The 65,087-nt window shown below is 36.5% G+C and overlaps 1 protein-coding gene across 1 annotated transcript; it reads left to right on the plus strand.

The window, feature by feature from the left end:
- The first annotated feature begins 10,933 nt into the window (after positions 1 to 10,933).
- On the plus strand, positions 10,934 to 60,386 carry LOC145245789 (uncharacterized). Its single transcript, XM_080107431.1, has 8 exons — positions 10,934 to 11,610; positions 28,401 to 28,468; positions 29,639 to 29,791; positions 32,837 to 32,964; positions 42,258 to 42,413; positions 46,210 to 46,324; positions 50,564 to 50,755; positions 52,213 to 60,386. Exons 2-8 carry the CDS (start codon positions 28,456 to 28,458, stop codon positions 54,267 to 54,269), a joined length of 2,814 nt encoding a protein of 937 aa, XP_079963557.1. The 5' UTR covers positions 10,934 to 11,610; positions 28,401 to 28,455; the 3' UTR covers positions 54,270 to 60,386.
- The last annotated feature ends 4,701 nt before the right edge of the window (positions 60,387 to 65,087 follow it).

The raw sequence follows: 65,087 nt of genomic DNA on the forward strand, positions 1-65,087 counted from the left end.
TGAACCGGAAGTAACCAGGACATCTCACTGGAACAGGAATAACCTGAGATAATTTCACTTTAACAGGAAGTAACCATTGATAATCTTACCTGAACAGGAAATAATCAGGCATAACCTAACCAGGAAGTAACCAGATATAATCTCACCTGAACAGGATGTGACCAGGGATAATACCAACAAAACAGAAAATAGCGAGGTATAGTATCACCTGAACAGGAAATAACCAAGGATAATCTCACTTGAACAGACATTAACCAGGGTTAATCTTACCTGAGCAGGAAGTATCTAGGGATAATCTCATCTGAAATGGAAGTAATCTAGGATAATATTACCTGAATGGTAAGTAACTAGGTATACTCTCACCTGAACAGGAAGTAACCGGGTATAATCTCACCTGAACAAGAATAACCAGGGAGATTCTCACCTGAACAGGAAATAACCAGGGATAATCTCACCGTAACAGGAATTAACCTGGAATAATCTTACCTGACCAGGAAGTAACCAAGGATAATCTCGCATGAACAGGAAGTATCCATGGATAATATTACCCAAACAGGTTGTAACCAGGGATAATCTCACTGGAATAGGAAGTAAGCAGGGATTATCTTCCCCTGAATGGGAAATAACCAGGGATAATCTAACCTGAACAGGAAGTAACCAGAGATAATCTCACCTGCATAGGAAATAACCAGGGAGAATCTCACCTGAACGGGATGTAACCAGGGATAATACTACCTAAACAGGAAATAACCAGGGATGATATCACCTGAACAGAAAATAACAAGGGATAATCTCACTTGAACAGGAAAAAAACAAGGATAATCTCACCTGAACAGGAAATAACCAGGGATAATGTCACCTGAACAGGAAGTAACCAGGGATAATCTCACCTGAACAGGAAATAACTAGGGGTAATCTCACATGAACAGGAAATAATGTTGATAATTTTACCTGGACAGGAAGTAACCAAGGATAATCTCACATGAACAAGAAGTAACCAGGGATAATCTTGCCTAAACAGGAAATAACTAGGGATAATCTCATCTAGATAGGAAGTAACCAGGGTTTATCTTCTGAACATGGAATAACCAGGGATAATCTCATTTGAACAGGAAATAACTACGGATAACCTCACCTGAACAGGAAATAACCAGGTATAATCTTGCCTTAACAGGAAATGACCATGGACACTCTTAATTGAACAGGAATAACCAGGGATAATCTCACCTGAACAGGAAGTAACTAGGGATAATACTACCTGAACACAAAAATAACAAGGGATAATCTCATCTGAACATGAGATAACCAGGGATAATCTCACCTGTACAGGAAATAACTAGGAATAATCTCATCTGAACTGGAAATAACCAGTGATAATATTTTAACTAAACAGGAAATAACCAGGGATAATCTCACTTGAACAGGAAGTAACCAAGGGTAATATCACCTGAACGGAAGTAACAAGGGATACTCCTACCTGAACAGGAAATTATCAAGGATATCTCACTTGAACAGGAAATAACCAGGGATAATCTCACTTGAACAGGAAGTACCCTGGGGTTATTTCCCCCTGAACAGGAAATTACCAAGGATATCTCACTTGAACAGGAAGTAATCTGGGATAATCTCATCTGAACAGGAAGTAACCAGGGATAATCTCATCTGAACAGAAAGTAACCTGGAATAATCTTTCCTGAACAGGAAGTAATCAGGTATTATCTCCTCCTGAACAGGAAATAACCAGGGATAATCTCACCTTAACAGGAAATAACTGGGCACAAGCTCACTTGAGCAGGAAATAACCAGGGATAATCTCATCTGAAGAGGAAAAAAAACATGGATTATCTCCCCCTTAACAGGAAATAACCAGGAATAATCTCACCTGAATCGGAAATACTAGAGATAATCTTACCCGACCAGGAAATAACCAGGGATAATCTCACCTCATCAGGAAATAACCAGGGATAATCTCACCTGAACAGGAAATAACCAGGAATAATCTCATCTGAACAGGAAATAACCAGGAATAATCTCATCTGAACAGGAAATAACCATGGATGATCTCTTCTGATGGTTATATATAGCAGAGACATTAGAACTGTGTGCAGCTCAATAACGAGCTGCAAGGACACATTTTTCCACTTTACAGTAAGGATTCTTGGCTGCAGGTTTTTATTTTCTTTTTTAAACTTAAATGTTATCAAGGCCAGTTTCAATTGTTTGCATCAAGTTTGGCAACGTCTCGGATAAATACATGGATATCACTTAGACTATTTATTGTCATTGTGGAAATTCTAGAGGTTAGAGTTAAGGTTCTCATCACAAAATTTAGAATTTGATGGGAAGTTTCTTTTGCAAAAGTTTAGCTTTATTCATTGCTAAGGAGATCACTTTTGGTCAAGTGATGATAGTTGGAATATATGTCTTATATCTTGACCTTATTTGAGACAACTGAATGATCAGAAAATCCCAAGGATAGAACAGTTATTATAATACAAATAAGTGTATGATAGCAAGAGGAACAGACGAAGGAATTTAAATTTATAACTTTTATTCTCGATAGGTTTAGTAAGGTTAGTAATTTTTCTCATTAGCCTGTGCTGTTAACTGTTGAGTCAGGAGGCTGGTCGGTTTCAAAGATATAGTAGTCCTTTTTGTTAACAGTTGGTGTGCCATGATTGTTGAGTTGAGAATGTTGGTCGGTTTCAAAAAACATGAGTGATTAATAAAGACAAAAATCAAAATATTAGATTAAGAATAAAAATGAATTTTGATAAAATAATGTCGATAAATGTGGATAGAAATCGAGTTATGTTCCTTAGACTGCCTCAATAATATTGAATTGAAACATGGATATTAATGAATTATATAATGACAACAATCTGTTTATACTAAGATAAGGTTGGAAAAGATACATTTAACATTTAAATCAACTACATAATTAGTATGAGATGAAGGTAAGTATTACTTTAACTAATTTAAATAAACCTTTTAATCATTATTTTTTGAAAAATAGCATGAAAAATGAAAAATAATCAACAACAGTTCAATTTAACACGTCGTTCGTTTCTTCCTCGAGACAATTCATTTTCCCTATTTTGCTCCACCACCACAAAATGGTGATAACCGAACGCGAGACGAACAAGCATTGCCTCCTATGCCACAAGTCCACAACAAACTGGCGCCCAACTGACGCAAAACGAACAAGCATGGCGACCCTACCGTTTTGAAATTAATTGTTTTGAGCGAGACGCGCGCATTATTTGATAAAGAAAAAACGAACTTTTCAACAAAGAAAAACAAGTGAACCACTACCGACAGGAATAACTACTACAAACAACAATGACGGAACCCCTCGTCAGACTTGGCAGAAAACGAACACGGAGCTGTCAACTTCATAGCAAATTAAAGAAAAATTCGAGCTCGACAAACATTTTTCACGGCTTCCTGACATTACCCTGCAAACGCGAGGAGCAAAATCACATAAGCCTATACACATTCTCTCCTACCCAGCAGACGTAACAACAAAGAAACAATTACAGGACATCCCTATCAACACATAGAAAGAAGTTGAATCAACAATACGAGTTGAGATGCACCACGCACGCTGATAAACTCACAACTTGGAAATTTCGTTGACAGCTGGCAACCAGGAACGAATGCACAACAAACACCTGTACAGACAATGTACACACACTACCGCAGAAGCACATGCGAAGACAACGGCAACTGGAAAATCGTTCAACAAGAACAAATGCGCAATTAGCACTCGTCCAAACAATGCACACACTACCGCAGACTCACATATGAAGACAACTGGACACATGACGTCACCATGAAACAAAAATATTTTCCTTCCAAACGAACAATTCACTTTTTTTTTTTTTTTTTTTTTTACAAAGGCATCACCACATTATCAAGGCCCAGAGGCCACTCAAGGATAAGGGTTAAAGAGTGTACAGTAGAAGTTGGTCAATATAGTAATCATTAGTAATGAAAATTTGGTAAATTTAATAACTTATATGGAACGGCTCATCAAGAACTTATTTACTTTAGACTTGAACAAAACCATATTGTAGTCAGCCGGAAAGCAGGAAAACGGAAGACAATTCCACAGGCGTGCAGTTCTAAGAAAGAAGCTTTGTTCATGGAATCTACGTTTAGGTTTAGGCACAGATAAAGAGTGGGGGAAATTATTGATAGTGTTTACAGCTAGACGAGTGTTTCTTGTGAAAGTTTGGCGAGGGGGGACCATAGATTGAAGCTCAGTTGAACACTTTCCATGAAAATAACGATACATCAGAGACAAACTCGCAACATCTCTTCTGAGAGATAGAGGTTGCAAGGAGGAGAAAAGGACATCTCCTACGAGGCTACGAAGTCTATTTTGAACTCTATCAAGGCAGGACAAGTTCTTTCTAGCAGCTCCTGCCCAGATGTGGCAACAGTATTCCATCCTTGGACGTACCTGGCTCTTATATAGATAGAGAATAGCATCAGCAGTGAGATATCTACTGGATCGATAGAAAGATCCCACCATTTTTCCAGCGGCCTTGGCAACAGATTTGATATACGTGTTCCATTTAAGATCAGGAGTAATGGTCAAGCCCAGAAGCTTGTCAAAACTTGAGGCCTCCTGAAGACGAGAGCCATTCATTTCAATTGATGACAAATGTGGATTAGAATGTTGATGATGTAAAGAGAGAAGCTTGGTTTTAGATGCATTAAAAGTAACCAGCCACTCCTTTCCCCATTGTACTACGTGCTCAAGATCAGAGGAGAGAGAATTGGAGAGAACTTGCTCGTTTACTGTCTTAGATGTGGTACCATAAATGGTAGTGTCGTCAGCATAAATGTCTACAAATGATGTAAGGATATGATTTGGAAGATCATTAATGTAGATCAGGAAAAGAGTTGGGCCCAGGATGGATCCCTGAGGGACACCGGCATTAATATTGTGAGCTTCTGATTTTTGCCCCTCAACTACTACTCTTATGAACCTATCAGAAAGAAATGATTTAATAATTGAGAAGACTTTTCCAGCTATACCATAGCTAGCGATCTTATGAAGTAAACCTTTATGCCATACCCTATCAAAGGCTTTAGATATGTCAAGAGCAATTGCCCTAGAAAGATTGCCACCGTCGAGAGATTTGCTAATCCTATGCGATATAACTGTAAGGACATCTGCTGTAGATCTAGCAGAACGGAAACCATATTGAGTGTCACTAAGAAGGTTATTTTTGTTGAGATGTTTGATTACTTCTGTATTTAATACAGATTCTAGCAACTTACTCATGACGCACAGGAGACTTATTGGCCTGTACTGAGAGGGGGATGAGCGATCACCTGAATTCTTAAATACAGGGCATACTGATGAGATTTTCCAGGGAGATGGGAAACTATTCTCCTTAAGACAACGTTTAAACAGTTTTGTAAGTATGGGCGCTAGTTCAGGTTGAAGTTTTTTGAGTACTATAATTGGAATACCATCAGGGCCAGTTGCTTTACTGGAATCAAGGTTTTTGATTAGCTTGGCAACATCACGTACAGATATACGTATATCACATAGCGTGTTTTCTGATACAAGAGGAAATATTGGGGGTTGGCGGTCTTGGTCGCAAAGGGTAGAATTAGCTGCAAAGTTCTTGACAAAGAGTTTGGCTTTGTCTGATGCTGACGAGATTACCTCAGATCCATTGATAATAGTTGGGATGGAGCACACGCTTCTGTTCAGGATTCTGTTTGCTATTTGCCAAAACTGGTGGGAACCAAGCCGCTGCTCAGCTACTTTGGACTTAACAGATTGAGCATACAACTCTCTTGCGTTCCTTATTACTTTCTTACAATGGTTGCTGGCAGTCCTGAAAACGGCTTTAGTTTCCATACATCTATTACGTTTGAAGCAGTGGAAAAAGTGATTTCTGTGCGCAATGGCAGCAGCACATTCTGGAGAGAACCATGGCTGGCTGTTAGGTTTTTGCTGAAACTTTTTAGAGGGTATGAAATGGTCAATACCTACAATTAACCATTCAGTTAGGTCTAATACTATAGAGGACACATCCTTTTTAAACATGGAATGCAGAGGTAGATCAGATATAAATGTACGGAAGCTATCCCAGTCAGCCTTAGTGTATCGATATACTGTACGATGAAGAGGTACGTCTGGGGACTTATTACATTTCATTTTTATCTTAATTGATACAACAGAGTGGTCGGAAGATCCAAGAGGCGACAGAACAGAAACTGAACATAGTTCAGGGCAAGTTGTGAGAAAAAGGTCTAGTAGGCTCGCATACTGGCCGTCATTATCGGGCACACGGGTAGGTTCCTGAACAATCTGAGTGAGGTCATAGGCAATGGAGAAATCATGACAGAACCTCCCCTCATCATCGGTCTTGTTTGAGTGGGTCAACCATTCGACGTTGTGAACATTGAAGTCTCCACATACGTGAATGTTAGCTGAAGGATAAGTAGAAAGGACTTGGTCAATTTTCTCAGATATGCTTTGAAAGATAGTAACTCCGCTGTTGTGGGGGCGATAGAGAGTAAATATAAATGCAGTAGTGTGAGCTAAAGCAACCCGGAAGCACATATAAGGTAAGTTAGGATCTTCCCTGGAGATGTCCCTCCCACATGGAAAGCCATCTTTAATATAGGCACATATTCCATGCCCATGGCGATCTTGGGGGTCAGATTTAGAAGTTAAGTTAGAGTATCCTGTAATTGCAAACTCATCAAGGGAAATAGCCTGTCTAATGCCAGTTTCACTTATAAATAAAAGGTCTGGTTTAGTCTCCTGTAATTGGGTTTCAACCTCTGGAAGGTTAGAACGTAGACCCCTGATGTTGGAGAAGGAGACATGGTAGTAGGGGTCTACGTTGGAAGTTGGAGAACCGGGTTTAATCGTGTATTTTTTCTTGAAACTTGTCATGATGAAATTTTGGAATTTGTGGACTAGGTCGACAGATTTACTTAGAGCAGGACAGAGAGGGGAAACTAAGAGAGAAAAAGAAACGAAGAATTTTTTTTTTTTTTTTTTTGTACCACATGATAAGGTAAAGCCGTAACAATTACCCACTAGTATGGCATCGAGAGGCCCCACCAGAAGCTACTGCATGGTCCAGATTCCATTCACCAAATGGCAATACAGCAGCCCCAGTACTTTGCACCTGCTGATAGGACAGCCTCCTTAGTGGTTAATCCAAGGTTCGGGTCCCTGACTATCAGGCGGATAACGTCAGCCCAGACAAAACGTTTACCTCCAGCACCCTTACTAGTGACATGGCTACAAGGATAGACATAGAAACAGAAAATTTCAACCAACTCTGCCAACTGTTCGCGCAAAAATACTGCCAACCTAGAAAACAGCTTTTTCTTCTCCCTTTGTCAGAAAAATCACTCATTTAAAAAATGAGGACTGAGGGACAAATAAGAAGAAGCGAGAGTAACAGGAGCTGCCGATAACGCATCCACAATGCGTTTTCTACTCTCCATTAAAAAAAAAAAAAAAAAAAAAAAAATAAATAAATAAATAAATAAAAAATAAAAAATAACTATTAAGTATTGTACTTAATAAAAGTCCAACGGACCTGTTTAAGGGAAAGTATGGTGATAGATTCCCCTCCCACGAACTAAAAATGAGTACAATTAGGTAATCTATTTATGCAATCAACTCGGTAGATAAATAAACATTTATGGACGAGAAAAAAAAAAAAAAAAAAAAAAAAAAAAAAATTAAAGCTAGCATTTAATACAACAGAAATACATAAATTAAATACTGAAATAAAATGTAGTTATTAATATTTGAATCTTAAAATAAAAAGTGCGAATTAATAGAGAAAATCACTTATCACAACAACGCATTCCGTCTCCAAACTAGTGAAGAATTTAACTTTTAATAGCGTTCAGAAGATTTTTTTTTTTAAATTAACCGTTAAGAGAAAGCGTGATTTTATTCTGAACTTTAACTAATCACGTTTTAAGCAACTTATGATATAAAACAAAATCGGATGGGGGGGGGGTTCTTCCAAAGTTAGTTGGTGACGTTATAAGTAATGCGAGATGAGATGGGAGCCAGAAATTAGGGGTGGGGGACTGAAAATGATAATATAATGGATTGATTATACAATATTTAAGATCAACTTGGTAGATAAACATTTATTCACTTCTCTGTCCAAGCAACTCGTTGCACATGTCAGCACACAACAGAAACAAAAAAAAACAAACAAACAAATGTCAGCCTAAAAAAAAAGAGTAAACGCATTTTCCACGCGTAAGTAAATATTTTTTTTTACGAACACACTCCGTCTTTGACATTCCGTTTTTGACGTTTTTTTTTCAAACAACCACACCAACAGCAAAAAAACAGGACGAAAGTTCAATTGCCGAAAACATTACTTACAAAAAAAAATAAAATAAAATAAATATATATATATATACATATATATACACTGCATATATTTTTTTTTCCTAGGAAGGGGAGTATTGCGCGAGCCTTTTCAAGTCTCACATAAAAACATGCGTTCACATTTCAAGCTATATTACTTGTCATATACATACGCACACACAAACATACGCGCCCACGTCCACACACGTACATATATTCACGTTCGCGTACATACACTCACATTCACATATATATATACACACACGCTAACGTACAGACATGTACTCACACACACGCACACGTACGCACACAAGGATGACGTCACTTCCTTTCAAAGGAAATACACACATGCGCAAAAGACCACCGGAAACGAGTATAAAAGAAAGAGCAATAAGCGGCTTCTTCCTTTCGGCCCAGCTTTCCAGCTGGTCGGTCTACGAACCGACCGCGCTTACCTCACGCCATTTACTACTATGTGGGACAAAAGGCCAACAAACAGTACGTACACTCTTTCTCTCTCTATCTACTACTGGTCCCTGAGAACACCTTCGCGTTGCTGACTGCTAACTGACGTCAACCCTCTATCCTTTTCTTTGTCTACACGATGGACTGCCATTTCTCATTCTATTACATTATTCACTTCTTTTCCCACGCGCGAACAAACGATAGTAACCTGAACTTGAGATGAACACACATTTCCTTTTCTTTCTACAACACCAGTCCCGCAACGAACAATGGTTACACCCACGCGGACATGAACACATGTTATATCTAAAACATTCATTCTTTCAACAGTAAATAAACGACACGTTTATCTTATCCATCAATTGAGTCTTTGTTTCCTTCAATTCCATTCGTTTCATTATTTTCTTGTAGCGAGTTAGGGTATTATTATATCCTGGTCCGCAACAAGAGTTAGTAGTTCGTAGTGACTAAAATGAAATATTTTAGTCAGATATAACTAATTCTATTAACCTGTCTATCAAATAATAAGATATTCTAGTCAGATTCAATCAATTCTATTAACCTGTCTATCAAATAATAAAATATTTTAGTCAGTTACAACTAACTCTAGTAAGTTATTTTCAGCCACATAACCTCTCTATCAAAAACGTAAAGTTTTATAAGAAACAACTATTAATAAACACCAATTGCCATAACGAATAGCATCCTTCTCAAATGACCAACATTTAAAACCAGAATGAGCTGAAAATAAATACATAGAAATGTTGCCAAATCTATTGCAAACAAGGTGGGCCCCCTTTATTCGACCAGAAAACTTCTCACATCCGCCAGTATCTTATATCTCTATGAAGTCACTGTTCACTTGTGCATTTAGTATTGTTGTCATGTCTGGACTGGTGTATCAACCACAAGTCTCTTCCTTTTAGACAAGGTACAAAAATATTTTCCAACCTAATAATTCCCATATGTCGCTTCGACGCAGTGTTGCATTTCTCTGCTCATTTTGCAAATACTTCCACAGAATGTACTCCGATGAGCTTAGTACCCGTGTACCTGCTGAATGAAAATATCATCAACTCACCCGACTATCAGCAAAACCCCATCCATTCACTGTAGATGTCTAGAAATATCAAAGGATTTTCTCGTCTTAATGCTTCTTTCCTTGGACTGCTAGCCTTTGGAATTCCATTACTGCTCCCTTGACTGTATTAAAATGCAGAAATTTAAATATTATGTAAACAAATATCTTGATGCTCAAATTCCCATACAGGTTGGTCCTTATAAATCTGGCTCCTATCACAGTTGCCACTTATACTCTAGTCTCAACATAACTTGTTTGGAGTAAGAAAAAAGTTTTAAAAAAAGAAATAAATCTGCATAAATCGGATAACAAATACAGTGGATTAATTTGCTATGTCACAGGTTGGAAAATCAGACAAAACTAGTCGATAAAATTTAGCAGATATTTTGAAAGCTCACCGTTTCAATTTAACTGATCTGCTTTTTAATGTGAAAAAACCTAGCTCCTCTAAAAGAGGGGAGTCTGGATGGGAACAAAAATAACCCTATAGTCGCGTTGGTATTCTCTTACAAATGAAAGCATCTCAGATGCCAGACAAAACCTACTCATGATCACTTTGAGGTAATCCTGAGAGAGACTTTCTGGGATTTGGCTCACGGCCATCTTTATAAATGTCAGATTAAATATGTGACAGGGACGTGTAGAGAGGGGTGCCCAAGCATCTGCCCCTTCTACTCCTGTTTTAAAAGTGCCCTTTTCAGAAGAATGTACTATTTCTCTGTACGTACACGTGAAGTTCAAGGGACACTCTGGGCAGATATAAAAATAGCCGAGTGAGGGCGTCTCAGATCATAGGTAATAAACTCATGTCCCATATGAAAGAAGGAGATAATACCGAGCCTACCGAGAATAACTATATCTCGGTGGCCGTAATAATACCCGAAAAAAGTGTGTTAAATATTATACTTTAATAAAATTTCAAATGATGTTGTTATAAAAAAAAATGTTGATTACTTCCCCTGGTATTTTCCGTTCTTCTCACACGTGTAAAAGAGTTACACAATCAAGGGCAGTAATTCATACTTTGGTGTTTCCTTAACACAATACATTTTAATTTTAACTCTACTAAAACTAAAGGTTTTTTACTTTAATTTTTCTCAAAAGGAAAAATATTTGGAATTATCTACAAAATGGATACCGGCTTACAAAATTTTTTTGTTGAAAACTATGTTACATTCTTAATTACTGCTGATCCGGGGAAAAAAATCGGGATGGATTGAATTTATGCACTTTATGACACTATTTATTTTTGTTCTTTTAAGGAAAAGAAATAAATGTGTGTGATTCATTTCCAAAAGAGACGAAACAAAACGGAATCACGTCCCCGGACTGAATAATGCCAACAATCAAAGATTAAAAGTTTAATAATAATAATAATAATAATAATAATAATAATTCCTTTTAGTTCTTTGTGATCGTTACTTAAAATGCCACGGAGGAGTAAATGTTTACGTCGGCAAATCAACTAATCAAGATGTCAAAAAGATTATCATTTACAGGATTTTGATGTATGCATTATAAAAGAACAATAGGACTTTACGAATGCTTATCTTACGTTCCTTTTTTTATTAAAAAAAAAAAAATAATAATAATAATAAACATTCGTATTAATAATGTTTTCCAAAAACTAATATTTAAACTTCCATTTAGTTGAAGAGAAGAAAAATCCAGATCCGTAAGTAAATTCTTGTTTTCAACTTTGTGTGTTTGTTGTTTGTCTACATTTTAAAAGGTGCTTATATAGATCGTTCCCCATGGATGCCCTGCCCATATTGGTACGAGAAAATCTGATAATGAGTTTTGACAACTGCCGAAAGGCAACCGTACCGGCGTACCGTACCGTACCGACTATACAAAATGAATGTCGGGTTGCAAAAACTTAATGGTATTTATGTTTTCTTTGATCGTAGTTTTATTTTTATTTATTTATTTTGCAAATCAGAAGAGTAACCGACTCAAAGGCAGCAGCAAACAGTGTTCGGTTATATTATTTCCTGATATCAAACTTTATTTTGTAATAACTTCTGGCTATTCAATTTCCCAGATTTTTATTTATTAAATTGTTACGCGAAAGTGCAGAATAGTAAATAAATCCCCACCCCTGTTAAGACTGGCTTTCTAAATCTTCTGCAGTTTATGGACCTGAAATAATGCTATTATTTAGTAACCCATTCTTACCATGGAGAGGGGAAGGACATTGTTAACTATTGTGTACTTTCATCTTACAATAACTTCTATATTATATTTCTCAGGTTAAGTTTCATATAAGAACAAGTAGTTAATAAAACATGTTAAAAAAACACTTCGAAAAAGAGTTAAAAACATATTTACTTTTAAAAAGGAAGCACAAAATAAGTGGATAGTCCTTAATCCGCGGAGTTTCGAAAAAATACTTTCCTTCTCATCAGAGGGTAGGAATTAGCAAAACGCGGGATTGGATTTTGCTTGCTAAAAGTATTTTATATGTATATATTGAATAAAAAAAAAATACATAGTCACATATAAACTCGTAAGAAATATAGGTACTAGTGCAGAGAGTGATCCGCCGGACGTAAATAATAACGTTATTATTTAAAAAGCCATTCTTAACAGGGGGAGGGGAGGGTGTTTTGTACCTATTGTATACTTCAACCTTACAGTTGAATAAAAAAATATATCATAAAACTTTAATTAAACTTGGAAATACGACTTAAAAAATAGCGCGGATTACTCTCTCACTCTCTCAGTAGCAGTAGCACCGAAATATAATATAGGATTTATAGGATATATACTTACTGCATGTGTATCCGTGCCGCCGCTAAGGTGCAGCGTCATGCACATTAGAGATTAAAAAGGATTAGGAATTAGTATCGAATAAAAAATGAAACCATAAATTTGGCACAAAGTACTCATTCTTGGTTAACGGATTTAACTTTTGCCTAAAAAAGTTGAGTAAATTAATAAATCTGGGTAACTGAAATTCTCGCCGGAAATTAGATTACGAACTAAGTTTAACATCAGGAATAAAACCTGACCAAACACCGTCCGTTTACTTCTAACTTTGAGTCGAGTACTCGGTAAATTTATACAAATACCGTGACAGCGAATTAGTAGAAAAAAATGTACCCTAACCCTAACCCTAACCCAGTTTTCAGATTCGTGTTCAGCACACCGAAACGGAACAGAATACTACGTAAAAGATTTTACTAATTCGCTGTCACGGTGTTTGTATAATAATACCGAAATATTAATGTCATTATTTAGAAAGCCATTCTTAACATGGAGAGGGTGTTTTGTACCTATTTTGTACTTTAACCTTACAATTTAATAAAAACAGATATCAAAACTTTAATTAAACTTGAAAATACTATTTAAAAGATAGCGCGGATTGATAAGTGCACTTGCACTAGCACCTGACTTTATTCCATAAAGAGTACGTACAATATAATTTTTATTCAATATTTTAATGTCTTGATTAAACTGTACAAATACCTTTATTTAACTGTTGAAAGAGGAACTGGTGCTTGTTTAGATAGTCAACAGATCCATTTTTTTATGTGTTGTTTTAAGCAAAAGCAATATTGCATACTTAATTGCCATGCCGAAAATAGTAATATATTCAAAGATGACGAAAATGCATCGAATAGAAAGTTAATTATAGTTAAAAGTAATTTTTACAGAAAATTGGGTAAAATCGCACTTTTCTTAGACGTAATAAAGTAGATAATGAAGAGTCTACACACAGGGGACATAACTCGTAAACGAATATTAGATTAGTTGTTCATGGCTGCAATATTTATCTATAGCGATAGATTTTTATTTTCTAAAAACACAATAGCAATTGTTCTACTCGATTAATTTTCTTAATTTTTGGATATATTACTATTTTCAACATGACAATTAAGTACGTAGTATTGTTTTTGCTTACAACGACATATTTAAAATATCAATTTATTGGCTCGATCTTAATAAACACCGAAGAAGAACTATTCCTTGAATTTCGTAGACCAAGACATGACTGTTACGACAAAAGGTCTAAAAAAAAAAAAAAATCTATAAAAGCAATTATAACAAGACCAATTACAATTAAAAATAACAGTAGAAAACAGAAAAATGCGCTTATACAGAATTTGAACCGAACTAAACCGACTTCAATGCGAACTAAAAGTTAGGTTAGGGTTAAAAAAAAAAAAAAAAAAATAGGGGGAGGGCATGTTTTACCGAAACAAGTGGTAAAGAAACAAATTGGTGCTTATGCAGAGAAGGCACCGCGCTATTTTTTTATATAGTATTTTCAATTTTTTTAGGTATCTTTTGTTTATTAAATTGTTAGGCGAACGTACAAACTAGTTACAAAGCACCCTCCTCTCCCCATGTTAAGAATGGGTTGCTAAATAATAACGTTATTATTTCAGCACGATACCTTCTCTCCATTAGTACCAACAAATATATAACAAATGTTACCAAAGGCAACATAGGTTACTCTTCTACCTACCTGGATAAGTAGTTTGGTGTTTTAACTTATTTTATATAAACATCACTGTGGCATTTATTGGATGGATTTCTCTCAGTATTTTGTTTTAGTCTCGAGTTTTGAGCGATTTTCGAGATTCCAGAGGTGACAAACTCATGTCTACTGTCTTTGATGTTTTAGCTTAAGCGTTTGGCACTACTTGTGTTTCAAACAAACAAAAAGACACCTTAAAATAAGCTAAGACACTAAAAAACTTATACAGGTAGGTAGAAGAGTAACTTATCTTGCCTTTGGTAATATTTATTATCAGGGCATAAGGCACCACCTTTTTCACTGACTCTCTTTCATCTGCCTTAAAGTTAAAAAAATAAAAAAAAATTTTTTTTTAATTACATTTTCACCCCAAACAAGGCACATTGCCACTTTGTTGTAGGGGGTTACTATCAGAGACATAGGCATCAGGGGTACTGTGTAGGGAGTTGGGCAGCAAGCTGTTGGTTCACGTTACACTTGAACTTCTGCATGTAAGTACAATTGAGGAAGCAGGGACCCGGAAGGGAATTCCAAAGTCTAGCTGTCCTGGGGAAGAAACTACTGGAGTAGAAGGCTCTCTTACATCTAGGGATCTCTACTGTGTACGGGTGGGATTTAGTTGCTTGTTGGCTTTGTCGGGGGTATTTACGTAGAGAGGGTACAAGTGCTTGCAGTTCGTCAGAGCATCACCGTTAAAGTATTTGTAGAACAGGCAGAGGGATGCAACGTTTTGTTGATGGGACAGAAGCTGAAGTTTCGATAACAGTTCAGAACCTATCAGATTGGCGACTCTCTTTTGAACCTTATCTAGGAGCGAGCGACTAGTGGCAGATGCACCAGTCCAAATATGACAACAATACTCCATACATGGGCGAATGGTGGCCTTATAGAGGTATAGGATACTTTCAGGTGTCAGTATCTTTCTAGCACGGTAGAGAGAACCCACCTTCTTCGCAGTGGTTCTGGCGGTACTCTCAATGTAATTGTTCCAACTCATGTTTCCTGTGAACATTAGGCCGAGGAGTTTAAAAGATATACTTTCAGATAAAGAGTTATTATCCATTGCTATTGGTGGTAGAGAAGGTTTCTTGTAATTATTGAAGGAAACGAGTTTAGTCTTGGCAGCATTGAATGTGACCATCCATTTATGTCCCCATTCCACTACAGATCGGAGGTCATCGTCTAGTGCTTCCGCCATTTCTTTCGATATGTGTTCATTTGTTTTCCTGTCGTGTCTGTTATAGAGCATGGTGTCGTCAGCATACCCATCTCACAAACAATTTTGTCAGGGAGGTCATTTATGAATATTAGGAATAACAGACGTCCAAGGATAGACCCCTGAGGCACTCCTGCATTTATATCATACTGTTTAGATGTACGACCATCTAAGACAACCTGGATTTTTCTTTTATCTAAGAAGGATTTAATTATCTTATGTATTCTACCAGTGATACTGTATGATCTAATTTTCCTGAGGAGACCCTCATACCATACCCTGTCAAAAGCCTTAGATATATCTAGAGCTACCGCTCTACCCTCCCCGGCTTTGTCCAGTGAGTGGTATATATGTTCAGAGATTACAGTTAGGATGTGTGCTGTGGAACGGGCTTGTCTAAATCCATATTGTTGGTCAGTCAGAAGTTTAGCATCTGTAAGGTGATGGACTAGATCATGGTTAATTAAGGTCTCAAATATTTTGGCAAAAAGTGTGAGGAGACTCATGGGACGATAATTTAATGGATCCGTTCTTTCGCCAGAATTCTTGAATACTGGTACCACAGAAGCAAGATTCATTAAGGCATTTGTTGTAGAGTTTGGAGAGAACTGGAACTACTTCAGCTGAGCACTTTTTTAATAGCACAGCTGGGATAAGATCGGGTCCACATGCTTTTGCAGTGTCAAGGTTTTTTATGATAGCATGCACCTGAGCAGGGGTGATTTTCAGATTGGCTAGCGTGGCGTCTGTCCGCATAGGAAAGTCAGGTAGGGGGTGGTTTAGAGGGTCCAGTGTGGAGTTTAAGGCAAACTGACTGGCAAGCATGTTAGCCTTCTTGGTTGCTGAGCAAACAACCTCGTTATTGTTGGTTAGTGGGGGAATTGTTTATTGCCCATTATTTACTACACTGTTGTAGATTTTCCAGAAGTCACGAGTTCCTAATTTTTGTGCTTTGATGCATTTTTAAGTGGTTTCATTAAATTTTCTTTTAGCTGTCGCTATTTCTTTCTTAAAGTTACTTCTAGCTTCTATATACTTCTGTTTGTTTGAACTGGACTTATGTTGGTTCAATCTGCAGTATGCATGCTGCCTTTGAGCAATGGCAGTTGCGCAAGTTGAAGTAAACCATTGAGGAGAGTGGGGCTTGCTATAAAATTTCTGCATGGGAACATGTGCTTCAATTGCCATTTGAACCATTCAGTGGTCTCATTTGCGCACTGTTCAGCAGGAAGAGAAAAAATATTTTCCCATGGAGCATCTCTGATAAGATCTCTGATGGCTTCCCAGTCAGCCTTTCAATAATATCTTGTTGTTTTGAGCACTGACTCTTCAGTTTTGGCTCTAGAGTTTAGGGCGATTTCAACCATTATCACTGCATTATCAGCGTTCCCAAGTGGGCTGTCGGTATTCGTTATACAATCATCTGGAACTGTGATCAAAAACAGGTCTAGAAGTGATGCGTGTTGTTCTTGCTGGTCAGGGAAACGGGTTGGGAACGTAACCATTTGTGATAGGGAGTGAGATATAGAGATGTGCTGCCCGCTGTGTCTATGTAAGTAGAGAATCCAAGCCAGTTTTTGTGGTGAACATTAAAGTCACCAAATACATGTACTTGTGCGCTAGTGTCGAAGGAGAGTGCTGTGTCTATGCTGTCAGAGACTTTGTTTATTATGGTGCAGTCCTGGGTGAAGAGAAAGCGGTAGAGAAAATAAAAGTAGCTAATGTTGTGTTGCATGTTAAGTCTAAAGCACATAAAGGCTTGATCGTCCGATTCTAGGTTTGTTTCTCTAGTCAAGGGAAGGGTATTACAAATGTAAACTCCAAGTCCGTGCATATGTTTGTCAGAGACCTTACGGCAGAGTGGGAGATATCCAGGCATGTTAAAGTAGTTAGAGGGGATGGAGGAGTGTAGGTTAGTCTCATTTAGTGCTAAGATATTCGGGATATTTGTTAGAAATGTTTCAATATCAGCTAAATTAGTTCTAAGCCCACGGATGGTCGTGAATGCAAGCCTCTAGGGAGGAGGCAAGTTGGATTTGTTTGACCCTAAGCCTGGTTTAAGCTTATTTTTAGATTGTACTGTCATGACTGTCATCATATTTTTTAAAGAGTTTCAGTTTAGGTAAGGGGCAGCTGAACGGGAGGTTATGCAGAATATCACACATGCAACACAGATAGACCATCAGCTGACCTTTCTTCAACTAGGATTGTGACCTCAGGAAAGCCCATCGGGGATAAGTGCAAGGTCCCTTTCCATGCGCGACATGGCACTACAAATATCCCGATATTTTACAACTGTTGATGGAGCAGCCACTCTAAGCGCTACCAAAGAGTTAGAGCACCTGTACTACCAGTCGGAAACAGCAGCCAGTAACTGTCAATCCGGTACCCTCACGGTTGGTCTTCCTGGAGGTGACAGACAAGTCAACTCCTCATTTTAACAATGCCACACACCCTCTTGTGATATCTGACGTACAAAGGTCAAACCAAGAACAGCACAACCAAATCTCCTTCAACCCCACGATATACAAAACGTTGCAACGGTTGCAGGAAGACGTCTCACCCGAAATGATGAATGAGTTGAAGGGATTGTCCAGCAGTTAGATTCAAGTGCCATTTTTGTGGGGTGGTGGGGCATCTGGAAAAAGGCATGCCATAAATTTGAAGGTCCAGAATGAAAGCCACAAGTATTGAGAAATGGGGAGTCATTTATATTCACTAATGGTACCTCGGATAATTTTTCTGCTCACAAGCATGATACAGTACAGCCGGTGAACGTACCTCACCTTGAGTGGGATGAGAAACAATAGAGTAACATTGTGCAACTGTCGGTTTTTCTAGAAATAATGTTATATCCAAGATAAGTTTGAAGTAAAAAAAATCAAACAAATATATGCAAAAAAAAATTGCATTTTTTTTTTTGATGACGTCTATATTAGTCAAATTATTGTAAGATATTTATTTAAAAAATAATAAAATAAAAGATAATAAAATGAATGAATTTATGTTTTTTGAGGTCTAAATCCGTTTTTGTGGTTTGACACGGGTGCACAAAAGAAATATCGATCTGCATGGATATAAAAATCGATGAAATTGATTAGAAGAAAAGTAGTATATACTAAGAATATAATTTAAAGAAAGGAAGCTATATATTTTGGAAAAATAAAATTTGAGGATATGTTTTGTAGGTTCTATATTGATGACAAATATTCTGACTTTATTTTATATATATATATATGATGCCTATGCAATGTTTACGGCTACCATTTCTGCAAACACTCTAGATTGTTATTGTATTCGCTAGAATTCAGCGTTTAATAGTTCTTAATTCCCTTCTTTCCCATGGCAATGGTTTAGTGGCCTTAAGGTAGAGGCTCAGCAAATGGAGCTAAAGGTGGCTTTATGGCTGGGTTCAAATCTCATAACCGGCAAAAATTGTTACCTACACTGATGATTGCGTAAGCATGAAACACTAGTGTTTGTAAGTATAAATCATGTGTGTGTAAATATATGTGTGTATGTGTATGTGTATGTGTATGTATATATATGTGTGTTTATGTGTGTGTGTATGTATATATATGTGTATGTATATATATATATATGTGTTTATATGTGTGTGTGTGTGTGTGTATATATATATATATATATATATATATATATATATATATATATATATATATATATATAATGTGTGTCGCGAATAATTTTGGTGCGAAGAAGAGTCTTGGCCATAAACCGTTGATGGTTAAATAAGCCACCGGATGACCAAAATTGAAACTTGACACCAGTCCAAATCATCAAATGCATGTTTCAGCATTAGTGAAAAGAAGAGCGCAAAGAGGACTGGCGCCATTACACATCCCTGTTTGGTCCCATTCGTAACATCAAATGGATCAGACATCATACCATCTGAGACAACATTGGCCTTCATCCCCTCATGAAAGGAAATGATCATGTTCAGCATGTTTTCTGGAATACCAAGCCTTCTTAAAACTTGCCAAAGAACATCGCGATTCACAGTGTCGAAGGCTTTCGTCAGGTCAACAAACACTATATACAATTCCTGATTTTTCTCACGGACCTCTTCTGCCACCTGACGTAAGGAAAATATCATGTCAATGGTGCCGCGACCCGACCGAAACCCACACTGGGACTCTGGATACACCTTATCAACGAGATGATTTATGATTCGGTTTAGAATGAGCCTAGCCAAAATCTTTCCTGCAATTGAAAGCAGAGATATCCCCCGATGGTTGTCACAGACATTCTTGACTCCCTTATTTTTGTAGAGATGTTTGATGCAGGCATCTTTGTAGTCCTGTGGAACTCTGCCTGCTTTCCATATCTTTACAAAGAGAGCATGGAGCTTTTTTACCAGCACATGCCCACCATGCTTGTACACTTCGCGACTTGCTCTTCGCTGACGATGCCACACTTGTAGCCACATCCTTTGAAGAAGCCCAGGTTCTTCTTGATCGATTTTCAGCCGCATGCAAGGCCTTTGGCCTGACAATTAGCATAAGGAAGACTGAGGTAGTGCATCAGCCACACCCTACTCCAAAAATTGTTGAAGGCGTAAAGCAAAATCCACCAGAGTATAGATTTCCTGCACGCAGGCTGAAAGTCGACGGTCATGATATCAATTATGCCAAGTCCTTTCCTTACCTTGGTAGCAAGGTGAACCAGGGCGGATCTCTTGATGATGAAATTGTCAACAGGATTGCTAAGGCCACTTCTGCCTTTGGAAATCTTCGCCATCACTTGTGGAACGAAAGGGGTATTCGACTAGACACAAAAATCCTTGTCTACCGTGCTGTTGTTCTTTCCATTCTTCTTTATGGATCTGAGTCATGGACCCCATACAGACATCACATTAATCAGCTGGACGTTTTCCACAAAAGCTGTCTACGCTCCATATGTGGTCTTAGCCTCCGCAACAAGGTATCAAATGCCGAATTATTCACAAAATGCAAAATATATGGCATTGAATCATTCCTTATTCAATCGCAATTGCGGTGGGCTGGTCATGTATTGAGGATGCCCGATGACAGAATTCCAAAAATTGCGATGTACAGTCAATTTGAAGGTGGTAAAAGAATTGTCGGACGTCCTTGGCTTAGGTACAAGGACAAGTTGAAGAGTAACTTGTCTGCAGTGAACATACCATACAGGAGTCTTGAAGATGAGGTGAATGACCGAAAAGGATGGAGATCAAGGTGTTTTGAAGGTCTCCAGAGGTTTCAATCTGAAAGCTTAAGGCAACTGAAAGAAAACAGACTAAGAGCAAAACAACTAGCAGCCGCACCAATATCTACAGCGTTAAATCCACATTCATGTTCTATTTGTGGCCTTGTTTGCAAGTCCCTTGCTGGACTAAAAAGTCATCAGAGGCAAAAGCATAAATGAGTTTTAGAAATATGGGTTGTCCGAACCTCATACGTCGAAATCGACTGGAGAGTCCATCATAATGTGTGTGTGTCATGGACATAGTTGCTCTGTCTGAGACCAGGATGGCTGATGAGGGACAGTTTTCTGAGTTGGCTGGAGCCTATAGCATTTTCTGGAGTGGTAGAGCGGATGGATGTAGGAGGGAATCAGGCGTGGCTTTTGCTATAAAGGCATCAATTCTTTCTAGCCTGGAAGAACTTCCCTGTGGTGTGAGTGACCGGATCATGACTATGAGGTTACCTCTGGTAAATAGTCATTATACAACATTTTTGAGTGTCTATGCACCCACTATGGATGCAACAGAAGATGAAAAGTGTGCTTTCTACCTTGCTTTGTGCAGTGTAGTTAGACGCGTTCCCTCTGCTGATAAGATCTTCATTCTTGGAGATTATAATGCTAGGGTGGGAAGAGATTTTGAAACCTGGGATGTGTTGGGTAAACACGGAGTGGGCAAGTGTAATAGCAATGGTCTGATGTTGTTGCAGTTTTGTTCAGAGATGGGTTTTAAAATCGGTAACACTGTGTTTCAGCAGAAGGACAACAAGACGACCTGGATGCATCCTGGTTCCAAACAATGGCACTTGACAGACTATATATTAGTCAGAAAATGTGAGATGAGGGATATCTGCAGTGTTCGTGTCATGCAGGGTGCAGAGTGCTGGACCGACCATCGGTTGGTCCGTCCAAAGATTAAGTGTGTTGTGAAGCCCAAGATGAGGGGAGCTAGTGTGGCTATCCCAAAGCGACTTAATGTTGCCCGTCTAAGGGACATTATTGTGAGGGAGAAACTAGTTAAGGAGATGGAAGAGATTGATTGTGAAAACACTTGGCCTGCTTTTAAGGAATCTGTCTATGAGGTATGTGAGAGAGTATTAGGTTATTGTGAGTGTAAACATCAGGATTGGTTCAATGAGAATGATACTGAAATTCAGGCTCTGCTTGATTCAAAGACCAGGGCATTGCACGCTTATCTCTGGGGTGGTTTGACGGATGGGGAACAAGATCGATTGAGGGACAAGTTTAAGGCAATCAAGCACAAGATGCAGAAGAGGTTGCGTAACATGCAGGATGAATGGTGGAGGCAGAAAGCTGAGGAAATACAGATCGCCTCGGATTCGAACAACACCAAGGTCTCATACAGCCTACTGCGTGCGGTTTACAGACCATCCAGATCACCTATCACTCCTCTGCGCTCAAGGGATGGTGGGGATCTTCTTCAAGACCCTACCGACATTCTTCATAGATGGAGGGAGCATTTCAATGACCTCCTGAACAGACCTTCTTACGTTGATAAGGAGTTTGTTAGGTCGATTCCTAGAAATCTGGTCAAGGATATCTTGGCAGAGGTTCCTTTTCTCCAGGAGGTTGAAGCAGCTGTCCATAAGCTGAACAATGGAAAGTCTCCTGACCCGAATCGTTTGCATGCGGAGATCTTTAAATGTTCTGGACCCAAGGTGATGCAATGCTTAGCGGAATTGTTGCAGACTGCTTGACGGGATGAGTGTATTCTGCAGGATTGGCAGGATGCATTGATGGTAGTATATAAGGGGAAGGGTAGCAGAGATGAATGTGGAAATTATCGGGGCATCTCTTTGCTGTCTGTAGTTGGCAAGGTGCTCTGTAGGATCATGCTAGACAGAATGCTGGAGCACATTGCTGACGATATTTTGCCCGAGTCGCAGTGTGGTTTCAGAAGATGTTGAGGGACAGTGGATATGATTTTTACAGCCAGACAACTGCAGGAGAAATGTATAGAGCAGCAAAAGGGGCTGTATCAGGTGTTCATCGATTTAACCAAGGCCTTTGATACAGTCAATGCTTTGTGGGAGATTCTGAAAAAGCTTGGCTCTGTTGACAAGTTTGTAACCATCTTAAAGCTCTTCCACGATGATATGAAGGCTGTGATCAACGTTGGGGGAAAGCTGGCTGATCCTATCTCAGTAGAAAATGGTGTTAAGCAGGGAGACATTCCAGCACCCACACTCTTTGTGTTGTATTTCACCATGGTCTTTCAGATGGCATGGGGGGGGGGCTCTGATGGTGTCTATATTTGTTACTGTACTAATGGGTGGGGTTGTTCAACATTAGATGCTTCAATGCAAGTACAAAGGTACTCACCAACATGATTCGTGACTTGCTCTATGCGGATGACTGTGATCTGGTGGCTCATACAGTGACTGATATGCAGCATCTTGTGGACGCCTTTGCGGTTGCCTGCACCACATTGGGCCTGACCATCAATCTGAAAACTGTCTTAATGTATCGGCCTGCTCCGGGCATGCCATACTATGAGCCATCAGTTTATATCTGTGGGTCAAGGATAGCAGTTGTCACTAAGTTTGTATACTTGGGTAGCACACTGAGTATATCCGGTGCCCTGAATGATGAGGTATTGTTACGGATCAGCAGGGCAAGTGATGCCTTCGGAAAGTTGTTCGGGCATTTGTGGACATGTCATGGGATCTTGCTGCCAACTAAGATTAAGGTTTATGCCGCATGCGTTTTCTCTACTCTTCTCTATGGTTGTGTGTTAAGTTTGGAGACATTGTGTTGAACAAAGATGGCGGCATAGTTCAGATCAGTCACCAAGATGGCGACCAAGAATCAAATGCGGTCCATCGCGTAGTTAACCTCTTAAGTTCTGAGATATTATGTTGAACAAAGATGGCGGCGTAGTTCAGATCAGTAACCAAGATGGCGGCAAAGAATTAAATGCGGTCCGTCGCGTAGTCAATGGTGAACTGATTGAATCCAAAATTCAACGATTTTTATAATAATTTTGCGACGTTTTGATTTATTGTTTAGCACAGCCGTTGGTTATAAAAATGATTGGCGAATCCATTCATCTCATGCCGCCCATCACAAGTTAAAAAACATTTTACATTGTGAAACTTGGACAACAAACAGGGAGCATTTGAGACGTCTCGAGCGGTTTCACCAGATGTGCCTACGGCGAATCTTAGGTGTGGGTTGGCAGACGTATGTCAGTGATGTGGAGGTGCTTGAATAGACCCAATGCCTTAGCATTGAAGCTCACATTATCAAGCATAGACTGAGATGGAGTGGACATGTGGTGAGGATGTTAGACAGTCGACTTCCCAAACAACTCCTTTATGGCAAGCTCGCCGAGGGAAGACATCCGGTTCAAAAGTGTAAATTGAGATTCAAGGATTCTTTAAGATCCACCTTAAAAAAAATGTGAGATTGATGAAAGAACCTGGGAGAGTCTTGCTTTGGATCGCGGAGGGTGGAGAAGGACCTTGCGGAGAGGTGTGGGCAAGTTTGAGGCGCATCGAACCCAGTATGAGCGGCTGAAGCGCGATATCCGAAAATGGAGGGTGAAAGGAGCCGTGGATGGGAGGGGGCGCCAAATTGGTCTGGAGTGGAGGTGTGCGGAGGAATTTGTCTGAGCAGAGCTGGGCTGATGAGCCACCAGACTACTCATCTCCGCAGTGGGCCAGATAGCAATCTTGAGTTACCAGAGTTAACCTGTGTCAACTGCGGGCGGACGTATAAAATGGCAGGCGGTTTGAAACGGCATTTGATCCTACATAAAAAGGAACATCAAGAACGTGCTGCTAGTGGTGCAAATGTCTGTACAATGCGTGCCAATGCGATGGCAATGTTTGAAAGCGAATTTGCTGCCATCATATGTGTGTGTATATATGTGTGTGTGTGTGTGTGTATATATATATATGTGTATGTGTGTGTGTGTATATATATATGCGTATGTATGTTTGTGTATATATATATATATATATATATGTCAGGTCATGTCATATGCGACTGGTACCATGTAACCCAATACTACCTGCCTCATGGTCGGGTCGCCGGCGACTAAACTGGTTCCCCCACCAGACTTGTTTGGTGAGGAGGGCGGCAAGACCTTCCAAAGGGCGAATGAACTCTTTTTCTGGGTCAACGGCCAACTAGCACCGTGTATATTTGTGTGTGTGTATATGTGTATTGGGGTAGAGAGGGCTCCCGTAAGCCGTGGTGAAGGCAACCTTTCTAGGAGAAGCAAATCTCTGATTTAAAAAACCATAAAGTGGAAGACCAGTACCCGCATTAAGCTGGTCTGCAGTTTAATTTGTTACTGGCTATCTTGCTCTTGCTTGTTGCTGGATCTCAACATTTTGAACCGAGAGAGAGACTTAGCTGTCGTACAAAGCTAAGACTCTGTAACATCATCTTTGTATAGATACTCCCTCAGGTATTTGGGCTCATGGATTTTAAATGTCTGAAGGAGTGGCACTCGTCTGACAAGACTTGCAATCATCATCATGTATATGTGTGTTTATGTATATGTGTGTGTATGTATATATGTATATATATATGTGTGTGTATATATGTATATATATATGTGTGTGTATATATATATATATATGTGTGTGTGTGTGTATATATATATATATATATATATATACGTTTTATTTTTTATTACCGTATCTTTCTGTTAAGTTACATTATTGTTTCAGCTACCCGGCTGTTTTTTTGGCCGTCTGTAGCTTCCTCAGACTTTTACAGAATAACCTGTGTATATATGTGTACCTTGGTAGTTCTCTCTCGAGAGATGGCTGTCTCAACACTGAAATCCACAGGCGAATTCAGAAGGCATCTGTAGCTTTTGGAAGGTTGGAAAAGAGAGTGTGGTTTGATCGTGGCATCACAAACGGGACTAAGATCTGTGTTTACAAGACCTGTGTGCTAACCACACTGTTGCATTCATTGGAGACATGGACATTGCATCAAAGGCACATTAAATGGCTTGAACGATTTCACCAAAAATGCTTGAGACGTATCTTAAACATCAAGTGGCAAGCACAAGTATCCGATACTGAAGTCCTTGTGAGAGCATGTTGATCTAGTGTTGAGACCCTTGTAATCAAATCTCACATGCATTAGGTAGGCCACCTGGTTCGAATGAAAGCTTGTAGGCTGGCAAAACAAATTTTTTACGGGGAGCTGGAAAATGGCAAGCGCCTTCAACACAAGTCTAGGAAGAGGTTCAGGTACTCTACAAGGAATAATTTGAAAGTTATACAAATCGACATCGACACATGAGAAGAACTTATTCTGCAAAGGCCGAAGTGGCAAAAGCTTGTACGGAAAAGATGCTCTAGAGAAAAGAAAGCAAGCCCACAGCAATCTGAAGCGAGAGCTTCGCAAAGGTTTAATTGATGGTCTTAACCATGACACACAGAGCTGGAAATGCGACACTTGTGAACGAGTGCTTTTGTCCAAAGCTATCTACGTCAACCACCTTAAGTCGCATAAAACTCCTGTTCAGATCAACTTTGCACCTATTAGTCCAAACCAAACGATCTGTTTAACATGCAGCAAAATTTGCAAGTCTACTGCTGGTTTGAGAAGACGTGATTGTTCATAGGAATAGCCTCCAACCTCCAAAGGAAGTCAACTAGATGGAAATTGCTCAGTTTGTATGTCACATCTGCTTCAAGATGTGAAAATCTGCGGTGGGAGTGCAGAGTCATCTGAGATGGCATGGACTGATTGGGAGAACTCAGTGTGATAGCGATCATTTGGAAAGATACAGCAATCATCATATATATATATATATATATATATAGTTTGCTTGAAGCATTGTGTGAGTTATCTATTTAGGGAAGTGATTTTGTATTGTGATAACCTTCTAACACCATTAAAAATAGCTACTAAGGGATCAAAATTGAATAAAAAATTTGGAACTTGGCAAACGTAAATCAACTTAAAGTGCTCTTGTATGCATGCACAAGTATGCATTTATATGTTAAAGTCGATTAATTTTTTAAAACTATTACTTATCTGCCTGACGATAGCTTAAACTGTAACAACTAAGGCTAGAGTACTGAATGTTTTAGTTTCAATTCTTACTGATGGCACCCAAGTAATTTTTTTTTCTTTTGCAATCATTATTGGGTACAATATAATAATCAATAGAAAATTGTTTATAATAATAAATACAAAATCTGCAGAAATTAAAATATCATATTTAAGCAGATTTTACACTCAGGCAAACCGGTTGCCCTGCTAGTTTACGTGCGTGCGTGTATAATATATATACATATATGAGTAATACTACAAATCTGGACAAAATTAAAATTTAAAGCTCCAAAAATTCATACTAATAGGTCAACACTTATCAAGGCTAAAAGCTACTTAAGGATAAAGGTTAATGAGATAGATTAATTTTCAGTTGAATAATGAAGAATACTATGAAATGATTGAAAATGGTGAACAAAATTTGATACTTATTCGTTGATTTAGAGACGACCATGATAAAGTCTGCTGGAAAGTAATCTTATCCACAGATGAGGAGTTCTTAGAAAAGAAACTCTGTTTATGGAAATTCCACTCGATATTAAACAAACTGAAGAAAAAAGGAAAATTCTTTGTAGTTGTGTCTTCAACAGATGGTAATTTCTTGGATAGAAACTTTGGTCATGGAAATACTATTTGGTTTTTGGTGCAGAAGAAGAAAAGGAAGTTTTTTGCAGTGGTGGTAATAAGACAGCTCTTGCTGTAAAAGTTTTACAAGGATTAATCTTTTTTAAATCTGGAGTAAAAATCAATCATATATGTATGCCAGTGGCATTCACTTTCGGCAGATTAAACCAGTTTCCTCCATAGGAAGAAGTTTCAAGGGAATATTAAATTCACAAGTAGTCCCAAGTTGTGTGTATATCCTTGTTACAGGAGATGACGATGTTAGGTTTTTGCGGTTTTGGCAGGGAGGTCTCGATGTCCTTCTTCATTCCCAATTCCAGGTATTCCCAAATACTTATCTATTTGGTACCGACCAGGCTTGACACTGCTTAACTTTGGTGATCTAGTGCGAACCGGTGTGTTAATGTGATTATGCTGTTCATAAAGTCAATCCCAGGGGCTTATAAAAAAGCAAGGGGATTCATCAAGGAGAAAGCCAATTATTTCAACAGGAGTAAAACAAGGACCTGAGCTTTGGTGGTTTAATGAGTGTAACTTTGTTTCACAAATGTTAAAAGTAATAAGTCATTTTTTTTTCCTATTGAAGAATACTTGGCTCTGAGTTCAGTCGACATTTAAAAAAAAAACACTATATGTTCTTTGGACTATCTATGACTAATAAAGTTTGATTTCATAAACAAATGCTTGTCAGCGTAATATTGGATGAGTATTTGGGCAAGAGAAAATTAAAACTTGTTGGGATCATCTGTAATTTATAATTTTATAATTTTATAAATAAATGTAGATATTTAAGAAAGTAGAAAAAAGAATGTGACATTTTCTTATTCCTCTTTCTTTTGGGGTAATTTCATTCAATTTTTTTTTCCAGGCTTTGGTTACTTCAGATATAAAAGGAAAATGTTTGAAGAAATTTAACCCTTACAATGGAGGGTCTGTGTAAGTATAGTTTCTGTTCTGTTTGAGTTCAATTTCACAATAAAATTGAAGTCTGTAAATATTTCATTTTACATCAAGTAGCTGCTTATTTTAAAGAAAATCGACTGAATTTTTGTTTTAAAAAGACTGTAGCCGTTGATATATCCAGAGCATTTGACGAAGTCTGGCATGAAGCATAGTATTAATGCAAAATTGCCTTAGAGGTTGATCCTTGGACCTCTATTATTCCTGATCTTAACATTGTGTCTGAGATGGGTATTTTTGATACAACACACTATAAAAAGCATGAGGGGAAAAACAGATATATACATACATAAGACAATGGACGAATCCTTAAAAAAGTATCTTTAGTGTGTTGTAGTGGAATGGCTCTGTAAATGGATGGTAACATCTAATGCTATTAAAACTAAGCTGCCTTCCTTGAACAATTACAAGAAGCTTTCTCAATCACAGATAGCCATGATTAATAACACCCTACCTGAGATTTCTTCCTTTAAACTTCTCTGCTTAACATTCACAGACAACATGAACTGGAACAAATACATTGAGGACATTGTGAAGGCTGCTGCAAAGAAGGTATCCTGTATCTCTACAAAGCCACTGTTCATCCATGCACGGAGTATTCTTCCTCTTGAACAGGGTCCAAAGAAGAATCTACAATCTAATAGGTCCCACGTTGTCAACTAAGCCCCAACCTATGTCACCTCACCACAATTTTGCATCCCTGTGCTTGTTTTACAAGCATTTTAATGGAACGTGTTCTGATGAACTCATTGCACTTGTGCACCGTTGACGTCCCCCTTCCCCCCGACAAACCTGTTTCGCAACAAAATCACACCCCTTCACTTTAGAGGTCCCTAGATGCTGGAAAACCCTCTACTTTAATAGTTTCTTCCATTGGAATGCTAGACTTTGGAATTTCCTCTCTGTTATCTACTTGTCTGACTGTATTGACATGCAGAAGTTTAAACCACCATTTTGTTCATCTCCTCTAAATATGGTCCCAAATAATAGCTGCTAACATCCATACATCTTGTTTTGGGGTGAGAACCAGTAAAAAAAAAAATCTTTGAAAATCTCTTTTATTTTTATTTTTAAAAAATATCTTTCTTTCAGTTTGCTAAAGATAATATCGTTCTCTCTTCATTCTCATTTTTCTTTTCTTTGCAGGGTGTCACGAGTGTGGTCGTAGTGACCCAAATGATTGTCCAGAACATGGTCCACTTCATGCAGTTCCTGATTCTGTAGTTCTTCCCATTGCACAACTCACCCTCCCTAAGGGATTAGTCATCCGACCAAATCTACGTGCCCATCCACAGAGAGGTTTGTATGAATTCATTGATTTTATATTTAATCAAGATATGTTACTGTAGATGACAAAACTGTATTAATGTTAATAATAATTTTATAGTGTAGTAATATTTGTTTGTCATGACACCATGCACTTATAGACTCTTCCTATGGTTGGCAGTGGTAACACTCTGTGGTTAGCAATGACAGAAGTTCCATCAACTTGTCTCATCCACTCCTCATTCTTGCAATCACACTAGCACCTACTCCTGTTATATAGCGCACTGCCGAGGCAACAGAAAGTAACCTGAACAATTATAATTATGATCATTGTTGCCGTTTGGAAAATAGAATTTTAAAATATATGTATCGAGACGAATTAGGTTTTTTACTGATAAAAATATTTATTGTAGAAATGTATCTGGAATGCTAACGTTGAATGTTTAGAACAAACAGAAATGTTTGCTGAATAAACAAAATATGTGAGAAAGATGGATCAGCTGATTTGTTTCTTTTATGTTTTTTTAATTTTTTTATTACATTTTCACCCCAAACAAGGCACATTACCACTCTGATGTAGGGGGCTACAGGGACATACTATCAGGGTACTATGTGAGGAGTTGGGCAGCAAGATGTTGGTTCACGTTACACTTGAACTTCTGCATGTCAGTACAGTTGGGGAAGCAGGGACCTGGAAGGGAATTCCAAAGTCTAACGATTCTGGGGTAGAAGGCTCTCTTACATCTAGGAATCTCTACTGTGAAGGGATGAGACTTAGCTGCTTGTTTGGTTTGTCGGGAGTATTTATGTCGAGGGGGGGTACAAGTGCTGCAGTTCATCAGAGCATTCACCATTAAAGTATTTGTAGAACAGGCTACATTTTGTCGATGAATGCTACATTTTGTCGATGGGACAGAGGCTGAAGCTTAGAGGACAGTTCAGGACCTATCAGGTTGGTGACTCTCTTTTGAACCTTGTCTAGGAGCAAGAGACTAGTAGCAGATGTACCAGCCCAAATATGACAACAATACTCCATACATGGGCGAATGGTGGCCTTATAAAGGTACAGGATACTTCCGGGCGTTAGTAGCTTTCTAGCACAGTAGTGAGAACCTACCTTCTTCGCAGCGGTCCTGGCAATGCTCTGAGTGGTGTTATGAGATATTATTAGCAGTGACATTAGAAATTCATGTAGATTTTAGAGTGAAGTTAGTTAGAGGGGAGAGTTGGATAAGTTAGCAAGGAAGATATCATCTCCATGTTTGAAAGTTGAGACCATAGCATAATGTAGGAATCAAAACGACGACCGGTTCTACGCATGCATCAGATGATGTCATGACCTGATTTACTTTAAATAGTTGAAAAACTGACTAAATTTCATGTACGTCGCGTTAACTCAGTTGGTTAGCGCGTTGGTTCGTTATCTAAACGTTTTGAGTTCGAATCGTGGTGTGAGATGTCTTCTTTTTTTTTTCGATTTTTAAATTTAAATATTGAACCAGTGTTATTTAAGCCATTTTTCACGTAACGTTCGTTTTTCTGTTTTTTTTTTTTACTTCACTTATCCACCCCCGACCACGCACCCAAAAACATCCGGGTACCCACCGATTTTTTAAATTTTAATATCGAAACAGGCTTATGTAAGCCATTTTTCATGTGTTCGGTTTTCTGTTTTCTTTTTTGTTTTTTCGATTTTTACATTTAACATCGTTCGTTTGCCTTACGTTAGTTTTTTGTGGGTTTTTTTTTTATATTTTGATTACTCCCCCCCCCCCCGCTTAAGTTTTAACGTTGTTTTCTTTTTTTACTTCGCTTATAACAAACAAACCTGGTCATTGACCTCATTTGCTGAATAACTATTGATTCCGTCGTCGTTGTCGTAACACTCGACGACTTCCGTGCGTGCACCTGTCGATTTGGTTCTTACTTAAATAAATTCAAACATCTTTCAGTAACTCATTCTGGCTGGCCGATTTTATTTTCAAACTTCGCCTCCGGGTTTCGGGTTCGATCCTACCAACTTTTACCCCCACCCCAGTTTCTTTTTTATTTAACAGCACACACACCTCCAAACAGCCCTCTACATCAGAGTGGTAATGTGCCTTGTTTGGGGTGAAAATGTAATAAAAAAATTAAAAAAACATAAAAGAAACAAATCAGATACCCCTGCTAGTCTATTATATAAATATCACCTGTCTATTTAAATGTATGTATGTATGTATGTATGTATATTTGTATGTCTGCGTAAAACTTTCTATAGAATCGACAGATTTTCATGCGATTGATATAATTTTGAAGTTTGAACCTTCAGACGACAAATATCAAAAAATTGGCTAAAACATTAATTCCTTCACCCTCAACTGGGCACTTTTTTACAAGGAGGGGTCGCTTTTTTCGCTGATATTTTCAAAAGTTATCCCCTCTTTTTGATTGACTAGTCTTAATTTAAACCTTCACTACTTCCAGTTTGGGGATGGACCCAACGGCAAAGACGTCATGTTCTTTTCCTCCTTCGTGATATGCTTACTACCAGTTTTTTTGCTCGACACACACCTCCAAACACCTGGGCAACGCCGGAAACACAAGCTAGTCTTTTAAGAAGCATTTTTTCTGTTTATAATATGTTACTGATGAGGATGCTAAAATTATAACAGTTGGTCTTATTTATTTTTATTATTTTTCATTTGCTTATGAGAAATAAGTTCTCTAGTCATAATACTATCCTCCCAGGAATTACTTTCTCCTTTTTTCAGGAGGGGGGGTAATATGCTAGCAAAAATATGCGATTTTGGCTAGTTTATGTTATACTAAACTCGGATAATCTTGCTTGTTTGTTTACACATTGAATCTTTTAGATAGTTGAAGCATCAGTATAGGAGGAGAGTCAAATCAATCCATAAACTGTTGTCAGTCACCATGGCAACAAGGGTTTTGATTGGATGACATGAATATACTTTTATTCAGCAGTAACAGTATTAGAAAGGGTAAATCTTTTTTTTTGTACGTGATATGTCTGAAACTTATGAAATCTTGCATTTTGCCTCTCATTATTATAAATGTGCATGTTCTTGTTTTTAGTTGCTGAACGTGGTGTGTTTGCCAAGCGTGTATTTCCTGCTCGCTCCAAATTTGGTCCAGTTATTGCTCCTTTCCTGCCTTCAGATGCCACGTATTCACCAATTCAGTCAAGTTCTCTCATTTTAAAAGTAAGTCTGTCAATCTACTTTTAAATATGTATTTCAATATTTCAGTGATTTTTTTTTTTTTTTTTTTTTTGCACAAAGAAATCAAAGAAAATCTGCAAGAAGAACATGTGAAATCTGATTACAGTTCACACTTGCAGTCTGTTCTATGATGGAGTTTGGTTTTTCATCTTCTTTGATAGACACCAAGGTTCTTGTCCAGAATTTCTCCATATTAATAAACAAAGATAAAAAAAAAAATCTGTGATGTACATACTTGCAACAAAACAAAAATATCATATTCCAAAAATGATATAAATTGATCAAGTAGTTTTATTTTCATAAAAAAAAATCATTTTTAAGTGATTAATGAGAATTCGTAGACATTATAACATAAATCTAGTAAGTTTAAATTATTGTTGAGTTATCTCCCTTTGTTTCTTGACATAGTGGGCAAGACAGTTTCTCTTTAAATACTCACTAAATTTGATTTTCTTATATAAAAATATAACTACTTAATCAATTTACGTGGTTTTTGGAATATGATATTTTCATTTTGTCAAAAGTATGTACGTCATATGGATTTTTCTATATTTTTATTTTTTAATATAATGAAAAGTCTGAACAAGAACTGACATCAGAACACCGTGAGCCTGCCTCCCTCTTTAGTCTATTGTCGTCACAGAATTCACTCTAATCGGGTTGATCTCACTTTGGTCTGCATTATATCCTGATGGCAGCCCATGCACAGTGGACTTGAGCAAGGTTACATGAGCATGCTAAATAATCACGATTCCACTATTGAAGGCTGATCACCTATGGTCCTGAAAACTTGGTGAAAACAATTTTTTAAGTTAAATAAAGGTCAGACCATGATTGACACAATTTTTTTTCAAATCTGATACAATTATCTGGGATAAAAACTCAGTGATGTTTATATTATATCTCTATGTTAAAGAGTTCAGGAGGTATGAACTTCAAACCTATATGAAAAATATGAATTTTTCGAAGATAGTAACAAAGTTTAAGAATTAATATCTGTTTTTGCATCCATAAAACTCGTTTCAATTCTACTGTATTGAACTTGTGTTGCCAGCAAGTCTTTTTACTTTTCATTTTTGTTTCTGTTAGCTTGACAAGAAAGTTCTTGCAGAATTGTTAATTTTGATTTCAAATGATGTATTTTCAAATAAGTTTTTGTTATAATACCTTTACTTTATATATCATTTTAAAGAGCGTTTCTCGCTCTATCTAATGGGTTTAAATTATAATCAATATGTCTTTTTTTCAGAACGTTGAATACAAGATGGAAAAATAGCAAATTTGCACAATTTTCTTATTTCAATTCAAGCTAGGCCAAAAAGCTGCTGAAACAGCTTACAATATTAATTGTTTGGCTCAGGATCCACTACTAAATGCACAGCACAATGGTGACTTAAGAAATTTTGTGGCGGTGACGAGTTTTGAAAACGATGAGTATATTGGTCGGCCATTGGATGTTGACAATGATCAGTTAAGAGCCTCATTTGAAGCCAATCCATGTACAACTGTTTGAGAGCTTGCTTCTGAAAGACGTAATGATTTCCAACCACTTGAGAGAGATTAGAAAGACAAAAAAAGCTTGATAAATGGGTGTCTTACAAATTGAACGATAACCAAAAGAAACGCCGTTATGAAGTGTCATCTTCCCTTCTTTTACGCAAAAGGAATGACCCGTTTCTTGATTGGGTTGTGACTTGCAATGAAAAGTGGATTCTGTATGACAAGTGGTTAGACATTGACGAAGCTCCAAGACACTTTCTGAAGCCAGAGTTGCACCAAAAGAATGTCATGCTACAACCTTATGGGCTGCGTCGCCGGGAGCAGAGTTGGGCTGCACCTTAAAGGTAACCCCACTCCTGACGGCTTGTGGTTATATCTTTAAAAATAAAATTCAATAAACTTGTCAAATAAAATTCAATAACTTTGTGTCTGGGCCCGTCAAGTTTCCAACGACTTTTAATCTTCTACAAAACTTTTCAAAAGCTTTTGAGAGCATTTAACTCTCCAACTCCTTGCAAATTAAAAGTCTTTAAACTGGGAAAACTTATTCATAACTCCTTGTTGTGGCTTGATCATCTAGTTTTTATCTTTGTCTTCATCTTTTCTTCATCTAGTGGTTAGGACCTTAATATCTATGCCAAACACTCACTGGTTGCTGGAACTTATTGCTTTTCTACTTGAACACGCAACTTGTGCATAACCCTAAGTTCATGTGGCAGTTTTGCTCTCATGATATCTGGTTGGTAACCTTACCACCAGGGTCCTTTGGCTCATCATCTGATCTTCGACATTGAGGAAGAGGTCCTCTTTCACAGGCAGGTGCGTCGCTGTCTCCTGCTGCACCTTGAAACATAGGTCTAGGGAAGAATTTATTTCACAACCCCAGGCAAACAACAAAAGAAATCACAAAGTCTTTTTAGCAACATTAATTATTCAACGTTGTTACAGGGATAATCTCAGTAAGGACATGAGCTAGGAGCCTTTATAAGCTTGGTAAATCAGACTGACTTCTAGGTGCAGGATTATGATAGTTTAGATGAAGTTTTTTTTAGCCAGGCCATTGGATGACATGGCCGGGTTGTCAATGGACTCTCCTCACCAATGAATTCTCTGAACTGGCTTAAAAACATGCTTTTTTATTATCTCTATAACTTCTAGTTTATGGCCCCTTTTTATTTGGGGCTTTGTCTTTCTTTCTCTCTCCGTCTCTGCCTCTATCTGTCTGTCTGTCTCTCTCCCTCTCTGTCTCTCTTTCTGTACCCTTTACCATCACTCGTGGGATTGGTTTCCCAAAGACCATATGTATAAGGTAGGATAAGTGAATCAGTCATCATAGTTAACCCTCTTTCCAAAGTGATTTCACGGTCAATCCAATAATTAAAACCACTCGACAGTTTACCTACTTGACTTGATTTTCTTGTGGCCCCTCAAATAAAACATAAATGCCAAATTTCAGATTCACAATCTTCATTTTATGATCCCAACTTGGGTCCAGCCTGTGGGAGGGGGGGGATCATTTTGATTATCTGTTAAGAAAACAGATTTATTCTATTTATCATCATCACCATCATCCTCATCACTATTACATCCAACAATGGGATATCTTTGAACTCCTGTCAAACGGACCACCTAGAAAACTGATAGCTTCTAGTCACAACAAGCAAGACAATCCAACGTTGTCAGATCCACAGTCCCTGTCACATATATGACCCTTTTTTCTCTTGTTAATTACTTGTGAATGACACATAAGCACCTTCCCTGTACCCAGAATGTCGACGTCCCCCAGCATAGGAGGTCTCCAAGCAAAACAAATTAAGAAAAGAAAATCAACAATATATTCCTAGATTAATTGTCTAATCAGCATACAAAAAACTGATACAAAAAAAAACAAAACAACAAAAAACAATGTCCAATTGTTCTGTTTACTGTAACTCATGCGTTCTATTTGGATCTCGGCAGAGGACACCCACCAGCATCTCTGCATCGCTCAGTGCGCTATTGTCAGCGGTTTGTAGTTACCTGATTTATTCTTAGATTTAACACCAAGGAATTCTTTCACTATTGACCTTATCCAGCTATCCGTTATTTAAAAAAAGAAAACAATCTCGAGATTTTTCACACCTCATTGGGTAAAAGAAATATCCACGTATCCATTTTTCTGATATTTCTCTTCTTTTCCAAATTTAGTCAGTCCTCAACTAAACTGTTTCTTTTTAGTCAGAATTCTTAATGACCACAGCAATTCTCTCTCCCACGAGATCGACAAAAGTTTCCAGGCACACCACCTACACACATTTTTCAGTGCATCAAGCCAAACGATGGCAATAAGATCTTTCATCTCATAATTTATACGGACTCAAACAGAGATTCTTACTCATTTCTGGCATGATTAACTCTATAACCTTGCTGTTTTTTAAATTTTTTTCTACAAACACTGTATTACAGCATAACTAGTTGACTGTTCATCCGTAGGTCTAACAACTTCTCTCCAGGTTTACCGTCATCCCTTCAAACTATTTAAAAAAAAAAATCTCACTTAACCCTCAAGTGACTGTCCGAAGTCAACAAAATGAAACGGAGTAAATGTGGTATTCTGGTGACTGAAATGACTCCAACCAAACATGGCACAGCCAAGTTATATTTACGCCTCTATTTATTTATTTCAACTTGCTCAATGACAATCCATTCATCTGCTATACAAAAATTCAAATTATAATCAATACAGTTGGTTTTAAATCTGAACGACGTGTTGGGCACATAAACATTATTAAACGGAGTGCTCACTTACAAAAATATAAAAAAAACAAGAATGCAATATCTTTATCTAAAAACATTATAAAACTCGTTTTCTCCTTCTTTTCTTTAGACACATGCAATTTTCAACCTATTTCTTCTCCCATTCAATTCTTTACACGAAGGGAAAGAACCCACGTCCTCAGCTCATGCACATCTCTTGGCATCGAGGCACATTTCCCAATGATATTTCGTACTTCTACAATTTCAAAGCCTTCTCAACGGACTGCATCTCTCCTACCAACCTGCAGAACACTCTTGTTTATTGCACAACTATCGTCTGCAAATCTGCAAAACATCTCCGTTTGCACCTCATAATTTCTTCACAACGGTCCCAAATATAAAAACAACATGAACGTGCCAGCCAAGGAGGGTGCATATCATTCTCCCTAAATACTCTGGTGCAAAGAAACTGTCTCCACCACAGCTATGTTCTCCAAACCTATCTTGCATAATGTCACACTTTCCTGTGCAACTTTTACTAAACTCTGATATCCAAACTTTTTCATACCTTTACTTGTCCCATTAACATTCTCTCACTCGGAACAAGGGGGTCCATCCTCTCTGATGTCACACCCAACATGCACTATTCTCATCCAGCAAAGAAAACACCCTGCCCAACCGAGGCAATCCTACCCTTCAGTCCCTTAATTTGTCCCAGCAGTGCCATTTTGGTCAGGGTCCAAGTGTAACAACTGCTCCAAAACTACACTCAACATATTCAATTCCATTCCTGTGAAGGAGAAATCCTTCTCGACTGAGGCATTTTTAATTTTTTTCCAAAACAGAATAATATCAGCACTGTTAGTTTCTGTCTTTCTCTATAAGGATCGGTATAGTTTGCACATATTTCTCTCTATCCTTATTTAATTTTCTTTTTGCAACCATTCTTCGGGTTACTTCGGTGAGAGTGTCTTCTTCTCTCTCACTTATTTGACCTCTCTTTCTCATAGTGCATTATTCACGCGGGGTCGGCCATGCATCATCAATTAGTCAACAAAAAAGGCCTAATTTTCCTCTACGACAATGCCTGATCACAAGTTGCTAAACCGACTCTGCAGAAGTTGAATGAATTGGGCTACGAAAATCTGCCTCACTATCATACTCACCTACCGACTACTACATTTTCAAGCACCTCGACAACTTTCTGCATGAGAAATGCCTGAAAAACCTAAGTTATATTAAAAATGTCTTCAGTGACTTCATTGCCACCAGAATGCTCTTGCATGTTTTCCGTTACTGACATAAATACGCTTGTTTTGCGTTGGCAAAAGTGTGTTGATTCTGATGGTGCTTATCAATAAATTTTTATTTGGATAGAGATATGTTAATCTGAATTTAAAAGTTAAAAATCGCAAGACCTTTCTTGTCAACCTAATAAGATGAAAAAATATATGCTAAAAAATAACAAAGAATATTTAAAAATAAAGGGCAAATTGTATGCCTTGCTAAAATTTGAAAAATGTTCAAGAAACCCCTATAAAGTTGGTATTTTTATTTTTTAAATCAGCATAACCTCAGACAAATTATATCTAAAATTTAGAAAAACAAAACGTTCATTCTTTAGGAGTCACATGATTATTTATATCATTTAATGTTATCAAGAAGTAAATACGATTTTTAATGTTATGATGTAAAGGGAAGAAACTCTGATTTTATTATTATTTTTTTTTTTCAGACTTATTTCCCTTATGACAACTCTAGTTGTGTTTGTGTGTGTCCAGATAGAGAAATAGGCTGGGTGGAGAAGTGGAGAGAGGGAGTAGGGAAAACGAGGGGCGTGGGATAAAGGAATAAAAGTTATGTTAAACTTTTCCTCTGGGCAATACCAGGTGGCCTTGCTAGTTAAAAATACATACATCATTAATCCTAATTTTAGCAGAAATTGCAGGTTCATGTGGCAAGCTCCACTTAAATTTGATCTACAAGAAGAAAATGAAATATGTGCTGCAATATTTGCATACCTGCTATTTTGCAGCAATCATATCACATGACTGGAGCAGTTAAAGCTATGGAAGATACTTTTTTTTTTTTTTTTTTTTACAGTGATCACCACTTATCAAGGTCCGGAAGCCACTCAGGGATAAGGGTTATTGCAAGTACATTACGTTAGTGTGGAGATTTGATGAAGTGTTTACTTAAGGGGGCGGTTCATTAGGAATTTGTTAACGTTGGACTTGAAGACATCCAAGTTGTAGTCAGATGGGAAGCAGGCAGGCGGAACAGAGTTCCACAGGCGTGCAGTTCTAAGAAAGAAGCTTTGTTCATGGAATCCACGTTTTGATTTAGGCACAGATAAAGAGTGGAGGAAATTTTTCACAGTGGATTCAGCTAGACAGGTGTTTTTTGTGAAAGATTGGCGAAAAAAAACACTCATCTAGCTGAATCCACTTGTTTGGGTTAGTAGTATTATGCTCCTTGGTGAACTGACTTGTGCATTGTTTAATGCCGTATGTGATCTGAAAGTTGCAGAGATGAGATGTATTGTGTGATTCAGGAACTTCCATTTTACGAGTTTCGACTAGGGTAAAATGCTGCAGAAGCGACGAGAAACAATTGTTGTGTGCAGATATGATTGATCACAGTAGCTCAATGTATTCGGACCAAGATCAAAGTGTAGTATCTGTTCTTCAGATGCTACACTTCAATTTCTTGTTCTCTGTCAGTGGAGGAGAAATCCTTCATGACTGAGGCAATTTTTAATTTTTGTTCCTTTTCTCCACGTTAAAAAACGACCGTGGTGTCTAACTCTGTCCCGTGGGGAGGCATTGTAAATAGGAACTCAATGTATTCAGATTATTTGAACAACTGTTCTCATCTTGGGTGTTATTCTCATAATAATTTCATTATTTGAACAGCTTAGGTGTTATTCTCACAAAATTACAGCCAATGTAATCTCTAACTTTTTTCAGGAGCATCTTGTCAAACTCTGGAATCTGTCTGGAATTTTGAACTGAAGCGTTTGTTTAATTTACAGTGACAGAGTAGATTGTTATTGTCCCATCATTAGTTTGAATAATACAAATTATTAATTCTCATCTCAAAAATTATGAAACATTGTAACTAGACGGTTTAAGAAATTTGGCTTGGGTTGAAAGAACCTCAACTATCAAACAAGGTCAGGTAGACCTAAAACAGTTGCTTCTGATGCCATACTTTAAGCCAAGGTAGCAAATTCAACAAGTAAAACTGGGAGAGTATTAGAGAACATTGGCTTGTTTGCAGTGTGTGGTTAGCTCCCTTCTCAACCTCAACAAAAGAAATTAACAAAACTTTGAAGAATTTAAGATTTATATTATGTTTAATTATGCACTTAATACCATTGAGAAAGGTATGAATCTTTGTCCCCATTCTCGGCTTTGGTTAAAAAATGTAACTTGTGTTTTAATTATTTATAAACAAGGAATCATTCACAATAGCTGTTGGTTTTGACCAGTCGCATGCATAAGGTTAATGATGCCTGGCACAAATCTTGATTATACCCCACCTCTCTCCTTTCAACTAAATTGTAAATACAGTGACATATTAGAGAAAGGAAAATATTTTTATTATATTTAAACACGGATATAACATAAATAAACTATTTGATTTTAACATAAATAAAAGTTGAAAATCGACTGAGACAATTCAGGAATGAGCAGCTATGTATGCTTGTTGTTTTTTCTGGTGATAGTATAAGGAGCTATTCCAATAGGAGTCAGATATATACAGGTCAGTCTCAGATGGGAAGTTGAACAACAAGATGTTTCTTCACATTACCTTTAAATTTTTCCATGTTGGTATGGTCGGGAAATAGGGAGGGAATTCCAAAAACAAACAGTCCAAATCAAAAAGCTATCAGAATAGAAAGTCAGCATCTACACGCTCTTTACAGTAAAAGGATGGAATTTTGAAAATATGACCGGAGCTGGAGCTTGGCAAACAGTGTGGGACCTATTAGGTTAGAGATTATTTTTTTTACCCCTGGCTAACATAGAGGCTAGTGGTTAGTACACCAGACTAGATGTGGCAATAATAGTCTATACACAGGTGAATGGTGGCTTATATATATATATATATATATATATATATATATATATATATACATTTCAAAATGTTATTCTTCTTACCATTTATTTCTTTCAATGTGTCAAAATGTCCGCTCTTGACAGTATCTGTTTCGTAGCACAGAAATAATTATGTAATTATGTCAAGTTCGAATGTTTCCTGCACTGACTCTTCACAAAAGTAGGAACTTTTTAATTTTAAAAATAAAATAAAATGAAAAATAAATGGGCATGATCATATACTCTGTAGTTACATTTAACATGCATTGAGTTTTATAAAGAAAAGGATTGGTATAAATAAAGAGTAAAATTCAATTGAAAAAGCATATTTTTCTCATAAACATATCCTTATTCAGTGTGTGATGTGATTTATGAACATTGAAATTTTAAAATTGACACTTTATTGGATGCACCCTGTAATGGATGCTGGTTGGGGAATGTGGGGGGGGAGATTGCACGCCATAGATTTCAACATTAAATTACGTCAATGTGATTAAAAATGAATATAAACCTGATTTTTATTGTACAGCATGCAGTGTTCACATTAAGCAAGGAGAATGAGGAAAACAATGGCTGCTGTATTTACTTAAAGGCTGGGGTTCTCATGGGGAAACAAGACTTCAGGGCATCTAATATGCATATGAAAGGCAGACAGTTTCAGTAAAAAGTCTGCTGATCAAAGAAAAGTCATCCTTTTTTGGCAGAAGTGAGTTGACTTTTGAGACTGGGAATTGGGGGAAAAAATTGTTGTCATGAAATTTATATTCCGAGAATACTAAAGAAAGAGAATAATAATATATGGCAGTCAAGATATTTGCTCTGCTGTAAAATAGATTAAGCAATTTAAATCGTTTTCTTTTTTTTTTTGCTTTATCTATTGCTTGTATTTTCTTATTTTGTAAATGATTTTTTCGTTTGCGTGTGTTTATTATTCAGGTGTTCCACAGTGATAAGGATGCTGTCACTTTAGATATGACTGATGAGACACAGTGTAACTGGATGATGTACGTCCGTTCTGCCTGCTCATCTGATAATCGACAAAACTTGGTTTCCTTCCAGTGTGAAGATAAGATATATTTTGTTGCAACCCGGGTATGTAAAACAAACATTGCTTTTATTTATTTTTTTTTTTGCAAGTAAAAGGAGCCATCATTCCTTCCTTTATTCTCCTCATTCACCGTCTTTTATTTGTTTATTTTGCTTTATTTGTTTATTTTTCTTTTTTCCTTTATTTTTCTTTCTTTCTTAATCTTTCTTTCATTATCTTTATTGATCTTTCTTTATTTATCTTAATTTCATTTTCTTTTTCTTTCATTATCTTCCATTATCTTTATCTTTCATTCTTTATCTTTCTTTATTTCTTATCTTTCTTTCATTCTTTATTTTTCATTCTTTATTTTTCATTCTTTATCTTTCTTATTTCTCTTTATCTTTCTTATTTCTCTTTATCTTTCTTTATCTTTCTTATTTCTCTTTATCTTTTATCTTTCTTATTTCTCTTTTTCTTTTATCTTTCTTATTTCTCTTTTTCTTTTATCTTTCTTATTTCTCTTTTTCTTTTTTCAACTTTATAGCATCAGAATATAGTAGTGTTATTTCATTTTAGTATCAGAAAAAAATGATATTTCGTTTTTTTATTTACTTTTTCTCTTTTCTTTTTCTTTTTTCTTTTCCCTTGTGTTTTTCTTTCATTTTCCCTTTTTCTTTTTCCTCTATTTTCTTGTTCTCCTTTTACTTCTTTCCTCTTTTTCTTTATTTTTATTTTTTTTTAATAATTAGTTTCCTAAACTTTTGTTTTTCTCTTTCTTTCATATTCTAAACTTTCACAAATTCCAAATTTTGAAATTATAAGAGATGCCACATTCCAATGTTTTTCAATTTTGATCCCTTAGTAATTATTAGAGAATATTCTTATCATTGTTTTGACTCTCGAGTATATATCTGATACAGTTAGACACAGTTAATCAATTGAGAACCACATCACTCTATCTAAAAACATATAAGATATAAACTGATATATACTCGAGCATCAAAATAATGAAAAGAATATTCTCTTGTCATAGCCCTAGTAATTATTTTTACCATCTAAAAACCAAATCAGATTTGTTTCACACATCCAAATCCTCTATATATCAAGTTTCAAGTCTGTAGACCAAAAATTGACAGAGGAGTTTGGTAGAGACGAAAAAATAACTCCTTAATAATTTATTGTAAGAAAAGATTTACATTTTTGAAAAGATAACTTTTAATAATTTATTGTAAAAAAAACTTTTACATTTTAGAAAAGATTAGTCTTCTTTATAATTTAGCATTAAAAAAGGTTTACATTTTTAAAGAAAAAACTTCTCAATGATTTATTGTAAAAAAAGATTTACATTTTTTAAGATAACTCTTCTTAATAATTTAATGTAAGAAAAATTTTACATTTTTGAAAAGATAACTCTTAATAATTTATTGTAAAAAAAGATTTACATTTTTGAAAAGATAACTTTTTAATAATTTAATGTAAGAAGAATTTTACATTTTTGAAAAGATAACTCTTCTTAATAATTTAATGTAAGAAAATTTTTACATTTTTGAAAAGATAACTCTTTTTAATAATTTATTGTAAGAAAAGTTTCACATTTTTGAAAAGAACTCTTTTTAATAATTTATTTAAAAAAAAGGTTTACATTTTTAACAGATGACTCCTCTTAATAATTTAGTGTAAGAAAAGATACTTCAATGAAGAAATACATGAAAAAAAATATATTTCAACAAAATTAATCAGAAATGTTGTAATTTAAAACATATAATTACTTCTGAGTTCTTTTACTTATTTTTTTAAAAACTCTTTAATTTATAAATAAGAAGCCAAGAGGCAGGGATACAGTGTCTGCTGGCAATTATATATTTTTTTTTTACCAACTATTTTTGTTAATACGATTTTGAAACTTAAATTTATTCATTACAGTTTTCTTTCGAATTAACTATTTTAAATAAATTGATGCTAGTGTATTCTAATTGGATATCAAGAAAATGCATTTTAAATAAAAATGCTGTGATGTAATTACGTGTGATGTCGAAATTAGTAACAATTTTTATGTTACGAAAACAATCGGGTAGAAAAATATCGATGCCTCTGTCCAGTCTCAAGAGAGGGTAGATACCCCTTGTAAGGGTAGCTGCACGTGTAATTGTGAGGCAAGAGTTGCACAAGCACCTACGACACCTCTCCTGAATCATCGCTGCTTGAGTCCAGTGGCAAGGAGAAGTCCAGGACGACTGGAAACAATACCGAGATTAACAGAGAGTACATACAGCAGAATTCTGGGTTTGTATTACTGTACACATAGATTCGAAAAAGTTGTCAAAAAACAAATATAGAACAAATAAATGTTATCAAAGGCAAGATAAGTTACTTTTCTACCTAACTGGATATAATTCACGTGTTTTTATTCAGTGTAACATGTTTATTCAGCTCGAAAAACATGCAATGTTTACCGATGTATTGGAAAATTCAAAATGGCAGCCGACTGTCTCTCGGAGAGGGTACGTTTGGGAAAAGGTATTATAAATAATAAACTAGACAAAATACTGTTAGAAAACAACCGAATACATGTCAACTTATGTCACGGTAACATATATTGAGCGAATTTCTAACAGTATTTTGTCTAGTTTATTATTTATAATACCTTTTCCCAAACGTACCCTCTCCGAGAGACAGTCGGCTGCCATTTTGAATTTTCCAATACATCGGTAAACATTGCATGTTTTTCGAGCTGAATAAACATGTTACACTGAATAAAAACACGTGAATTATATCCAGTTAGGTAGAAAAGTAACTTATCTTGCCTTTGATAACATTTATTTGTTCTATATTTGTTTTTTGACAACTTTTTCGAATCTATGTGTACAGTAATACAAACCCAGAATTCTCAAATGGTTACCCATTTTAGTACTGACCAAGCTCAACGTTGCTTAACTTTGGTGATCTAACAGGACCTGGTTTGTCAACATGAATTATGCTGTATTGAGTAGAAAAATAATTATAAAAAAAAAGTACAATTTATCGAATAATGCAGTTTTATCGATTTAGTCTATTGCAACCAATTCTTATGACAAACTGACTTATCTCTCTTGTTTTTAGTTAACTTTTGTCATTTCAAATTAGAAAATGGTGGATCGATTATAACAATGTGTTTTTTTGTAAAAAGTAGTTCTAGTAGATTTTTTACTTGATGACTTTTGGAATATTTTTTCTTAATTTCTTCATAAAAAATAATTATGTAATCATGTTTTTACTTAAAATGCATTTAAAAAAATTTTTTTTTCAGATATCCAATTATAATGCACAAGCACCAATAAATTAATAATTAATTGAATTGTATGGTGCTTCTATATTATACAGACAAAAAATATTGAATTTCAAGTAAAACAAATCGGTATCTACATAATTATCATGTCGCAAATTCAAAAAATTAAGAAAAACGATAAGGGAGAAAAATAGTTATTAATGAAAATAATTTTAATAAGGTTAATGAAAACCTTTTTATTGATAAAGTTTATATGGGTAATAAATTTTGTCCAACATTTTGAATTAAGTTACCTGACGTAAGCAACAGAACTTAATTATCTCCCCTGTCAACTTTTTTTTTTTTTTTTTACTAAGTGTAATATAGTGATTTCACTTCCTTTCATGAATTTCTTTTTTCATTAATAATTATTTTTCTACTGTATCGTATTTTGTAATTTTTGGATATGTTACTGTTTGAGACCTGACAATTACGTAGGTACCATTCATTTCACTTGAAATTCAATAATTTTTTCATTTTTATAATATAAAAGCACCAATCGTATTTTAAACTTCATAAATCATGCTAATTTGTATTTATGCAATTCGGTTTAGATGATTCATATCGGTGATGAATTACGGGTCGGTTACGCTGCAAACTATACACTGATGATGCTAGCAAATTCCACATCAGCCATTTCAGATTGCATTCTTTCGGATATGAATGCAGGTAGGTTACTTTATAATAATCATCATTATTTTTATTAAAACTCGAAGTGAGTAACTTTAAACATTGATATGTAATCTATCCCGGGTTACACCTGCATGTTGAAAATTGTGATTTTCCTGTGAATGTTGGTTAGTACAAAAAGAGTCGAGGGTTAAGGCTGACGTATGTTAAACTCTGTAGCTGAGGTCGATGATAGCACTTGAAATAGGTCATTCGGGTTTGTGGGAAAGATAACATGGAAAGAAACAAGGAAGGAGGGAGAGCATGAAAGAAAGGAAGATATCTTTTCACTCGCGTGCAAGTCAGTCTGGTTTCCGATTTTGGGCGGAACAGATACGTGAAGATTGGCGCAAAAATGTGTAGGACAAAGAAACCCAAAAAAGAGTTAAGAACGGTCGACAAGAAAGAATGTTGAACCGCTAAGACTGAGAAAGAAATAAACTAAGCATTAATTAATTAAAGGAACCCTCCGACATTATTTTGTGCATGCATTTCCCTTTTGCAGCTATGAACTACGAATACCAAGATAACAGAAAAAAGGGTAGGGTGAACTTTATTGCGTATATATATGCACACACACACACACACTAGATGTATTACGATTACATACATAGACAAAGAGACACACGTAATGAGATATACACGCAACGAGCAATACCCCCCCCCCCCCGAAATTCTACAATATGTTTGCACAGTTTGAAGATTTCTTTAATATTAATTTTGAGTAAGACGTCGAGAAAAGAAAATGGTTCACAACAATCAGTCTACACTTGCACTAGAAGAATGCTGTGAAGCAACAGTTAAAAAGGCAAATCAATGGATCTGTAACGTCATTAGATATCTAGAACAATAAATGAAGAGTTAACAGCAAGTACAAGTCATGTCGGTGTAATTAACTTGTTTTGGATATGAACCGCAAAAAGTTCATGTCATCAACGCTAACATCTCATCAAGCAGTCGATCCAGTGGGTGGGACCTCATTCTGATTGAAAGGGGGGGGTGCAAAACAACTGCCAAGGCCCTCAAATATTGCACATAAATTACTGGTGTCTCGTATGTAGAACAACCGTTTGCCAGCGCTTATCCTGCAAGCCGTTTGTACAAATAAAAATTAAACTGCATCCAGTGGTGGTGTCCCAATTTGGGACCTTTGTGGAATGTGGAGGTATCCGCTCAGTTACCAGTACTCCCAGGCTCACCCTGACATGGAATGATAGCACCTGTCAGAGTAAGTTAAATAGAATTTTCATGACACTAAACTGTTTTGCACATCCTTTAGCAAGATGGTCACCTCTATTTCACCTTACTACCTCTTTATCGGCATATCCTGTTTATAAGTCCTGTCAATTACTGAAGACCCACCTATTCTACGTATGACATAAAACTGTATCCCGTGTGACAATATTATCAGATTGAAAGGGTTAATGCAAATCTGGCTTTTCTGAAAAAGAAAAAAAATTAAAAACTTACAAATTGATAAACAAAAATGCGAAATTCTAGTGAAAAGAATTATTTTTCTGTTTCAGGATTTTTAAGGGATGTTGGCGTCATGTGGATTGGAATTGAGCCATCTGGCTTTCATAACTGGTGCATGTCATTTAAGGTGACTGGACAGTGATTGATTAACTCTCGAGAGACATATCTTATAGTTTGGCAACGATTAAATAAAGGTGCATTTGTTCATGTGATGATGATTTTGTCGGGTAGGGGTAAGGGTGGAACATTCCCCCAGTTGAAGTAACAATAAGAGGTAGAAAATAAATGAAGGAAAGAAAATTAGATCTACACTGTGATAATCCCTCAACTTGAGAGCTTTAAGAGTGTGGAGTCACTCCTAGTTACCTGGTGTTACCAAATCAAGCTGTCTGAAGATATTGGCTTCCTGACCTAAAATGCGCCAAACGTTAATGTTGTTGTATTTTTCTTTTCCTTTTGGAAAACTCAATCATGTTCTGCAAAGCCAAAAACAAAAATAACAATTTTCCTCTACAATATAACCAAACCAAACAAAACATTTTATCATTATTTCCATGGCAGGTGCTCGTCTGAACTCCAATCTCTGGTCCCCCCTCGCCAATCTTTCACGAAAAACACCCGTCTAGCTGAATCCACTGTGAAAAATTTCCCCCACTCTATATCTGTGCCTAAATCAAAACGCGGATTCCATGAACAAAGCTTCTTTCTTAGAACTGCACGCCTGTGGAACTCTGTTCCGTCTGCCTGCTTCCCACCGGACTACAACTTGGATGTCATTAAGTCCAATGTTAACAAATTCCTAATGAACCGCCCCCTTAATTAAACACTTCATCAAATCTCCACACTAGCGTAGGGTACTTGCAATAACCCTTATCCCTGAGTGGCTTCCGGGCCTTGATAAGTGGTGATCACTGTGTAAAAAAAAACAAAACAAAAAAAAAACACCATAAATAAATATTTGAAGATATAAAGAATTTGAAGCATAAAAACTTTTACCAAAATGACCGGATTTGGCAGTAAATAACCTTAAAAGGGTTGATATGCTGTAAAACAAAACAAACTCTTCGTTAACACTACTTTCAGGTCCACTCTGACCTAAAGTAGTAATACCTGTCAGAACGTTATCTATTGGTTCAATAGAAACTATCATTTACAGACTATTTATTTGTAAAACTTATATCTACAAACGAATTGAATACAAAGTTATATGTAAGGTTTCGGAGTGAGCCAACAATGGCTGATATGCTGCAAAATCCAACAAGCAATCAATTCTGTAATTTCTCTTTTATGAAAATCGCTGCAGACAATGCATGAAGCCACTTGATGTAACAAGCTTTAAAAAAAAATACTACTTCAAAGTTAAAAAATACTACTTCAAAGTTAAAAAATACTACTTCAAAGTTAAAAAATACTACTTCAAAGTTAAAAATTAATTAGGAATAAGTCTTATATGAATAGATTCCAACCCAGAAAACAGCAATTCTTCCCTCTTTGTCAGAAACATCGCTCTTGGAATGTGTCAACTAAAGATAAATTTGTCCATAGAGCCATGATTTTGTAACCAGCATCCTTGAAATACTAGGATGTTCATCTATCAGAACAACATCTTGGATGACATATGCTGAATTGTGAAGCAAAGGTTGTGCAATCCCTAACCAATCTTCTGAGTTGGTGCTACTTGATTCCAGTGACAAAGATAAGTCTAGGACGACTGGAAACAATGCTGAGATAAGTGGAGAGTCCATACATTGCCTGGTACACAAATGGTCACCCATTTTTTAGTACTGGCCAGGCTCAACAATGCTTAACTTCAGTGACTGACCTTGAAACATCAGATGTGTAATGAAAGGTTATAAATGTTAATACTACTGTTGTAATATTTTTTTAAATAATGAGGTAAGCTCCCTCAAAATTGGGAAATTCTATTTATAAACGCTGCTGATAGGAACTGACGAATCAAATTAATTCACATTCTGCTATTAACCAATCAGAAACTAGAATTGCTCCATAAAAATTAAATCTTTTAGCATTCCAGCACATAATTTTTTCGTGTCAACATGAGAAGCATCTTTTGCTCTTTGGCAGCAAAATTATAAAGTCCAGAACCTGTACAGAACAGCTGCCCACTAAGAATTCTCCATCTGTGGTACTTGTATAGAATAACTACCCATCTGAAATTAAACTTTTGCTAACATTGCACAGACATCATTTTGATCCCACCTAATGCGTTTCATTCAACTTTAAAAAGGCAAAGCTAGCAACTATTATTTTTACTCATATTTTTAGTAATTTCAAAATCTTACTCATACGAAATATACAAATTACTGGCAGACATGTAGAATGCCTAGTTCTAATTATACAAATAAAGTATTTTTTAATTTTCGTATTGGATTTCCTTTTTAAACAAGTGAAACATGCATGTCCCCTCCCCCCGAAAACACCTGACGAAGGCCGGAGGGCAAAACGGCTGAAATGTTGTGACAATAACAACCAAGATGAGGAAGTCAGTCCGACAATCTCATTCAGCATTTAACATGAAATTTGTTACAAAAAGATGTCAGAGAGATTCTTTGATGAGGAATTGTAAAATACATTTCTCAGAAATTTCTAAAAAGTGTTGCCATTATTTTGTGTCATTTAAAAATGAAAAAAAAAAAAGGATTTCTTTAATTGTTTTCTTTCTCACTCAATTCATCTTTGACTTCTTGAACTTCAATTCATTGTTTTTCATTCATCATTATTATTTACTGCTTTATGTTCCAGGGTCAGGTGTCAGTGAAGATTCGAGCGTTGAATCACATACGGTTCTGCATGACAATTCTTACGATGAAGGCATGGATACAGTCTCTACAGAATCTGATGTAAAGGTGGACATTTCTCTCCTGCCTTCACGTGAAATCTTTCTCCGAGGGGTTGATCGAACACGATCAAAAAAGAATTCTATAAGAAATTCAGGTAAAAGACACTTTTTGGGTTTCATTTTTTTAATAAATTTCTTTTTTATTTTTTAAATTTTTTTACATGTGCCTTAAAATAAAATGGTCACTCACAATGACTGCTTCTACCACATCTTGCATCGTCCGAACTACTGTTTTCTGCTAACACCTCAATTTTAAGTTTCTGTCATCCATTCTGTTATGGTGAGGTATTCAATAGTTTGAACATGCAATTTGTTGCCCAGAAGGACAATTTTGGGGTTGGAATCTATCCATCTGAAATCCATTGTTGCACAGTGTTATTAGACATAGGAACATGAAATGTGTTGCACAGTGTTATTAGACATAGGAACATGAAATTGGTTAGCTTTTGTCATTGAAGTAATTTTATTTTTTCTTTAGCTTCTTATACAAAGTGGGTTTATACTTTGTCTGGAGTGATTTCTATAAAAAAAAAAAATATTTTACAATCACAATGTAATTCTTTGTACATCTTTGTCTGGATGGCACAAGTGTGGCGGCTAACAGCTGAGGACAACCGTCAAAGAGGACTTGGCTGAATTTTCACATCCACAAGTGGTCGGCTTTTAATCGTTGAATCACAGTTGCTCAAGACTGCCTGTCATGATTAAAAATGTAGTATACAGACTAAGAAAGAATGTGGCTTAATCGACCAGGGTCTACACTGTTGCAACAACTACAACATGGTCACTAACATAGAAGTCCTCAATAAGATCGATATCTATTGAGGTAATGATTCTTAAATTGCTACTCAATGGTTTGGCTGCATCATAAGAATCTGTGCAGATTCAGTCTTTACTTTACTAAACTTGTTGGCCAAGCAGTTATAGCGACATCTGTGACATGGTTCTTCTTTCGGAGGCACAGGTTCAACTCCTGTACAAGTTTAATTTTTTCTATTTGTGATTTTCCATGTTTTGGGTTAAATAAATATTTTATTTACGATGATAGATTAAGGTAGTTTGTTTGAAGCATTGTTTAATGTATATATGAGAAGAAATTTAAGTTTATAGAAGGCAGAACAATGCAAAGGTGTGACGGATAGACTGAAACTGCTGCAAATTAAGATATAATGATGGAACCAGCTACGCAGTTTCACTTTTATTGATCCAATTCATGTGTATATGTATAATGGTACATGTATATATATTTTTTTATACAATATTTTACTTATAGGATGTTCTTACTTACGTCAGGCGGTCAGATGATTTGTCTGTGATGCTATATTTCGGGATGTCTTCCCTTTGTCAGGCATCTGTTTGACTTTCAAACGTGCATGGCATGTTTTATTGTAGATGGAGTGAACCTGCTCCATCTACAAGAAAGTGGTGCAAAGCTGTTAATTTTATCTGTTCTAGAGAAATATTTTTTTAATATATGTCCTTATATCATTTTATTATTACTATATCTATTTTTAAATGTTTTAACTACTTTCTAATTAATTTCTTTTCCCAGGATTCAAAGGTTATGTTTCCAAATTGTCAAAGGAGAATATTTCCTTGGGAAATGGCTTCCAAGGAGGATGTTCCAAAGATAGCAAGAACGTGACAATTGACTGCACAGACATTCAGCCTGGTTGTACTGACCTTCTTAGTCTTGAGGACGATGCAAAAAGACTAAGTTCAACCAAGATGCCTTTGAGTGCAGTATCCCTGGCAACCAGTGGCATGGATGATGTATGTCCCAGGACTGATTTAATTTCCCTCGCTGCGACAGCAACGGCAACTTCTTCAGACACATCGACGACAACCACAACATCATTGAAACGACGCGATCGACGTATGAATAATAATATTAGAAACAGTAGCAGCTTCAGCCGGGTGTGTGCTATCGAGAAAAAGTTATTACACAAGTGTGACTTCCGTGGTTGTGGTAAAGTGTTTGTCTCGCGATTCCTCCTCGATCGTCATATGGTTGTGCACAGTGCCCCACGCAATCATAAGTGCTTTTTCTGTGAGAAGTCCTTTCACAGGCGTGACCACCTAACTGCGCACTTGAACACCCACAAGCCGGACAAGCCTACGTGGGTGTGCAAGCACTGTGGAAAACAGTACATTTCTCGATTCATGCATCGGACACACATGGCTATGCATGCAGCCGAAAAAGGTAAGATCAACAACTGTCCGATCTGCAACAAGAAGTACAATAACAAGGAAGATCTACTTCTGCACCTTAAGATCCATGGGGGTATGATCTATCCGAAAGGTCATGAAAAGATCCACAAGTGTGTCGAATGTGGCAAGGCCTTTAATAAACGGAAAGACATGAAACGCCACATTGTTATGCACACGCGCAAGAGAGAGTACCGCTGCACGTTTTGTCCTCGTTTGTTCCGTCTCCAAGACCAGTTGCATCGACATTTCCGTAAGTTTCATAGCCATGCAGCGGACTGTGGACAATTATGCAGCGGTGCTGGCAGTGCTGCAGCCACAGCAGCTGACAATAACAGTCTTATCAGTGATGAGGATTGTGAAAACCTGAGTTTGACGAATGTATTACGTTGTTCCCCAACCAATGCTAGCGGCATCGCCAATAATAATAATAATAGTGCTGATTCTGGGGCCTCTGGTCCTTACCCCAGCCCTAGCAACAATCGAGAAATGCCTCCAATTCCTCAGTCTGCACTTTCTAAACTATCTATCCATGATAAAGATTATACAATTCGGGGTCAAGGATTAATCTTTGGCCCTTCTCAGGGTTCGTTAACTGCTCTTCTATACAAAAAAAATATGTTTGATCAACAGTCAAGCAGCAGTAATAGCAGCAATAGTAGCAGCACTTCTAGCAATGAGCCATCAGCCGTGCCACCAAATTCAAATCCTGTTGATAGTTACACGGAACCGCTCTTGAGTCTGATGGTGGATGATGTAAGTTCAAAGGTTATGGACAGTAACCAATTGGAAGATGATCAGGCTATTCTCCCCATCATTTCTCCTCTGGTCACTTCTTCAGCCATCACTTCCACATCTACGTTGTCCTCCTCAGACACAGTTCCCATCCGAAATTTGCAGGATGATGATAAACTAAATCCTGCTAAGGTTAACACTCCATCTACAATGGCAACAGTAGTCACCCATCACTCAGCCGGCCCACGCATACTGACCTCAACATCAATCCTCTATCAGCCTTCATCGATGCCAGAAAAAGATGGTCCAAATGAATCTGATCACATTCAGCATGTAAATATGTCCGTTCCATCTCTGCCAAGCGTACTCAAAGATGAATCTCTACGCTCATTATCATCTAGCTCTGACTTTGATGCTGACCGGTCAAACGGGGCGGTCAGTGAAAGTGATAGCCATCTATCTGTTTGCCGCAAATACTTTGAAAGACTTCAGTTGTATCGTGACTCTAATGGTAATTCGACTTTGAGTAAGGCTGTTGAAGATCGGGAAAATGTGACATTGAGTAGGCCATGCTCGATTGTTGGTCAGGGTCCAGATCCCCAAGCATTTGCTTGCTCGACTGTAGCAGTTGCTGAAAATGTAAAGACAGACGACAGATTGGTATAGGATTTCGTGCTAAGTGATGATTTAAAAAAAAAACAAAAAGAAAGTTTTTTTTGTGTTTTTTAAGCGTATGAGAGGAAACTGGTCCTTGGATTATTTGGACTACTGTTCTTATCTCGAGTGTTATTTGCACATCCTTTCGACTAATGAAACCTCCAAACTTCTTTAAGTAAATCTCATTGATTTTTAGAATCTGCACGGAATTTCAAGCGGAACCCTTTATTTAATCCACGTGAATAGTATGTTCTTGTTCCATAAGGCATGACCCCCTCCAATAAATTAAATAAAGGTTTCCGTTAGAAATTCCATGTAGATTTCCATGTCTGATAGAAAGAGTTCAGAGTTCAGCAAGATACATTTCAAAGGTCAGAGGTTACATTGGCCAAAATATATGAATAACACTCAAGATGAAAACAATAATCAGAATAATCCAAATTATCAATCCTCATCTCAAAAATTCAGAAACATAGTAACTGGTCCTTTTTCGGTAATCTGGTCAGGAATATTGACTTTCTTGATCCAGCTTTGCTTGCATCTAAGCAAGACGAAATGATATGCCACGGTTCTAATCATGAACTTGTATAATAAAAGAACTAGCGATCAATGTACATGTGTGCGTTGATGAAACAAAACGTATACAAAACAATACTTATGCCCATCCACGTATAAACTCTTTTTTGTTTTTTCACTGTTAAACCTTTAACTACGAGCCAGATATAGTAATACACACATTCATCCACATCATATATATATATATACACGAGCATATGCACAGGTAAAATTCACTTGTATTTGTAGTTTCACGCCTTGTCTGAGTTTTGTTCTACACGTTGCATACATGGAGAAGCAATTTTGTCTGATCGTTTGTCAAAATTTACTTTGCATCATAAGTTCATTTTATTGGCACTCAACTCATGTTATTATACACAGACTTGAAAGAAGCAACTCGATACCCCACGAAAATAATTCATACACATTTAAACTTTCTGCTTTCTTTATCAACGGTCACCATTTGGAGCCATACTAAATAATAGTAAAAATTCGAAACATTGATATTTTATACAAATTGACAATTTTTTCGTATTATTTGGATTCTTCGGACTATTATTCTCATCTTGAGTTTTATTTTCGCAACGTTCCGGTTGATGTAATCTCTGACCTTCTTCAGGTGAATCTTTCTGTCGAACTCTGGAATCTTTCTGTTAACCTCTGGAATCTTTCTGTCGACCTCTGGAATCTTTCTGTCGACCTCTGGAATCTTTCTGTCGACCTCTGGAATCTTTCTGTCGACCTCTGGAATCTTTCTGTCAGACTCTGGAATCTTTCTGTCAGACTCTGGAATCTTTCTATCGGACTCTGGAATCTGCACAAAATTTTAAATGGAACCCTCTATTTAATCCACAGAGGTAGCATGCTCTTGTTCTGTCAACTATGACTGGGTAGGAGTCCTAAGTAATTCACAATGTGGATTAAATAAAGGGTTCTGTCTGAAATTTTGTGCTGATTTCTGAATTCAACAAGGTACACCTGAAGAAGATCAGATTTTACATTGACTGAAGTGTGAAAAATAAAAACTCAAGATGAAGATGAGAACAGTAGTGTGAAAAAATCCAGAATAATATGAATAATCAATCCTCATCTCAAAAATTCAGAAACATAATCACAATTTTTTTTTTATGCGTCCGACATCAATATATCTCTCTAGTATCACTATTTAAGCAGAGTTTGGGTCAAAGAAGCATTATGAGTTTCAGAGAAGACATATTATAGGCTAATGTGAAGGTAGACATAATCAGGCTTGGGATTCCATTGTTAACCAAATGATTATCTAATTCATCAGTGAGGGAAAATAATCAATATTATCTTGCATAGGTTGATCTGGACCCGTTGACCGAAGCCTTTGTTATTAATGATGCTAAGGGTTTCTATTTACTTCTTTCATGTGTATATCTATTCATTCTGTCATGTTCAGAGTTTATTCAGGTGCTTGTTTAGATTAATACACAAGTGAAATATGACAGTTCAAAATGAATTGACATAACTATTTGATATACCTACGTATCAATCACAGGGGCACAGGCCTGGATCAGAGTGTAGTATCTGTTCTGATGCTACACTCAAGTTAATTTATCCTTAACCAATGGAGGGGGGAACCTTTCTATACTGAGGCAATTTTATTTTTGCCTACTTCCAGAGTGCTCCTTTTTTTGGGGGAGAGCTGGTTTTCTCCTACATTAAAAATGACCTTGTGTTACATTTTGCTTTCGTGGGGAAGCAAATAAATACCTACTTACGTATCAATCGAAAGTATTTCTGCACACCAAAAATTAAAGAAAATTATCAAATAGAATTTTAATGAAAATATAAAATTTTGTTCCTGTCCAGAATTCCCCCATATCAAAAAAGAAAAGAAAAATCTGTATAATATATGTACTCATGACAAAACGAAAATATCATATTCCAAAAATCGTGTAAATTGATCAAGTATTTTTATTTTTAAATGATGAAATTAAAGTTTATAAGTATTCGAGAAGTAACTGTCTGAACCGCCATTTTGATTTTCCTATTCAAAAATAAAACTACTTGATCAATTTATGTGAATTTTTTAAAATATATTTTCTTTTCGTCATGGGTATATGCATCATACAGATTTTTCTTTATTTTTGTTTTTAATATAAGGATAATTCTGGACAAGAACTAATTTTACTATTTGTAGTCAACAGCCAAGTACGTCCAAGGATGGAGTACTGTTGCCATATCTGGGCAGGAGCTGCTAAAAACAGCCTATCCTGCCTTGACAGAGTACAAAATAGACTTCATGGCTTAGTGGGGGATGCCCTTTTCTCTACCCTGCAACCTCTCTCCCACAGAAGAGACGTTGCGAGCCTATCCTTGTTTTATCGTTATTTCCATGGCAGGTGCTCATCTGAACTCCAATCTCTGGTCCCCCCTCGCCAATCTTTCACGAAAAGCACCCGTCTAGCTGAATCCACTGTGAAAAATTTCCCCCACTCTATATCTGTGCCTAAATCAAAACGCGGATTCCATGAACAAAGCTTCTTTCTTAGAACTGCACGCCTGTGGAACTCTGTTCCGTCTGCCTGCTTCCCACCGGACTACAACTTGGATGTCATTAAGTCCAACATTAACAAATTCCTAATGAACCGCCCCCTTAAGTAAACACTTCATCAAATCTCCACACTAACGTAATGTACTTGCAATAACCCTTATCCCTGAGTGGCTTGATAAGTGGTGATCACTGTGTAAAAAAAAAAAAAAAAAACCCAAAAGGACAAAAGTTCATGGTACTCTCATGTGAGAAAAAGGGAAATAATCGTCTTAACAATGCATGATGGAAATATTAGTTAGAAATGAATTTTATTTATAACTAAAATTCCACTTGATAATTTTCCATAATTTTTGGTGTATGCATAATTTTGCCTGATATATATATTTATATATACGTCAAATAGCTTTCCAGTTACTTTATTTGGAATTTTCATTTGTGTATTAATCGAAACAACCACCTTTATTTAAAAATGTCTAAGCTTTTAATATTTAAAAAAGAAATCACTTACATAGGACGCGGGCACTTTTATGAGGCTTCAGTGGTCAAATCTTGTACATATTTTCTGTTTTTCTTTGTGAAAAATCCTTTTGTAGACTGGACCATTTGAAAGGCTAATTCAACATCCATCTGCATTCACTTGGCTTTAAATGCATGTTGCTACTGAAAAGTGTAAGATTAACCATTTACCTGGCAATATTAAATACCATTTCACAAGTTCATATTTGAAAATGTTTGTCTTGTGTGTTAGAAATCTTCGAAATATTGTGATACTATCAGTGTATAGTTAGCACAATCATGTTGACACACCAGTTTTCAACAGATCACCAAAATTAAACAACATTGAGCCTGGTCAGTACGAGAGGGGTAACCATTTGGGAAGGCTAGGTGCTGTATGTACCATGCCAAATCATAGAAATTTCCATGTTAATATCTGGAGGTGCATTAATTCACTGGGAGAGGTATGCACCCCTAGTTAAGACATGCATCTAGGAGAAGGTAACTTTGATGTAAATAATCAGCATTGCACCAACAAGAATTAGCAGTAATAGCAAAAAGTGTGGTTGGTTCTACACAAAGCCCTCACCACTATAAAAAAACTCATCTGTGTGGATTTCCAAGCAACTTAGTTGTTGTGGCGGAAGCTCATGTATCGAAATTGATGGGAGAGTCCATCATAGTTAGAAAGTAATAAGAAAAAATATAGCTGAACAAAGATATAGGAAATTGTTCACCAAGAAACACGAAAGAAAACTAAATTACATTGATAAAATATAGCATAATGGATTAAGTAATTTATATTTCCAAGAAGAAAGCCAATTTCAAATAATTACGGATTAAAATTTTCAAAATAAGGTGTATGGCTATTAAAAAAAAAAAAAAAAGTCTCCTTTTAGTCTTGAGAGACAATGAATATCTCCTGCCAAAATGCCTGCATGAGGAGAATAGTTTACTTCTACTTGCACAGCTGTCATTGCTCCAAGGCAGCATTCATGCCGCAAATTTATCTGACATAAATCCAGTACAAATAGACAAAAGTCTATAGAAGCTAGAAGTAATTGTAAGAAGGAAATAGCCACAGCCCAAAAAGAATATACCAACCACCACCAAAAATATACCAACCACCAGAAAACACATTGAAGCACAGAAATTAGGAACTCGTGAAAAATCTATAACAATGTAGTAAATAATGAGCAATAAACATTTCTCCCACTATCCAACACTCTTGAAGTTGTTTGCATGGCAACCAAGAAGGCTAATCTGCTTGCCCGGCAGTGTGCCTGCAACTCTTCTTTAGACTCAGCAAATCACTTTCTCCCAGATTTTCCTCTGTGGACAGAAACCATGCTAAATGATCTGGAAATCACCCCTTCCCAAGTACATGATATCATAAAAAACCTAGACACCTCAAAAGCATATGGACCTGATCTCATTCTGGCTGTACTATTAAAAAAATGCTCTGCTGAGGTTGCTCCAGTTTTCTCAAAATTTTTCAACAAATGTCTTAATAAATCTTGCTTTCCTGACTTCTGGAAAACCGCAAAAATTCTGATGAAAGAATTGACCCATTAAATTATCGCCCCCATTAACCTCCTCCCTCTTTTCACGAAAATATTTGAGTCTATAATTAATCCAGCTCTAGTCCATGACCTCACAGCTGCTAAAGTTCTGACCGACCAACAGTATGGGTTTAGATAAGCCCGTTCTGCTGCAGATATTCTAACTGTAATCTCTGAACGTATATACCATGCACTGGATAAAGCAGGGGAGGCTAGGGCAGTAGCCCTAGATATATCAAATGCCTTTGACAGGGTATGGCACAATGGTCTTCTCATAAAAATCAGATCCTATGGTATTACTGGTCAAATACTTAACATAATTAAATCCTTCTTAAGTAAGAGAAGAATCCAGGTTGTCCTCGATGGTTGTACGTCAAAACAGTATGATGAGCTATAACTTTTACCCATTTTTAACGGACTAACAAGTATAGGAAGGTTATATTACGATAATACAATGTTGCCAGTTTAGCTCTCTGTTTTTTGACTCCCTGAGTAGATTACAGTGAAAGTTTTTTAATACTTATGGGATGAATCCATTGTGTATTTAAATAGGGATGATACCACAAAACCTATGGCATCATTATTAACATGAATCCTATTTTAATCTAAGATCAGAAAAAAAGACAAGGTTTACTTGAGAAACTAAAAAAAAAAATTCATCATAATTTTGTACACATTTAAAATCTTCTGAAGTATTTTGTTCCCATGTGGGAATGTTGCCAGGTAAAATGCTTGTGATCTTTTGCTCTGCATGCTGTTCTATGAAAACAAGGAACACTCTAAAATTGAATGACTTTCACCAATCATGGTATACAAAATGTTTTGCATAACTGGATTTCAACTAATTAATATCATAAATTTATTTGTTTGTTATGTCTCTTGGACGAAATTCCTTTTTGTAACCATCTGAACTCTAAAAAGAATTCATTACAAAAAATATACAATATTAATATAATATTGTTCTATATAATAATATACTAAGGTAATTTCATATTTGTATGTTTTTTTTTTAAGAATGTGAGAATGGGGATTGCCAAAAATGCAATGCAAAAAAAACGTAATTTTTAAATTTCATCTGATGGTGTTGTGTTGAATGTAAAATTCAAACTATTTCCTTAACCTTCGGGCTAGGATCAAAGTATATATCTTTGTTCTGTCCAAATATGGTAAAATAATATTATGAGGTATAATAATATTATGGAAATGTGTCACAAACTACTTCAAGGGTTTTAGAGATGCCCTTCCTCCTCCACAATAAAAACGGTCCTCTCGTGACGACGTCCGGTTCTACGCATGCGTCAGATGACGTCATGACCTGATTTACTTTAAATAGTTGAAGAACTGACTAAATTCCATGTACGTCGCGTTAGCTCAGTTGGTTAGCGCGTTGGTTCGTTATCTAAACGTTTTGGGTTCGAATCGTGGTGGGAGATGTCTTCTTTTTTTTTTATTCGATTTTTTAAATTTAAATATTGAACCAGTGTTATTTAAGCCATTTTTCACGTAATGTTCGTTTTTCTCGGGTTTTTTTACTTCGCTTATTCTTAGCGACACCCAAAAACACCCGGGTACCCACCAATTTTTTAAATTTTAATATCGAAACAGGCTTATTTAAGCCATTTTTCACGTGTTCATTTTTCTTTTTTGTTTTTTCGATTTTTACATTTAACATCGTTCGTTTGCTTAACGTTAGTTTTTTTTGTGTTTTTTTTTCGATGTTTTTATTACCCCCCTCCTCCCCCCGCTTAAGTTTTACCGTTCGTTTTTATGTTTTCTTTTTTTACTTCGCTTATAACAAACCTGGTCATTGACCTCATTTGCTGAATAGCTATTGCTTATGTCGTCATCGTAACGCTCTACGACTTCCGTGCGGGCACCTGTCAATTTGGTTCTTACTTAAATAAATTCAAACATCTTTCAGTAACTCATTCTGGCTGGCCAAACGGTTCATGTTTTTTTCACATTTTATTTTCAAACTTTGCCTCAGGGCTTCTGGTTCGATCCTACCCCTCTCCCTCCCCGGTTTCTTTTTTATTTAAGAGCACACACACCTCCAAACACCAGGGCAACACCGGGTACCCCCGATAGTCTATAATATAAATCTCACCTGTCTGTTTAAATGTATGTATGTATGTCTGCCTAAAACTTTCGACAGAGGCGAGGGATTTTCACGAGATCAGTATCGTTTTGAAGCTCCATCCATCAGACGACAAATATTGAAAAATTGGCTAAAAACATTCATTCCTTCACCCTCAACTTGGCACTTTTCTACAGTGAGGGTTGCTTTTTTTTCGCCGATATTTTCGAAAGTCATCCCCTCTTTTCAATTGACTAGCCTAAATTTAAACCTTCACCACTTCTGGTTTGGCGACGGACACAACAGCAAAGACATCAAATTTTTTTTCACGTTCTTTTCTTCCTTCGCGGTATGGGTTCAAGCCTGCATGCCTACTACCACTTTTTTGTTTTTTTTTCTCAACACATTTTTTTTTTTTGTTTATTTGCTCAACACATTTTTTATTTATTTATTTTTTTTGCTCTACACACACCTCCAAACACCCAGGCAACGCCGGGCACCCAGGCTAGTGACTAAATATATTTTGAAATATATTAATCAGCATAATTAGAGGTCACAGTTTGAATGAAGGTAGTGCAATAATATTATAGGGTATGTGTTTGTGCTGGACATCTATAGAATAGAAATGTCTCCCAAAGGCCTATAAGTGTTTTGGAGATAGACCCCCACCTCACCGAAAGCCAAATATATATATATATATATATATATATATATATATATATATATATATATATATATATATATATATATATATATAGAGAGAGAGAGAGATATTAGTGTTAGGATAATTAATCGGAGCTTTTTGGGGTATCGGAATCGGAAAAATTTTAGCCTATTTTCTTATGCCAAAACTGATTCCTTAAATTATCTTTTTTATTTAGTTTTGGTTTAAGAAACATCTTCCACTGCTTGAAGTAATAATAAAATAATAAATATTTATTGATTTAAACTTCCAGTAAGACTAAAATCTCTAGACCACCTCCTCACAAATGTGTTTTTATGTTTGAGAAAATATAGGCACATTTAAGATGTGTTTTTACAGTAATTGGGACAAAATAACACTTTTCTAGTTAAATATTTAGAGATTTATAAAGAATCTGAATCAGTAATTGTATCGGAATCGGGGGAAAATATTGGAATCGTCCCATCACTAATAAATATGTATTGAAACTACATAAAAGAAGTATACAACTATGGAATTTTCACTAGGACAATATTAATTCAGTGTTAATATACAGATCAAATTCATGAATATTTTATCCATCCAGTAACTCACCAAAATACCATCTGATTTTTTTTTTTACCACAAACAAAGGTGTATTGCCACTGAGATGTAAGGGCTCCTATTTGGAGTCATGTCTAACTGGGGAATGTGGGGAGTTCAGTAGCAAGATGTCTGTCCACATTATAGTTCACCATCAGAAATGGAAGAAAGAAAAAATAGGAGAAAGAAGGAAGTGGGGGGCACAACATTCATGATCATAGTTTTCTTTATCATTATTTCATAATTCATCATCGTCTACACAATTACAGGTATTTATATTATTTGGGTGTTCAAAAGATATCCATCCATCCATCCAGCACAGGCGCAGCCGAGATTGAACTCACTACACTAGTTTGTAGTGTAATTCAAATCTTGTCAATACCTGAATACTTGATGCTTCACCAAAACTATCAAGGGTATTTTTTTTATTGTGACGCTATCACTAGATGGGGTGCCTACCACGGTGTAGCCGAGAGAAGGATAGATGGTGCCAGTTTCTCAACCTGGTATTTTATCTTGCGATACATACAGCACCTCGCCTTCACAAATGGTCACCCAACTGGTACTGGGCAGGCTCAACAAATGTGGGGAGTTAAGTAGCGAGATGGCTGTCCACATTACAATTCATCAACAGAAATGGAGGAAAGAAAGAAATAGGAGAAAAAAGAAAGTGGGGCACAACATTCATGATTATAGTTTTTTTTTTTTTTTATCATTATTATTTCATAATTGATCGTTGCCTACACAATTGCAGGTATTTATCTTACTTGGCTGTTCAAAAGATATGTTGAAATATATTTGGAAAGTTAATGTCAAGACAAAAAAATTTAAATTTATTAGTTGAATTTTTCTTTTGCTGATGAAGGGGAAGAAAAATGTAACTGCTAAATTAATTTAATTTTTCAACTCTGCCTTGATATTAAATTTCCAAAATGAGAAGAAATATATTTAAGAAAAAAAAATGTGGGATTATATTTGTTTTTTGTTTTTGGAATCCTTTAAGGCTTCATGTGTATCCATTCTTTTGCAGCCTGTTACCTTCATCCTCACCTGAAGAAGGCCAGAGGATGCGTTGGCAGAAACGTGGTGAAACAACAACAACTATGAAGATGAGAATAAGATTCTGCAAAAGAATGAATGCATGAAGTAGGGTGTTGAGCAGCGAAAAAAAAAATGTCCGCCATTATTAGAAATGCCATTATTTTGAATGCGTTATTCTGTTCTTGAGTAGAATAGCGAAGCCTTATTTTTAGAGTCTCTCCCTGTCAATGACTTTGTATACATTTTCTTTTTAAAGCAATCGTAATTTGTCAACCATTTTTTAGTATTCATTTATCACTGTTTTTCTATCATCTTCTGCATCAATCGCTTTGCCATCACAGAGACAACGGCATACACCAACTGTGTACTTTTTTTCTTTTGTTTTTTTTTTTCAGGATTTATGTTTTTGTTTTTTGTTTTTTCTGGTGGACTGGGAAAATCTGACACAACCAAAATTTTGCTTTGCCTAGACATGCTCGATTGAGTATGACATTTACTATATCATTTAACTCCGAACTGGAAGAAAAGCAGATGAAGTCATATCTTTCCTAAGGGTATTTTTTTTTCTTTTGTCATTTCACCTCAAACAAGGCACAAGGCCATTTACTCATGATGGGCTACTATTTGGGATCAGATTTGCACGGATACTATTTTTATGGAATTGGGTAGTGAGATGTCTATTTAGATTACACTTGAATTTCTGCATTTCAGTACAGTCAGAGAAGGAAAGCCATCAGGGATCACATCCGAGACGCTCCATGGAGTAGTATCTTTTGTCTTCCTGTGAAACAATATGCAAATGAGACTACTGAATGGTTCAAAGCAGCAATTGAAGCACACAGAAGTACTTTCCGCAATGGTTCACCTCTGATTGTGCAACTGCTCAAAGGCAGCATGTATTCTGCAGACTTTTCCGACAATTGATGCAATAGGAATTCTTGGAAATAAATCTGTCCTGCTATTTGGTGAAGTGTTTGCTGAACAAGAGAGAGAACAGGAAGATCATAGATTTTTTAAGGCAAACATTCACAGAATCAAAAGAAAACCCCCCACCCCGACCCCACCCTTCTCCATCAAGTTCAGAAAGAGGATTGCATTGGCAGTGAGATACCTACTGGAGCTGTATTATTCTCATGTCTTAGATGATATAATATTTTACAACCTTCTTCAGATTTGTTTTTGTCGAATTCTAGAAACTGTATTGAATTTGAAATGGAGCACTTTATTTAATTCATAGTGATATCTTTGTTTTCTTTTCATCAACCATGATTGGTAAAAAGTCATAAGTAATTCGTAATTGTATTCTTAGTAT

Source organism: Euprymna scolopes, chromosome 23, assembly GCF_053919585.1.
Source record: "Euprymna scolopes isolate OS-2025 chromosome 23, ASM5391958v1, whole genome shotgun sequence".
Classification (NCBI taxonomy): domain Eukaryota; kingdom Metazoa; phylum Mollusca; class Cephalopoda; order Sepiida; family Sepiolidae; genus Euprymna; species Euprymna scolopes.

What these genes read in the sequence shown, in the direction of transcription:
- LOC145245789 (XM_080107431.1), top strand. An exon ending in CAAGTTCTCTCATTTTAAAA is followed by an intron (nt 32,965 to 42,257) that starts GTAAGTCTGTCA and finishes TTTATTATTCAG; the next exon opens with GTGTTCCACAGTGATAAGGA. An exon ending in TATATTTTGTTGCAACCCGG is followed by an intron (nt 42,414 to 46,209) that starts GTATGTAAAACA and finishes AATTCGGTTTAG; the next exon opens with ATGATTCATATCGGTGATGA.